We start from the raw sequence: 61,249 nt of genomic DNA, 5'->3' as shown, positions 1-61,249 counted from the left end.
ATTATAATTTAATTCTCTTAATCCTGTCAGTTGTTTTACAGATGAGGAAACTGAGGCACTGGCAAGGCACTGGGGCCAAGAGATTCTGAAGCCCATGCTCCTCACCACCGTGCTTAGCTTAGTTATTGAAGCTGAGCTTTTCCTTTTTCACCCCCATCATTTCTATGTCGCAAGACTCACCTCTGACCTCAGATGAGACACCAGCCGCTAAAATGGCCAACTCCCCTGGACACCAAAAAATTTTATTTCAACATAAAATTAAAGAGGAGACAGAATATCCTTTAAAGACACATTATTTTACAGCGATAAAAAAGGAATGTTTTTAGGTTATCAGCTAAAGATAAACCAACAGGAGCTATTTTTGTTTGAAAACTAAAGCAATTTAATAAAACAGATTTAGAGTTCTATTCCTTTGAGGCCTTGTAAAAATTATTAGAAAAGAGGAAAGAAGGATCAAAAGGAATACCCTTTAATGTGCAATTTGGTTACATAAGATTGTATTCATAATTAAGAAATGTTGCTTTATACTAAACCTGAAAACTTCCCATAGAAAGTAACAGAAAGTTCACCGGGCTTTTGGAATTGGATGGACCTAGTTGGAATCTTGAGTTTCTAGCTTCGTAGCTATATGTTCTGGATAAGTTGCTTTACTTCCTTGAGGCTCAATCAACTCCTTAATAAAATACAGTGGGACTTTAAAATCACATAACCTGGCCAGGAGCAGTGGCTCATGCCTGTAATCCCAACACTTTAGGAGGCCAAGGTGGGCGGATCATTTGAGGTTGGGAGTTCGAGACCAGCCTGGCCAACATGGCAAAAACCCATCTCTACTAAAAATACAAAAATTAGCCTGGCATGGTGGCACATGCCTGTAATCCCAGCTACTCAGGAGGCTGAGGCAGAAGAATCGCTTGAACCTGGGAGGCGGAGGTTGCAGTGAGCCGAGATCATGCCACTGCACTCCAGACTGGGTGACAGGGCAAGACTCCATCTCAAAAAAAAAAAAAAAATCACATAACCTGCGCCAAGCCACTGCATTGTGTCTGGCACCCACTGAGTGAGTGGTCCATGGTAAGGTCGAAGCAAACATGTCCACAATTAGACCTGCCATCACTGATCTCATTTCCTTTTCACTCTTTGAGAAAAATTTTTGTTCCTTTTTATCGCTGGCATCTAATGAGGGTGGACACATCTTAAGATACTTTGATCAGAGGAAACTTTGTTCTCTGGCATTTCCTTTAAGACCATCTGCAATATCTGCAATCGGTTAGGGAATTAATAATAAGAAGAGGTTTCTTCTGGTGGGGGTGGGACAGGATGGCTGGTGAGGACAGCCCACAGTCTCTTTGGGAGCAGCCATATTTAGAGCACTGTATTTAGTTAAGAGCGGGTGACCACACGCAGCAACGCAGGGCTGAGCCACATATCTCTAGACATGTCCACTAGAAGTGAGCTCCTGATGTTGGTGGCACTATTCTCCTTCTGAGTGGTTGGCTGATGGAACATCCCAGCCTCTCTGGCCTTCCCCATCACTAATACCCACAGCCCCTCTCCCTCCCACGGATCAAGGTGGCTTTCAAGGTGGGGGTGCATTAGGAAATGGTGCTGCCCCTACAAGGACCTAAGAGGTAAATTAGCAAATGGGGTTCGTTGGCCATTGGCTCAATCCAATTGGGTTGGATGGAGCCCCTGCCTGGCCAACTGGTGGCTGAGTTGCCCACCGAGGTAGTATACACTCCTTCCATTTGTGATTGTCCTGCCACATGCAAACCATCTTTACATGCTTGACCTCATTCAGTTCAGACAAACACTGTACAGTAGGGAGGGCAGTGATCATTGAGCTCATTTTACAAAGGCCAGGCTAGGGTGGTGACCGACTCACCTAGCCACGTACGTAACAGTAGTAACAGGAGGGTCAGGACCAGAATCCAAGTCTTCATATCAGGAAGCCCTTGCGCCCATCTCTAACTGGCTCCATGTGTCAGCTAAAACAGGTGAACTATGAATAGACCACAGAGATGCCAACAAAATAGAAGCTACCCCACCACCACCACCAAAAATAAGAAGTGTCAAGGTGTCAGTTCAGGGGTGAAATGATGGATCCATGGTCACTGAGAGCCCAAGATCCTATCTTTTTACTCCATTGTCCTAGATTTGGTTCAGGTCTCAAACTCACCTCTTAGTCCAAAGTGGCTGCGGAACAAGCGATTGCATTAGTATTCCAGGCAGCCAAAAAGGAGAAAGGGAGGAAGAGGGGCCCATCCTGTCCCTTTTAAAGATCCTTCCAGGAAGTCCCACACTACACTTCCACTTAAACCTGATTGGCCAGGCTTGGTTGCGAGAGAAGGTGGGAAATGTAGTCCTTTATTTTGAGTGACCATACGGCCAGGTAAAAGTCAGGGTTCTATTACTAGGGAGAAGGGGAGAAGGAACACTGAGGAAGGCAGCTAATGGTCTTGGCCATACTCCCTGCTCCCTTTCCTCTGGTGCTACCAGTCATTCACTCATCAAATACTGGAGCACCTTCTGTGTGCCTGGCTGGGTGCGTCAGGGCCAGGAGTACCAAGGAAAACAAGCCTGGACCCTCAAGGTCCAGGTCTGGTGTGGAGGTGGGGGCCACCTCCCACTCAGTGAGATGTTGGAGGTTTGCGTAGTGAGAGCTGAGTCCAGGGCCTGGCGCTGAAGAGCTGTGGGCAGGGTTGCAGGAAGAGGTGAAACTGAAGTGGAGGACAGAAAGAAGAATGGGGATTTCACCACAGAGAGAAAAGGAGGAAAAGAGGAAGGCCCACCCAGGCAGAAGCGCAAGTGGACCAAGCCTACCGCTGACCCAGCATTAAACAAAAATTATGGGAGGCTATTGTTTTGGACTGAGATCCTGCACTAGGCCCCAACAGACCAGATCAAACCAAACCAAAATGGAGTCAGTCATGCTAAGAGCCATATAATCAACCCAAAACTTTAATAAGGAAGCAGGTAGGTCCCCAAACAGATTAGTTTTTCCTGAAAACAGGAGCTTCTGGTCTACCTGAGTCAGCGTGATTAGGAGGTCCTGAAGTAACCTGATGTTAACCCATCAGCTTCTTTTCTATTGTTCTGTTTCCTTGTCCCCACCTTACAAAGCCCACTGTTCTGCAATTGTCCGGTGGGAGCTCTTGCTCTGTTTTATAGAAGGGAGGCTGCCCCATTCATGAATCAAGAATAAAAGACAATGAGGTCTATGACTAAACGTGTTGCAGTTTTGTCTTTTGACATTGGGCACAGGGTGCGTCTGTGAGTGATGTGTGTGTGTGCGGTGTGTGTGTGTGTGTGTGTGTCCGTGAAAGCCATCTGGGTGGGAAATGCAAGCAGAATGAACAGAAGAATGGAAGTGTAGATAGGAACAGGATGGAAAAAGATACAACAAGCAATGCTGGCCTCTGTCACCATCGTGTCACTGATGCTGACGTCTTGAAGATTTTATGTCCCAGACTTCGAAGTACAAAAACTCGCTTTACTTTACTTGGCTCAGACTCGACCGCACAGCTGTGAAAAGTCCAGTCTCACAGTGAGACCATGAGGGCTGGTTCCTGTCTCTGCCTCCCACCAGCTGGGGGACCTTAGGCAGGGCCTCTCTGCCTCAGTTTCCTTATCTGCGAAAAGGGGATAATGATACCGTTACCCTCTGTGGAGGCAGCTGTGAGCTCTTGGGGAGTAAGGGCTGAAGGATTTGCTGCCTCGCGTGCGCTGTCTCCTGCCCCTCCTCCCACCTTTCCCGATGGCTCCTTCCCAGGTTGGGCTCCTGCTGCCTCTCCCTCTGCCCATCTTCTACAGTGTAGGTCTCAAAAGGAGGGTCAAGAATTGCCTGGGGATGTTCGTATCACAAATTCCTGGTCCTTCTCCTGCAGGTTCTGATGCAGTGGACCTGGAATCCAGCCCAGGAGTCTGCATTTTATTTTTATTTTTATTTTTTAGGTTGGTTTTTTTTTTTTTTTTGACACAGAGTCTCACTCTTTTACCCAGGCTGGAGTGCAGTGGTGCGATGTCTGCTCACTGCAACCTCCACCTCCCGGGTTCAAGCAATTCTCCTGCCTCAGCCTCCGGAGGAGCTGGGATTACAGGCATGCACCACCACGCCCAGCTAATTTTTGGTTTTCTTTTAGTAGAGACAGGGTTTCACCATGTTGGCCAGGCTGGTCTCAAACTCCTGACCTCAGGTGATCCTCCTGTCTCGGCCTCCACTAGGATTACAGGCATGAGCCACTGCACCAGGCCAGAGTGTGCATTTTAAATGGCCTCTCCTGCTTGCTCATGTTTGAGAACTCATCCTCCTTTCTCTTCTCCTTCTAGACTCTCCACCGTCCATCCTCTGGCTTCACTCTGACACAGATGAGATCTGCATGGGGGAGCTCCCTCATGGTGTGATGGTGCGTGTGTTTCCGGCAGTGGGTCAGGAGCTCTCCAACGTCAGGCCTGGGTCCCTGCCATCTCTGCCTGTGGGGCCTGGCACAGAGCAGGGCACTAAGCAAAGCCCCAGGAACATTTGTGTAATCAACTCGGGGTGAGGTGGAGAACTCTAAAGATCCAGGCATCTGGAAGTCTTCGGGAATGAGACATTGACAGCTACGTTTCCCTATAGACAGAATTTGAAGAAAGCTTGGGCAGAGGCAACGCTTTTGAAAGAATCCCAGACTCTTTGTTTGAATTATTTGGTTTCTGAGATTCCTCACGTATGTCTGTGTTATGTATGTGCTTGTTAAACAGACTGTGTGAAACGGCTGAACCTCTTCTTCACGCCTGAGGTCATCACCATGAACATAACATCATCACGTGTGGCATCCCATGTGGGACGCTGTGGCTGCCGCAGTGTCTGGCGCATGAAGAGCACACGGTGAGTTCTCAAGTCTGCTTCTCAAAGACCGTCCCTCTTGCTCAAAGGTATTTCTGCTGCTGACAGCCTTTCTTCCTTTCTGTTTCTAATATGTTGTAAGCTTGAAAACCAAACAAATGTGTTGCGAATGTGTGAATGTGTGTAATAGATCAAGCAGGATGTGCATGAGGGACTCTGGGGCTCTCCGTGGGTGGAGAATGTGGATGTCGGCTTCTGGCCTTCACAACGCATTTCAGGTCCTTTGTGTTTGTTCTCGGTCATGGTCCAGCGGGTTGAGGGATTGCTTTGGTCCAGGTGGGGTCCTGCTAGTGGGCTTTACCAGTCTCTACAACCAGCGGTGCATGCATCCACCCAATAATTTAACATCAAACTACACATCTACCAACTTCATGTACCTAAGGAGTGGAATGATAGCAAGAACTCCGCCTTGAAAACCCCTAACCTCTGAGCCTTCAGAGAGACCGATTTGAATAAGAACGCCATCTCCTGCGCGGCCTGCCTTACTGCAATTAAACTCTTTCTTTATTGAAACAAACAAACAAACAAACAAAAAAACCCAAAACATAAAAAACGAACAAAATCCCTTCAATTAGTGATTAATCATCTCCCCCTAGTGGTAGAAGGGTGCATAGGAAAAGTAACCAAGCAAAAACAAAACTCCCAAATGCTCTTCAGAAAAAACCTACACCCAGCCTGGGCAGTACAGCGTGACCCTTGTCTCTAAACAAAAGATAAATAAATTAGCAGGGCCTAGTCCCAGCTACTCGGGAGGCTGAGGTGGGAAGATCGCTTGAGCCCAGGAGTTCAAGGCTGCAATAAGCTATGATTGTACCATTGCACTCCAACCTGAGGGACACAGCACGTCCTCATCTCTAAAAAAACAAAAGCAAAAACAAAAAACAGAAAAGCCACGGGCACTGTTGGGATGATCAGTGGTTTAGTCCAGTCCTTATGTCACCTTCTACCTAATTTTCCAAGATGGCCAGATCTTCCACAAATTCCAAAGTGTAGCTTTAAATCCCAAAGCCTAGAAAAGCGCTTGTGTTTAGCACATGAGTGTCTACTGGTCAGCAGATCCCCCGCCTTGGACTTATGAGGCACACAGGCGGGTGGGCATGAGGGAGGAAGTGGTGCCAAGGTAGCAGGTCTGATGCCAGGCAAGGCAGGAGCAGGTGATACCCTACACCTGCAGGGTGGGCAGCAGAGAGGCCAGGCCCCTGGGGCAGGAACATGGGCCAGGGTGGGTGGGGTAACCTGCCAGGGTGCAAGGAGGCCCTGACAAAGGGAGGATGGTAGGCCACGGCCCAGGGTCAGTTCTAGGCCCCATCTGAGCATGTCACGAAAGCGTGGGGATGGCAGAAATCCAAGGGCATCCCACCTCTGCTGTGGTCTTCCATTCACGTTCTAACAGGACCCCAGGCCGCAGCAGGATTAGGCAGAATAAAGTCACCAGGGCTCCTGGCAAAGGCTGGAGCGGCCTCCTTCAGAGAGAATGAGGTCTGGGCTTACGTGAAAGTCCACTTTGACTATGGTGAGCACTGCAGCTTGTAGGAGCAGGGTCTGTCTGTCCTCAGAACTTTGTAAATTCTTTCCTGCTTCCTAAATTGTCCTGAAGAGCATCCAGCAAGCACAGTGCAATTTAAGATGGAACTCCCCTGACTCCCCACATGGAAAACGCATGTTCGACACAAACTGGGCCAGGACGGGGAGACGTTTACTAACACACACTCCTGCAAGTTTCCCATGCAGCCATCAGCAACCAGACCAAACACTCCGCACTGCTTCCAGTGCCAGCTGCTGCCACCTCACTCCCCATCCACTCTGGGGTCTTGCGAAGAAGTGGGAGAGCATGAGCTCTTGTCACAGGGATCTGCGTGTGTTAGGTGCTGAGTAAAACATCTTCCCATCCTCCCTGCCCTTGGTTCCAGTGGCTCCTAGGGTGCCCTACCCTTCATTTCTCATCAGCAAATCCCAAGGAGCAAACAGGTGAGGAGAGGACAAAACACACCCTAGGGCTCCCAACGATTCCTCCCTGCGAGGACCCTCATGGTTAACACAGGAGTCACCTTTCCTGGACACACACAGCCTCCCTCCACCCTAACAATGAAAACACTCCAAAACACTCTCACAGGGGTGTAGCACCTGTAGGAGGAAAAGACGAGAAAGGAGGGTATGGGAGGGCAGCCTATGAGGGGGCCTGGGGTCGGGGGTAGCTGGCCGAAGCACCCAGTGCTGGGGACCCCACTCCCACAGCAGATGTTTCTGCACCACCTTGTCCTCTATGGAAGCCTCTCACCTGGGACCCCCCAGCTTGAGATGGTGGGGGAGGTGTAAGTTTACAAAACCCCCCGCTTTACAACACGGGGTAGAGGGTGCTGTGTAAGAGAAAGAGAAAGAGATACACAATTTGACTTATTCCAAAGGCCACGACTCCTTTTTTTACAAAGGCATTTTATTTTAGTAAACAAAATACTGGTTATTATTATTTTTTTTAATTTTAATTTTACCTTTTTTTTTTTGGAGACGCAGTCGCTCTGTCACCCAGGCTGGAGGGCAGTGGCACGACCTAGGCTCACTGCAACCTCCACCTCCCGGATTCAAGCAATTCTCCTGCCTCAGCCTCCCGAGTAGCTGGGATTACAGACGCGCGCCACTACACCTGGCTAATTTTTATATTTTTAGTAGAGACAGGATTTTACCATGTTGGCCAGGCTGGTCTCAAACTCCCGATCTCAGGCGATCCACTCGCCTCGGCCTCCCAAAGTGCTGGGATTTCAGGTAAAAGCCAGCATACCCGGCCAGTACTGGTTCTTTTAAAAACATATACAAATTCACACTATTTTAAGTGAAAGGTCTAGGTTGGGAGTTTATCCTCTGACAAATTATTCAATAATTAAGTCTTTCTTCTCTTTCTTCTCAGCTGGAGTCCACTCAAGCTGACATTTACATGGCAGAATCTAGAAGGGAATACCAAAGGGATGAGTAGGAAATGTTTGATAAGAGTATACCCGATGTTTACTGCTCAGCATAAAGACGTATGCTCAGCCATTTAAACTTAACAAGCGGACACCACTCAAGTCTATCACTCAAGTCTATTTATTAACCAATGTATTTTTAGCATCAGTTTCCCTTCCATCTGAAACACCCCACCCCCCTTTTATTTATTTATTTATTTTTTGAAACAGTCTCACTCTGTCACCCAGCCTGGAGTGCAGTGGCACAATCTCAGCTCACTGCAACCTCTGTTTCCCAGGTTCAAGTGATTCTCGTGCCTCGGCCTCCCAAGTAACTGGGATTACTGGCACGTGCCACCACGCCCAGCTAAGTTTTGTATTTTTAGTAGAGATGGGGTTTCGCCATGTTGGCCAGGCTGGCCTTGAACTCCTGACCTCAAGTGATCCACCCGCCTCGGCCTCCCAAAGTGCTGGGATTACAGGCGTGAGCCACCGCGCCCGGCCTGAAAACGCTTTTTGTTTGAAGCAAGTCTCTAGTCTTTAAGAAGCTGCCAGCCTAGAGAGGAAGACCAACTCCCTGAGTTGCTTCTAAGCCATCCAGGCCTGACTTAAATGCAGGTCTCTGCTGATGTTTGTGGGAGGAACAAAGCCTTTATGATCTTCCATCTCATCTTTTCTTCCTTTGATCAGTTTAGCACACAAAATGGGATTGTCAGGAATATAAATTCAATCAGCAACATTTTAATTTAAACTGCCTTCCCTCACCCTTTTTAATTTCTCTCCTCCCCATCGTAATGCCTACTCCTAAATTTCAGTCAATCAAACACCTTAAAAAAAAAAAAAAAAAGAAAGAAAGAAAGAAAGAAAGAAAGTAACTTCTTCTATCTAGCAAAAGCCTACAGTTCACTGGGGACCAGCGAGTGGGCAGCTGCCGGAAGTGGTGAGTAACAGAGTGAAGCATCCCTACGAGCTCACTTGCCTGTATTCAGGAAGGTAGCACAGCTTGGGCTTGGCCATGCTGATCGAATGCATTTGACCTGGGATCAATTTCTGACTCTGTTCTTCACCATGTAGAGAGAGCCATTCTTTCAATCTGAACATGCCTCACAGAGTCATCAGGGCTGAATAACACAGTTGTGCATGAATGCTTAGCAAAGTCCCCAGCACAGAATAACCACTTAGTAGGTGTTGCTACTATTCCTCATCAGTAGGTCTTTAGCCTCAACAAGCCTGACGGCACTGCAAGGGAATTCAGCATGGAATCTCAGAGTGGGCTGGGTTTGGGAGGCCACCTAGCCCAGTGGTTCCTACAATGACCTGTTGCTGAGAAGACAACCTAAGGATTATCTAATGGGTTTTCAAAAGAACAGAGGCTGGGCACAGTGGCTCACACCTGTAACCTCAGCACTTCAGGAGGCTGAGGCGAAAGTATCGCTTGAGCCCAGGAGTACAAGACCAGCCTGGGCAACACAGCAAGACCCCTTCTCTACTAAAAATTGTTTTAAAAACCTAGCCGGGTGTGGTGGCGTGCTCCTGTAGTCCTACCTACTCGGGAGGCTGAGTTGGGAGGACTGCTTGAGCCCAGGAGGCTGAGGCTGCAGTGAGCCGAGATTGTGCCACTGCACCGCTCTAGCCTAGATGACAGAGTAGGATCCCCTATCTTAAAAACAACAACAAAAACCAACACCCAAACCTAACCAGAGCCATTATGGAATCTCTCTGGGCTGAAGCTGGGAATCTTCATTTAAACAAACACCTGGGCAATTCTGATCATTAGCTAGGTTTGGGAACCACAGATCTAGAACCCCACCGCCACCATATTTGAATCCTTTTTTTTTTTTAGACAGGGTCTCGCTCTGTCACTCAGGCTGGAGTGCAGTGGTGTGATCATGCCTCACTGCAGCCTTGAACTTCTGGGCCTCAAGCAATCCTCCACCTCAGTCTCCTGAGTAGTTGGGACTACACACCCAGTAAGTGTGCAGCTAAGTTTTTTTTTGGTTTTTTTTTTTGGTTTTTTTTGTTTTTTTTTTTTAATTTTTGTAGAGACAGGGTTTCACTATGTTGCCCAGGCTGGTCTTGAACTCATTGGCTCAAGTGATCCTCCCACCTTTGCCTCCCAAAGCACTGGGATTACAGGCATGAGTCACCACACCTGGCTGAATCCCCTGATTTTTAAAGTACAGAACTCAACCTGCAAAGTGAAGAAACTGCATCAACACACTGGAATCAAGGTAACTGTGAATTGTCATGTGTTAAATCTGTAACAGGGGCTTAACAGGAACTTTCTGGTGCCTTGATGTATTGTAACTCCCCAAGTGTGTTCTAAGCCCACCAGTGTGCACTGTGATAGGCACTGGGTGACAACGATGAGTGTACCCTCAGGCCTGGTGAGGAGGTCCTTGGGAAGAACCTAATAAGCAAGGCCAAAGGCCATGGTGGCTGAGGAATGGCCTGCAGGGGGATGGGGAGTGGGCACATGTGGCAAATGAGGTCTGGGTTAAGACCAGACTGGGAAGGGATTTATTTGTCATACCATGGAGTCAGACTTTATCTTAAAGGTAACAGGGTTTCTTAATCTTGGAATTTCAAATGACCTGTGACTCCCCACATCTGCAAACTTCTCCCCACACACAAATGCAGATGGTTTCAGTATGTGTGCTTCTCTGGGAAGAAGGTCCACAGCTGTCACTGAGTCCTCAATTCTTAACCCAATACCTGTCAAGAACCATTGCCACCGCAGGTTTCAAGAAGGATGAACTAATGCTCCGTGCACCTTGGCTCAGCAGCACTCACATCCCAGGACCAGGATCTGCACACCTGGCCCTTTATGGAGCAGTTCTACCTTAGAGAACAGGTGAGGCCACATGCCCCCACGCAGCCCTTCAGACCCGACGGACAGGGAGGTCTCAGACCTCTCTTGTTCATTGATTGGTCACCCCAACCCACTGGCCAGCTCCCATTTGCAAGGTTGGGTACTGTGGACTCACCTTCAGTTATCTTTTTTCTCTGATTGCTTCTTCCTTTCAGCCTCCAGTTTTTGTTGTTTTGCCTCCAACCTTTTTCTTTGATACATTTTCACCCCAGCAAATGTCAGGCAGAGAATTAATGTTTTTGCTGCCAAGATATACAGCAGCAGGGGCACGTGCTCAAGAACCTTCAAGAAGAAAGAAGCCATGCTAACTAAATGTTCCATCACCGATATGGGAGGTTTCTTTTATGATCCTTCAGTCAACAAATATTTACTTAGCACCTATTCTGCAACAGGCACGAGGATAGGGGGCTGGAGCTACACTGGAGACCAAGCAGAAAAGGTCTCTATCCCCATGGGGCCAACAGTCAAGTTACAGCTCTGCTCTTTGCTGCTTGCTTGCGGCTGGCTTCATGGAGGGGACCACCGGTCATCCACAGGCGTGGGGACTCTGGTCTCTCACAGCTCAACCGTGCAACCTGCTGATCACCCAGGCCCTTGCTTCTGAGGCAGCAGCCAGATCCAGTGAAAGGAGCTGGAGCCCGGAGGCCTGGGTCAGAGCTCTACTTTACCACCGACTGACCGTGTGACCTGGGTCAGGCAATGAGCTCCTTTCTTTCTGAGCTCCTGCCCCTTCATCTACAAAGTAAGGGTGAATCAGACCTTGCTTCTGGAAACTGCAGCTTTAGTACTCTGGGATTTTCTCTTGTTTCTAGAGACTCACTAGCACTGGCACTTGCTGGTAAAATAAAACACGACAGAACTCAAAACATTAAAACATGGCTACTTACTAACTGCTCTTGCAACCCCATTCACTAAAATAAAGTCTAGGGAAACACTATGCATTTGAATTACTCACTCTTTGCACTAGTAGGTTTTTTGTGTGAAATTCTATATATTGCAAATAGTACTTCAAAGCAATATTAGTTCCATACACATGGTTAGCATGACCTGAATGATATGTATGTGCTTTTTGTGTGATTAAAAATTCCCTCCCAAATAGTGAAAAGGTATGCTCTGGTTGAGCAATCATTATTTTAGAGGACCAGGTAGGATTTTATCCCAATGAAATCCTTATTTCTGTCAATCACTTATTATATGAAATACCAATGAGATTCCACTGTGGGGGATACATGTGCACCTCCCTCTAATAGTCTAACCGAAGTTGATCTGAACCTAGTTAGTGTGTACAATATGCTCACAGAACCGGGGGGCTGGAAATAACTTTCAAGGGGACCTACTCAACCCCCTGGTTATATGAGCAAGGAAAGAAGAGCTCCTGGAGGTTGAGAGGTTGAAGGTCCCACAGCTCCCTCATGAGGAGCCAGTTGGAAGGACATTCTAACCCCGGGGCCAGTCTCCCTTCCACTGATGCCTGATTTTCAACAAACTGAAATTCATGAAATCACAGTGTATGTAGATGAATGTTCCTATGATTGTATCGAAACTCTTTATGACTCAGAACTAGATGTGGATTTCACGCTTAGAAGCTGTAGCATCAGCTGCTGTAGACTGGGAACTCACGGCATGCAAAGTGCCTTATGCGGCTTTCCCTTCTGCCCTTAGCCACCTCCATGAGCAGATGGCTCGCCCTGACTGCGGTGGAGCCGAGAAAATGCAGAGGCGGGGAGGCCAGCAGTCAGCGAGGCAGGGCTGACCCAGCTCCAAATGCTCCAAAGCCCAACTCTGTAGCATCACGCTGTCCTGTACTATATATGATTCATTCCTCACACCCATCCACTTCACATTTACAATATGCAAATACACTATGGCTTGGCTACTGAATTTTCCAGAGGCAACTAGACTCGCTACCTCTGAAATCATTTAACTGGTTATGTATGGATATTTGCAGAAGGATATAGCATGATATGATAGAAATACAATGAAAATCATGGGAGGAGGCAGGGACGCAAATACTTAAATCGTTTTAATTTTACTAAAACAGTAAGAACACAAGAACACTCAGTAATTAGCTAATAGTTTTCAACCATGATATCGTTTTAACAGTAAAGAATAAGCACAACACATACACTTCAGAAAGATCACTCTGGCATCAGTACAAAAGACTAAAAAGTTCCAAAAGTGAAACTTTTCAACTTTTTACTCTGGTAAATATAAGGAGCTTTAAACACTGACTTCATTTCCAGGTTCTTCTTCCCTCAGACCTAGGCTAATCCCCTCCCTCCAGTAAACCCTGAAATCCTGTTTTCTTGAAGGTTCACATTTTAGAGGTGAAGGTTTGACGCCATGCATACAAACCAGCTATGAAAAGAATGTTGTTGTATAAACTTCTTTTTGTTTGCTAGGATTTTCCAGGCTACCTGAGGCAATGACTCACACTGGGAAAAGCTAATCTCTTCCAGCTTTCTCAGTCTCTCTGAATAAACCTATGGGGCCCTATTATTATTATTATTTTTCTCGAGACAGAGTCTTGCTCTGTCACCCAGGCTGGAGTGCAATGGCACCATCTCAGCTCACTGCAACCTCCACCTCCTGGGTTCAAGCAATTCTCCTGCCTCAGCCTCCCAAGTAGCTGGGATTACAGGCATGCGGCATCATGCCCAGCTAATTTTTTGTATTTTTAGTAGAGACAGGGTTTCACCATGTTGGCCGGCTGGTCTCCAACTCCCGACCTCGTGATCCGCCCACCTCGGCCTCCCAAAGTGCTAGGATTACAGGTGTGAGCCACTGCACCTGGCCGGGGCCCTATTACTAATATAACAAAGCCCATGTTACTGCCCATAGCTGTCTACAATCCAGATAGGAAACTTAGCTTTAGCAATTGCAGGAATGTACTCTCTCATCCAGAAGTTAGAAAACCCATGGAAATGGAAACGCATCAGCCAATGGACCCTAGTGGGAGGCTTCAGTGTTCACTTTGTTTTACAGGCAGTGGAGACGCACGGCAAGAGGCAGAAGTGTGGACTGAGAAGGACGCAGCACAAGGGCAGCAGAGGTCAAGAACATTCACAGGGTAAAGCGAAGAGCTCCAGGGCCCCCTTCCTGCCCCTCTCTTAGGCACTAACCTTCAGTGGTATGAACCCCTTCCTCCAATTTCCTTTTAACAAACCCCTTACATCTCTTGAAACATACAGACCTTCAGGGAGGAAAATGAATGCTGCCAGGGTGGACTGGATCTATATGAATATTTTTTTGAGACTCCAACTAGGCTGGAGTACAGTGGCATGATCACGGCTTCCCACAGCCCTGACCTCCCAGGCTCAAGCAATCCTCCCACCTCAGCCTCCCGAGTAGACGGGACTACAGACACATGACACCACGCCCAGCTAATTTTTTCTGATTTTTTGTAGAGCTGGGGTCCCACTATGTTGCCCAGGCTGGTGCTGAACTCCTGGGTTCATGTGATCTGCCCACCTCAGCCTCCCAAAGTGCTAGGATTACAGGGGTGAGCCACCATGCCTGGCCTAGATCTACATCAATTTTTAAAAACAAAACCCCAATATCTGTGAAATGGGAATAACTAAGTTTTTAAATAATGAGGCCATACTTGTTGCTAACGCACAGGTAGCACTGTTGACTGTCGCTGCCGGCCATGGCCCACTGAGCCAGAGGGGGAAGGCCACCAGACGCACTGGGGGCTACTGAACCTTCCACCTTCTGCAGCTCTCTGCAATCAGGGCCATGACTGTCTTTCTTTTTTTTTTCTTTTGAGACAGGGTCTCACTCTGTCGCCCAGGCTGGAGTGCAGGGGCATGATCTCGGCTCACTGCAACCTCCACTTCCCAGGCTCAAGCAATTCTCCAGCCTCAGCTTCCCGAGTAGCTGGGACTACACGTACGCATCTCCATGCCCAGCTAATCTTTGTATTTTTTTGTAGAGACGGGGTTTCGCCACATTGTCCAGGCTGGTCTCAAACTCCTGAGCTCAAAGTGATCTGCCTGCCTCGGCCTCCCAAAGTGCTGGGATTACAGGCATGAGCCACCACGCCCGGCCTGCGGCCATTCCTTTCTAACACTACACGAGATGGGGCTGTGTTTAAACACGAAGCTGCTCCCTGGTAGCCACTTCCCTGGTGCAGAAGCTGGGAAGGTTTGGGCAGACTTTGTTCCTGATGGCAGAAAAAACTGTCACAAGCAAGACTGGCCCGAGTGGTCACATGGGTTGGTGTCACTCTACAATTAAAGAGGAAAACTTCCCACGCATTGCCTTCGACCAGTGTGCACCAGCACCGCCTGGAACTTATAAGAAGTGCAAATTCTCAGGCCCCAGCCAGATCTACCCAATCAGAAACTCTGGGAGTGGGGCTCGAAATCCTTGCCTTAACTAGTGCTCAGGAGTGAGAAACACCACCTTGAGGCATGAGGTTTAATGCTTTGAACCCTGGCCCTTAGTACCAGTTACTGCCTCTCTCCTCTACTGACTTAGCCACTGCAGTGGGCGAATGACCTCCCTAAACCTCACCCCACACTGCTTTCCGCTCCTTCCCCTCTCCATCCTCTCACTGCCTCTTCTTTCCTTCCCAACCTTTCCACTGTGAGCTCTGATCCTCAAGGCATGCTAAACAAACTGTTCTATATCTTCCCACCCTTCACAGCTCACTCACTCTGCCATCTTTAACTTACACAAGTTCCTGGGCCCTCAGCCCTCCTGCAGGGCCTGCCGAGCCCCTCACCCCACACAGCTGGGGAAGATGGGAAAGCTACCTTCCTGGCTCCCTGATCCTGCTTCCAGACCTTTCCAGTTTCTCCTTGCAATAGAAAACCACTGGATGTTTTGAAGAAAATGCTTATAATAATTGAAAAAACACGTAAAATAAGATCCTATGCATGAAAACACGCCACACATATATACAGAAAAAGATGAATATACCGAGATTGTTAATAGTAGCCATTTCTAGATGGTGAGACAATGTATGATTTTTGCTTGATATTAGACTTTGCAAAGTGACTATAATATATTTTAGTGGCTGCTCTCTTAAACAACCTCCACCTCACCTTATTGACTTCCGGGACTTAAGATGACATTCTCCTTTCCCTCGGTGGAACCTGATTGCTGACCTACTCTCTGGCTGCCCTTGAACTTCTGCTCCCACCAGCTGAATCTAATGTTTCACAGGGGTCAGGTGTGTTTACTCGCCAAGCAGTTTATTTAAGTTGTACTTGATACTATGTTCCATAACTTATTTAAACATTACGCTTGTGAAATATGACTGTGTAAAGCAAAAGTTTTTATGAAAACTAAGTTGAATACTTTGAAAGACTCAAGTTTGCGTTGGAAAAAAAATGCTGTTGGCAAGTCAACTGTAAAAGATTAGGAAAGAGTATGAAACACTGGAAAGATTTTGTGTATGCACTGCTCATAAGATCTTAATCCACTGTCTTAGTCAATTCAGCTCCTAGAACAAAGGACCACAGACTGGGTGACTTATTAAAGAGGTACTTGTCACAGTTCGAAAGGCTGAAAGCCTGAGGATCAGGGCGCAGTACAGGGGGGTTCTAGCGGAGTCCTCTTCCAGGCTGCTGACGGCTGGCTTCTTGTTGTACCCCCAACATGGCAGAAAGAGGGTAAGAGAGCTCCCTGGAGCCCTTTTAATAAGCTCACTATTCCAAACATTAGGGCTCCAGCCTCATCACCTAATTACCTCTTACAAGCTCCAACTCCAAATATCATCACACTGGGCACTACGGTTGCAACATATGAACTTGGGGAAACACAAACATTCAGTCCACTGCATCTACTTTAAAGGAACCAAAACGGCCTGAGCACAGTGGTTCATTCTTGTAATCCCGACACTTTGGGAGGCTCAGGCAGGAGGACTGCTTGAGCCCAGGAGTTCAAGACCAGCCTGGGCAACATAGTGGAGCCCTATCTCTACAAAAAAAATGTGTAAAAAAAGAAAGCACAATGCAAAATTGCAGGTAAAGCTTTAAAGGTATAGTTTTTGTAAGAAAAGTGAGGAAGATTTGAAGTTAGTGAATGCACACTCGAAGAAAAGGCCTGGCCTTCTTCCAGAAGTCCAGCGAATAAATGTACATTTATGTTTTAACTTAAAATGAAACATAAATATTATGCTTTCACCTACTTTTTCTTTTTAATCAAGCTACTGGTGTAGAACTGTTATTCTGAATTTTCACAATCAGGAGGAAGAAAAAACCCCAAGCCATAAATATTTAAAACGATACTCACCTTCCAATTCATGGTAGACTGTGAATTCACTCCTGATCAACACAAGCCCCCAACAGACAAGTACATGAGAGGCAGCTGGAAGGTCTGATCTGGGCAGGAAGAAAGAAGCAGGTCAATTTGGAGTTCCTAGGGCAGACCACCTTAGAAAGATGTCTCTTTGATGGAGAGAGGGAATGTGAACAGAAAGTGAGCTCCACAGAGAGGTGGGCTGTGTCCTGACAAGGCGATTGAGAGACTGGTGGGAAGTGGATGGGCTGGGCGAGGGCCCAGACGGGCCTGGCCCTTGCTAAGCAGAAAGCTCTCCTCACCAGCTGTCTGTAGCCGCCAGCAGCACAGCGCCGCTTCTGAGGGGACATGGGCTCCCATCCCATTCATCTGTGAACCTAAGGGCCCAAGTCTAAAATCTGTCCCTCCACCTGCCTCCAGACCTAAACGCAAGCTGGTTTGGGAGTGAGTGTCTTTGTCAAGTCCTCTGAGTGTTAATTAAACTCATCTTGGTTTTTCGAAGATTATCTGGGAGCAAGGGAATAAGTGACAGGGCAGAAAAATTGTCAGATGCAATAATTCAGAGGCAGAATTTTCTCTAAAGCTTGAGGGAGACCTAGTAGAAGGTAGGGAAGGAAGTGATATCAGAGAGGATGGTGAATTGTGAATTCCAGAGTTGCAGAATTGTTCTTTAGATTCTGATTTTTTAAATGACAGCACTTTGGTTCAGAGGATATTACCCCAGGTCATATGCCACACCATGGCATATGGAAATGAGAAGGCAGGGCTGGCAGCCCGAGCCTTGGGATTCGCTCCAAGGCCTTGTAGGTCCCTACTCTTAGAATATGACACATACCCCCAAGAAGACTTCAGCTCTGGATGAAGAACCTACACCCTCTGGTAAGTGACTTCCCTCTAGAGCTTCAGTCCCATCTGTAAGTGAAGAAAGGTGTCAAGCAGATGGTGTTTAGTGCCCCTACTTCTTCTGAAATCCAATGCTTTATAGCACAATAATCATAGCTTAACTTTTTTGTGTCAGATGGAAAAAAGTGGCTAAAGTGCTTAGATGAGTTAAGACATTTAGCCCTCACAACTACCCCATAAAACAGCTTACTGCCTCCACTTTAGAGAGGAGGAAATAAAATTTAAGTAACACATCGAGGGTCTCGCAGGTGGGCCTGGGATTCGAACCCATCCAGTCTGGCTCCAGGGCTTTAACCTCGGCACCATCCTGACACAGGCAGAGAGCTTTGCATTCAAAAGTCAGGGAAACACTTCTCTTGAAATGTACTTACCGTCATAATTAAGAAAAGTGGCTGAAAATTTCAAAGGCCTTTAGATAGAATGGGGATAAGATGAACTTCAGGCAAGATGTTTTTATACAAACTTTCAATTACAAAGCTATCTAAGTATAAAAAGTTCATCCTCCATCTATTCAAGATTATAATATCTTGAAAACAAGCTAGCAGTTGGCACAAGGTAGCCAAGTTTTCCCCATGACTTTTTCAAAGTCAGATAAGGTAGCGATAGGAATTTAAATCATAGATCTGTTTAACTATAATGATGGTGGCTGAATGTGCTTGTTACCTTCATGTGTAAATGGCCCACTTGTCTTTAAGAAGCAGCAGATTCTGACTGCCCTAAAGAAATATGCTCCTAACATGTTATAACCTGTTGCTACAATTTTCACTTTGAGTATCTCTAGTAATCTTAGTGATTAGCTAATGTTGTATATTAAAATGTTAAAGATCTTACAAATTTTATTTTTACAATTCCTGCTTTAATTGAGTTGTATACAAATACAGTAGATGAGTCTGGCTGTTCCCTCAAAATTTTCAGAGGCAAAACTGCATACCCAGTGAATTGATGTACGTAGAATATTGATTCCCAAAGTCAAGAACGAGAAATAGGTCCAACGATCCTACAGGAGGAAATGAATGAAAAAACATCCAGTGGTCTGGCCCTCTGGAAAACATGTGCTATGTTCACTAGCAGTGTGACCTTGGACAAGTTACTTGGCCTCTCTCAGCCTCAACTTGCCCATCTGTAAATTCTCTTGCAGATTAGACTGTAAACACTAAGCACCATGGCCAGCACACAGAAAGCACTGAATGTCAGCCATTGTTGTTATGTTAAATCTCTCTCCTTCCATGACTGGACATGCCAACCTGAAGGATACAGGCTAGCGACATCCAGGGCAAAATGCAGTCATTCCAAGATAGCAGGGCAGGGAATAAAGATCAGTAGCCTGAGGACCAGGACAACTGGAGATCTGAGCTCTACTCTTGGTGTTACCCATGGTGTGGCATATGACCTGGGGTAAGTCATTAACCCTCCAAACCAAAGTGCTGTCATTTAAAAAATCAGAATCTAAAGAACAATTCTGCAACTCTGGAATTCACAATTCACCATCCTCTCTGATATCACAGAACCTGACTGCCAAAATATACTGGCAGCTGCCTCAACTTCATACCTGGAGTGATAAAATTCAAGCTCTTTAGGAAAGAAACATATTTAGAGTCAATCTGCAATTGTAGCAGAAGGGCTGTGGTGAGGTGGGAGTCAAGAGGGTGAACCACACTGACATGCTTTGCTCATTCCCACCCACTGCCTCTGAATTACCACTTTTCCCCACCTCCCTTCAATTACATGCCCAAGCCAGCCATTTTCATAGAGTCTTTTGCAAATGAGAAGAAAAAAGCTAAAAGTATCAGTAAGCTATTTGCTCTGCTGCCATATGTACACCTAATGCAATATTAGAAACGAGGGAGCTGGTATCTGAAGGTTGAACTGCAAAAGCCAACAAGGTGGGGATGTTTTTGAGGGGCATAAAATCTAAGAAGTGCGGGAAATTTTTAACTTTCCCTGGACCTATCCATGATCTTAGCTTAAAACACAAAAGTAACAAGTGGCTTAGATACAACTCCAAATATTTCTATTTCCTTCACCGCAAAAATACCCTGTCTTCCTTTGTCAGGTTTCTCTTAGAAACAAAAAAGCTATTCGCTTATTTTGGTTAGACCAACTAAAGCAATATGGATAATGTGTCGTCCACAATCTATTAATACTTTTTCTTCTTGGCACACTAACAAATTCAAGGATCAGTCTATCGCTTGCTGTCTCCTTCCAGCCACGAATCATGCTGCGCCCTTTGTCTGAGCTTTCTGAAGCTGTTCTCATTCCCGGCCTCTACCCTTTTCACCCAACCCTTCACCCAATCATAAGGAGGGGTAGGTCCAGAGAGGGGGCTGCCAGGTGAACCTTGGGCATCACTTGGCCCTCTACACGGAAGCCTGGGCCTACAAGAAACCAGCCCTGCCCGATCTCAGCTGCCCAGACTCCACAACTCAACATTTCAGGGATCCACCGAGAAGCGATGACAGGTGTCCGGGTCTCTCCCTGCTGGAAGCCCAGGCCTCGGAGGGCGACGTCGGTGCCTGTGCTCGCTGTGCAACCCTGGGCGAGTCGCTGAACCTCTCTGGGCCTCAGCTCCTCCTGGGTAACCTGGGGGCTAGTTCAGGGTCCTCTCCCCATACCCTTCCCCCAACACTCAGGGAGCAACACCCGCCCTCCCCACCCCCCGACTTCCCCCAGAGCTGCGGATGAGGACCAGGGGCTGTCATCGCTTCCCCCACCATTCCAGGGGATTGCTTGTCTCCCTAGACTCTCCGGGGACCAACACCGTAGGCTTGAACCAATCCTGGGCCCCGCCCGGGCCACGTGCCAGCCGGAACACGCTGCTCAACGGGTTGACGGCGCCCGACGGCCAGGTCCAGCAGGGGCGCCCCGCAGGTGGGGCCTGGCGGCCTTCACCTTCCGGATCCCCGACCCGGCGCGACCGGGAGCCGGCAGACTTTTGTCTAGGAGGGAAAACCCGAGCGCGGGGCCGGCCGCGACATCGCAGCATCCCAAAGAGCTTTTGGAATTTGGGTCACTCCCTTCTACCCCGACGTCACACACTTACTGCTCCCGGCAGCGGAGGCTCCAGCGCCTGGCCGCGCACAAACCACGACTTCTACCGTCCTGCCGGGGAAAACTACAGGTCCCGAAATGCACCGCTACGTGCTCAGGCGCAGTGGGCCGGTGCCGCCGACGAGAGTGCACTACTCCGTGCGCAGGCGCAGTGGGCCCGGGCAGAAGACCTGGGGCGCGCTGCTCACTGCGCAGGCGCAGTGAGCCCAGGCGGGCAGCCCTGGCCAGCAGCTCTTGTCCCTGTGGCTGGAGGCTGAAGTCCACGTAGGCCCCGGCGGGGAGCCGCTGGGGTGTAGGCCGGGTGCCTTTGTCCAAGCCTGGCGGTGCGTTCTCACTCTGAACTCACCTGAGCTGGAGGGTGGGTTGTTGCGGGACCCTTCCGCCTTCCGCTGTCTCGAATTCCCTGGGTGTCTCCTCGCTGCTGTCTGCAGCTGAGGACACGTGGGTGCCCTTAAGAAGTTTCCAGACGCAGTGTTCGTCATCTCTGACAGCGTGCATGCATTTTCCTTTGGGGTAACGATATGGTGCCGCGGTACTAGGTTTCCAGATTTCTTCAGTCAATATGCTTAGTAAACGCGTACAGAGTTTGAGCCCACTCAGTGCTAGCGCCATGTGAGGGCACAAACTGGGCACCCAATACAAGGAAAGAGAGGAATGTGCAGGGAGTTACCACCATGTGCTCTGCTCCCCTTCTAAGGATGAGGAAACTGAGGCCAGGGGAGAGTAAGGTGGCTGGCAATAGAAAACGCGCGAATGGCAGTGGCGGAATTGAGATTCGAACCCAGGCAGTGTAACTCCAAATCCCATCAGGACTCTTTGTGGTTATGTTAGAATGTTAGAGGGTGTGGAGGGAAGAACAAACTGAGGGGTGGAGGGGTTGGTTCTGTTAAGGGAAGTGTTCCTGGAGAAAGTTACAAAAATAGCTTTGTTCTAAGCACTAGTGGCTATTGCCTAAGTCTCATAACAAGGCTGTAAGGGACGTGCTATAATGATAACCATTTCACAAATGAGGAAATGGAGACACAGAGATTAAAGTAATTTTTTCGTGGTTTTAAAGGCCGCAGGTACCAGAGCTGGGACTTGACCCTGGGTAATCTGGGTATAGATTCTATCAAATCAGCCACTATCCTGGGCTCCTTTTAAAATAGCATCTGAGCTATGCTTTAAGAAATAAGTGGTATTCAGGTTATATGGAGCCAATAAAACAGGCAGAAGGAACTCTAAAAGCAAGTGGGGTAGAAAAAAACAGCAAGTTGTTTGAACTGGCATTTTCAGTTGCTGGGTTGAAAGTGAAAAGCCCAGGTTTGGTGGGAGTGGATCCTAGGGTGACAATCTTGGCAAATGGCTTCAACCACTAGACACCCAACATGCTTGGAGAGAGTCAGCATTTCTCCCATTCCCCAAAAGTGAAGTTGGCTGATAACCCTCTATGTTACCACCTGTACTTTCAGTGATGATAATAAAATGTACTTAATTAGGAAAACCTCGATTTTTTTTTTTTTTTTTTTTGAGATGGAGTCTCACTCAGTCGCCAAGGCTAGAGTGCAGTGATGCAATCTCGGTTCACTGCAACCTCTGCCTCCCAGGTTCAAGCAATTCTCCTGCCTCAGCCTCCCAAGTAGCTGGGATTACAGGCACCCACCACCACACCCAGCTAATTTTTGTATTTTTAGTAGAGATGGGGTTTCATCATGTTGGCCAGGCTGGTCTCAAACTCCTGAGCTCAAGTGATCCTCCCACCTTGGCCTCCCAAAGTGCTGGGATTACAGGCATGAGCTACTGCACCCGGCCAGAAAAACCTCGATTTTGCTCTCCATGTGTTTACCTGTGTCAAAGGTAAAGAAAGCCAGTTAAAGCAGTAAGGATTGACTGAAATCATTAGCTATTGCCAGAGGGAAGAGGCCCAGCTCAACTTCCCTTTGTGCAAAGGTAACTGAGTGGGGATGGGGCTTGAGCAGAGTCCAGGAAGTGGAAATGCATAGAAAGTGGGAAGGGGTTGGTCAGTGTGATCTGGGTTTGTTAATTGGCTCCTATCTAGAGTAGAAACAAACTTCTGTCTGTGATGGGGAGCAGTAAGTTAGAGCAAGGCACCCATCCAGCAAGGAGAGTTTGAATGTTTGCATTTCAGAGAGACAATACAGTTCTGAATGGTAGAAGATATACATCTCAAGGGAGAGAGAAAGGATTTATAATTGCAAACTTTCTAAAGTAACTGCCTTAAGAGAGGGATCAGGGGACTATCTGCCTGTCACCAGGTTTTGGTTGGAACAATTAGTAAATTCTTCAGGCCGCATTCACTTTTCTCGGGCAGGCGCTTTAGCTTTCAGCTCTTAGAACCTATGCTAGCGTTTATGTCTCTTAGTGTGCAAAGGTGGGCGAAATCATGTGTGCTGAGAGTCTGCAGTTTTTATAGGGCCATGGTTGGGCTCTAGTCAAGAAGAGGGCTCAGAGGAGCTTGACAGTTTGGTTAAGGAGAGGGTCTTTGTCACCTGATGGAAACCTCGGATTTCTGTCTGGATGCAGAGCAGAGGGCTGGGATTTAAAGCCTGATGGCTGCTCTGGCCTCTCTGAGATGGATGTTTCTGGGTGGGACAACATTTCTGGGTTTCTGATCTGAGGAGGGAAGCCACTCTTCCTACATCTGCTCTTGGAATATGGATGGTTTTCTCTAACTGTACTGAATGCTTCAGTTGGCATAATTGCAAATCTGTTATTAGGAAGTAGATACCTTGTACATATCTCACTCTGTAATTTTAAAGAGACAAACCTTGTGATTGGAATAACGAGTTCTACAAGCATTCTCTGAAGAAGAGCCTCTTTTTCTAAATTTTGTCCTAGCACCCTGAGGCTTGAGGCCTTGCCCATCGTTGCTGTGCCTTGGCTGGGGCATGGGGAGGAGAACAGGGTAAACTAGGAGGCATGAAGCCATGGGATGCTGAGGCCCCACATCTCTCTGCTGCCATTGACCTGCTACTCTCAGCTGCTCTGAGAGAGAAGACCTTGACCTGCATTAGGCATGCCCTCCTGTCCTTGTGCTGGCTGGCTGTGTCCCCTTTGCATTGATCTCTGTTAGGACCTTGTCACATTGTACTATGATGTTTAGCATCTGTCACTCAGGCTGGAGTGCAATGATGCAATCTCGGCTCACTGCAATCTCCCCCTCCCGGGTTCAAGTGATTCTCATGCCTCAGTCTCCCCAGTAGCTGGGATTACAGGCTCCTGCCACCACACGCGGTTAATTTTTATATTTTTAGTAGAGATGGAGTTTCACCATGTTGGCCAGGCTGGTCTTGAACTCCTGACCTCAGGTGATCTGCCCACCTCAGCCTCTCAAAGTGCTAGGATTACAGGTGTGAGCCACTGTGCCCGGCCTTGCTCATCTTTATACTCTTGGGGTCTAGGCCAGTGGACCAAGTAGGTCAATGTTGCCTGACCGAATTAGTGAATGAAATTGTCTCCTCTCAGTGGACTGCCCTTCTCTCATCTGTAAGTGAAGTGGTCTCTGCCAACAGTAGAATGATCAGCCCTGACATTCTATGATATCCTGCACCACATGGTGCAAGATATTAAGTAGTTCCTGTCTAGGTCTTCAGAGGGCATCAGCAATTTAGACCCTTTCTGTATCCTTTAGTTTCTTAAACATAAATGCTAACAACTAATTATAAATAGAGGAAAACTAAATCAAGTTAAAAGAATACATTTTTAAAGCGACATTATAACTTTTTATTTTTTTTTCTTAAATAATGAGAACTTTTTAAGATTAGTTTTCTGCAAAACTTTAAATGTTAGTTTTAAAATATGTTTTGTTATACTGGGTACTTCTTAAATACTCTACTTCTCTGGTATGGATTATTTGTCCTTTGAAATGTTTGTTCAGGTTCGAGACCAGCCTGGGCAACATAGTGAGACCCTGTTTTTACAAAAAAATACAAAAGTTAGCTGGGTGTGGTGGCACACGTGCCTGTAGTCCCAGCTACTAGGGAGGCTGAGGTGGGAGGATCACTTGAGCCCGGGAGGTTGAGGCTGCAGTGAGCTGAGATTGCACCACTGCACTCCAGGCTGGGTGACAGAGAGAGACCATGTCTCAAAAGAAAAAGAAAAAGAAAAAGAAAAATGTTTGTTCTGTCTTAAGACTTCTAAATAGGTTAAAGGCCAGGAAAACAATAAATGTAAAGTAATCTTATGGTTTGTTTATTCATCTCTTCAGACTCCACACTCATGAATTAATATTACAGATAAATGCTCCTATGTCCGTCTGGTAAGCAAGTGATAGCTTTTGAGCCTCAGCTTCTACATAATACATCTGGGTTATTTATAAATTGAATTTGTCACACACAAATGATGTTTCATGAGAAAGAAGATTCAATGATTTGTAAATCTCTCCTTTCTATCCCCACAGCCACTGCCCAGACACTTTACTTCAAATTTGGCTTTATTTTCATCATTGATATTGATTAAAATGACATTCACTTGCCCGGAAAGTAAAAGAGGTCTTCAGCACAAAATATTGCTCCAACAAGCAAGCATAAATCACTGAGATTGAAATGTCATCTATCTTTATTGGCCAACCACATAATCTCCATGAAAATTCTCAACAGAGAGCAAGGAACTCACTTTCTTCTAAGCAAAGACAATTTGGATTTGCCTCGTGGCACTGGCATCTCTTCATGTCTGGACGTCAGATGTTAGCTTGGTGCCTTTCTCCCTTATCAGGGGGACATTTTGAACCCAGCCGCACCAATGTTCTCATGGATGGTGGCCTTCGATTCTTCTAGATTCAAGATTTGGCTCTTGTACTTTTCCTGCCAGTCCTCTACAATGTACTGGTGGTAGGGGTCATTGGAGTGTTCCCGTCTCTTGGATTTCACAGTGCTCACCAGGATGGCCACGATGATGAAAGAGAACATTCCAATCATCACCATGAGGTACAGGATGACATAGTAGAAGTTCTCAGCATCAACTTTGGCTTGGAGGGCCTCTTGCTCAGCTGTTGTGTTCTGGCGCCAATTGTCCATATAAGTAATAAAAATCCTTCGGAAGACGTCTTCCAGCGTCTGTGTGAAATTGGATAAAGTAGACATGCTTCCCTCCTGCTGCAATTTAAATAATAAAATAGGCGAACAAGGTTAGGAAAACGGATCTTTTCTGGATTTGGCTATGTAAAGGTGGGAGGGAGATGCCAGGGTATAAGTAATAGTATTTCTTCTTAACCTGGCTGGTGATTTAATGCATATTTTGTTAGTCTTTAAACTGACTGCGTACATTTTATTCACTTTTTTTACAATCCATGATTGTTACACAGTAAAAATTTAAATGGCAGAGAAAATTATATATATACACTTTGATATTTATATATGCATGTAAATAAATGTATGTGTACATATGAAAATGGAGAAAATATTAGAAGTACATAGATCAGAATGTTAACAGTGGGTGGTGTGCTTAAAGATATGTATTTTCTTCTTTATGCTTTTCTCATATTCCAAATTTTCATCAGCAGTCTTGCATTACTTTTGTTTTTTAAAAAATTGGTAACCTTACAAGAGCTAGAATAATGCCACATTCATAACAAGCACTCAACAAACGTCAGTGGAATGGACCAATGACTCATTTATGTTCTCTGTTTTTAGAGAATTGTGGGGCATTATGAGATAACATCAAGAGAAAAGATTGCAGGGGGCATTGACAGACTCTCCAATTTGTTCCATCCCCTATGTCTAAGTGGCACATTGTCCCAAGTATCCTAAAGGGAGGGGTGTGTACATCTATATTTGAAAGAAGCATTTTAGGTAAGTGATGCCAAGAAACAATCTGAGAGATTATTCCTATGTTTCAAATCCATCTCTCCTTTTCATCACCACTGGCACCGCCCAGCCTCCAGCATCTCTCACCTGGATAATACAATGCCAACAATGTAATACAACACAACCCTCCCCAGAGCCATCTCTTTGGGGTTATATGTGCCCCTCTCTGCCTTGAATAGCCATCAATGTGCCCTTTTTTTTTTCTTAAGACGGAATCTTGCTCTGTCGTCCAGGCTGGAGTGGGGTGGCACGATCTCTGCTCACTGAAACCTCCGCCTCCCCAGTTCAAGCAATTCTCATGCCTCAGCCTCCCAAGTAGCTGGGATTACAGGCACATGTCACCACGCCTGGCTAACTTTTGTATTTTTGGTAGAGACGGGGTTTCAACACATTGGCCAGGCTGGTCTCGAACTCCTGACTTCAGGTGATCCACCCGCCTCAGCCTCCCAAAGTGCTGGGATTACATGTGTCAGCCACCGTGCACAGCCAATGTGCCTTTTTGAAGAGGGAAATTATAGTGCAATTTGTTTGCTTTTAAAATGATGCGATGGTTGTTCTTAAAATCAAGTCCTAATTCCTTAACAGTATTTACCCCATTGGCTGAGCAGGCTCCTGACCACCTCCTCAGTTACCCTTTGCTCACTACAGTTCGGTCACACCTGACATCTTCCCTCCCTGTCAGTAAGCTCTCTTTCCTCGGGACATTATCACATCCTATTCTCTCAACCTAGAATGCCTTTGCCTTTCTCTTCCACCTGCTACCTCCTCGTTCTTTAGGTTCCAGCTAGTTGTCACTTCTGAGACTTCCCTGGTTCTACTCTAAATCACTTCCCACCACCACCACCATTTTCCTCCAACAGCATCTCCTTTTTCTTCAAAAGCACACATCACATATGCAGTCACTAAATGTGTGTGTATATATTCATATTACTTTTGTTTAAAAAAAATTGGTAACCTCACACCAGCTAGAATAATGCCATATTTATAACAAGCACTCAACAAATGTCAGTTAAATGGAGCAATGACTCATTTATATTCTGTTTTCAGAGAATTATATACGTGTGCTTTTTTATACATCTCTGTTTTTAGAGAATTGTGGGGCTTTAGACATAACATCAAGGCAAACGATTGCAAGGCAAAAATTTTTTGTTTTTTTGAGACGGAGTCTCGCTCTGTCACCCAGGCTGGAGTGCAGTGGCGCGATCTTGGCTCACTGCAACCTCTGCCTCCCAGGTTCAAGTGATTCTCCTGTCTCAGCCTCCCAAGTAGCTGGGACTACAGGCAACCGCCACTACGCCTGGCTAATGTTTTGTATTTTTAGTAGAGACGGGGTTTCGCCATGTTAGCCAGGATGGTCTCGATCTCGTGACCTCGTGATCCACCTGCCTCGGCCTCCCAAAGTGCTGAGATTACAGGTGTGAGCCACCGCTCCCGGCCAAGATTTTTTAATACATACATACATACATATATATAACATACATATATATAACATACATATATATATATATATATATATATATATATATTGTGTGTGTGTGTGTGTGTGTGTGTGTGTGTGATTATTGGTTTAGGGGCTCATCTTTTCCACTCGGCTGTCATGTCTGCCAACTTTGTCTAGCTCGGTATAGCAGATGTCTAACACATAGAAGGCACTCAATGGACATTTGATGCATGAATTAAAGTGCCAGGTACTATGCTAGGCGATGAAACTGCAGAGGTGACAGGAACTCTGTGAGAGGCTCAGTTGAATGGGAGAGACCAAATCAATGACAATGCAACGTGCAAAGAGTTGCAACAGGTATGGACAAAAAGATAAGGGGGCTCAGAAAATGGAGCTGAACACGGTTCATAGATGGGGCAAGTGGGTTTCAACACAGCTAGAAGGAGCACAGGCAGGAGGTAAACCTGTGACTAGCCACTAGTAAAAGCCCCAGGATCCCAGCAGTGGGTTTGCCTGCTGCCGTTCTAAAGACATGCCCGTCTCTTTAGCATGTGACTTTTCTTTCCTTCATGAAAAGAGAATCAGATCTCCCCATCTGGGAAAGGAATTTCAATCAGCTGAATAATCAAACCTACTAAACAAATAAACTTGCAGGCATTCTCCCACAGAACATCCCTCCCCAGGATTTTCCTCATTGAGAATTACCATCACCAAGATAATATACTCTTCTCTGTCTGATGTTTTAAGTTCTATTATTTAGAGAGCTCTAAGATCTTTGTCTCCCTCTCCTGGCCACACAGGCTAGTGGGTTGGAAGGAAACTTAACAAATAGATAAGATTGCCCCAGGGTATATACCAAGCATATTTCCTAAGCAATGTAACAGAGATGTGCTTTTTCCCCTTTAAAATGATATAGTCTGCTGTGAAAGTTAGCTGAGCTGGCTTTAATCCACTCAAGACTTTGCCACTGGCTCTTTTACCCTTTTATTTTCATTTTATTTTTTATTAACTCTTTTTTAAAATAAAAAAGTAGTGATGAGGTCTCACTATGTTGTTAAACTCCTAGGCTCAAGTGATCCCCCTGCTTCAGCCTCCCAAGGTGCTGGGATTACAGGTTTGAGCCACCATGCCAGACTTTTTTTTTTTTTTTTTTTTGAGATGGGGTCTGGCTCTGTGAGTATAGTCTTTTTCTCTTGTAGGAAGCCCAGCCGGTTGTTACCAATCCATAGTACTTTCCCTGACCTCCCCAGGTCTAGGCAGAGACCCTTTTTCTGCCCCTTCTGCAAATGACCATGTTAGTTTTGTTTTTTTCCTTTTTTTTTTTTTTTTTTTTTTTTTTTGAGATGGAGTCTCTTTTGCCCAGGCTGGAGTGCAGTGGCGCGATCTCGGCTTACTGCAAGCTCTGCCTCCCGGGTTTACGCCATTCTCCTGCCTCAGCCTCCTGAGTAGCTGGGTCTACAGGCACCCGCCACGAAGCCCGGCTAATTTTTTGTATTTTTAGTACAGACGGGGTTTCACCATGTTAGCCAGGATGGTCTCGATCTCCTGACCTCGTGATCCGCCCACCTTGGCCTCCCAAAGTGCTGGGATTACAGGCGTGAGCCACCGTGCCCGGCCTTGTTTTCGTTTTTGAATTACCCATGTATTGTGTGCTTATTCATGTGATCCTCAAAACCACTCTATAAACTCCTACCTTCAGGATGTTTAGTGAGATTCAGTAACTGAGTCCCGATGACAGGAGAGCTTGAGCCCCCGGAAGGCAGGGATTGCTTTACTCATCTCTGAATCCCGGGACCCTACACAGCGATGGGTACGTAGCAAATCTTTACTAAAAATCTGTTGAATGAAGGTGTGAATGAATGACAGTTCCTCTGTGGAATTCAACTGGAAACTACCAGAACAGTGATTCTTAATTTATTCTTAAGGGGTGTGGGAATTGGGGGTGGGGGAGGGGCGGTGTTAAAGATCCCTCGAAAAGTAAAATAAAATGATGTGACTTAATTTTTCCCCAAGAAAGTATACCTATGCACGTAGGAAGCTCTACATTCAATTTCAGGGGACTCCTGGGACCCCTAAGGCCCATCCAAGAGTCTCTGCCACAAAAGGTCTTTGAGATGAGGGACTTCAGTGCTGAATTCCACTGGAGTCATTTGGGTTTGTTTCCAGGTGCAGGCATGGCAGCGTTCACCAGCCTTTTAGAGCTAAGCAGCCCCAACTGCCCATTATTTGTTCAACCCTTCTAATGTGAACAAAGGCCCCACTGCTAAGCCGGTCAGGAGGTGCTTTTTGATAAGACTTAATCACAGGGATGAAAGGGCCTATAGGGATTAAATGTCTAAGTGCTCACCCGTGGCCAGGCCAAATAAACAGGATCCAAAAGGGATTTGGCTTTTGAATACGGATGCATGAGATGTGGCCGAGTGGCCCATGCCTGCTCCATGACCACAGGAAAAAAACAAATCACAGTGTGTGAAAGCAGCTTCGTTGAAGGACATTATGCTAAGACATTCCAATTATAAGTGGGTTGATTTCAATTTTTTATTCCCAGAATTACTGTTTAACTGACTGATAGACATCAACCATATTTGGAGGCCAGGCACAGTGGTTCACACCTGTAATCCCAGCACTTCGGGAGGCCGAGGTGGGAGGATCGCTTGAACCCAGGAGTTCGAGATCAGCCTGGACAACATAGCGAGACACCACCTCTACAAAACATAAAAAAATAGCTGGATGTGATGGCACACTCCTATAGTCCCAGCTACTCAGGAGGCTGAGGTGGGAGGATAGCTTGAACCTGGGAGGTCAAGGCTGCAGTAAGCCATGATCACACCACTGCACTCAGCAGTGACAGTGAGACCCTGTCTCAAAAATCAAATCGAAACAAACCATATTTGGTATACATACTTATCCTACCCCTAAGTAGAATATCATAATAGGCATTTACTTTAGTAATGCTAAGACAACTACCATTTATGTTCTCTGGAATTATATGAAATAGCCATTTATATAGGTTAGAAATGGTCAAATATGGGCAATTCATGTGTATCAACCTAGGAGGACCTACATTTCCAGTGAATGCTTCTTGCTGAGTCCTAGCACAGGCTGGGCCCCTGGAGATCATTTAGGCTGGTTTGCTCTCTGATAGGTGGAATAACTATAGCCTAGAGGGCTTAAGTCACCTGTCCAAGATCACAAGCCTCTCAAGTTGGCCACAGTGCCTGGACTAGAACTCACATCACCCAAGCCAGTGTCCAGCACTGACTGTCCTAGCAGAGGTCACACATTCCAATAACTCACTGTTTTCATTGCTGTGACCAGTTGGCTCAACTGGGTACAAGACATAAGATCAAGACCATGATTTGAGCTTACACATGTCATTAGTTGTGCCCTGTCTCCAGGCTACAGAATGATCCCCTAATTCCAGCCATTCCTGTCATGAATGTGTGTTATTCATGACAACAGCAATCAGGACACTATTAGGAAAGTAACACTCATTTGACCCCAAAGTCCAGAGTTTTCTTTTCTTTCTTTTTTTTTTTTTTGAGATGGAGTCTCACTCTGTCGCCCAGGCTGGAGTGCAGTGGCGTGATCTCGGCTCACTGCAAGCTCCACCTCCCGGGTTCATGCCGTTCTCCTGCCTCAGCTTCCTGAGTAGCTGGGACTACAGGCGCCAGCCACCACGCCAGGCTAATTTTTTTTGTATTTTTAGTAGAGATGGGGTTTCACTATGTTGGCCAGGCTGGTCTCGATCTCCTGACCTCAGGTGATCCGCCTGCCTCAGCCTCTCAAAGTGCTGGGATTACAGGCGTGAGCCACCGCGCCCAGCCCCAAAGTTTTCTTTTCTTGAAACATGGTAGATCGCTCACATCACCTGGGCCTATAAAAGGCAGCAAAGTCTTTCATTTTTATATCAAGAAGAGAAAACAATATGATTACCTACGTTTACCATGAATCCTCCATTTTAAAAACTCTCAAAATTTTCATTCTAAGGCAATTAACAAAGAAATGAGTAAGGAAAACACAAGAAGGAAAGAAGGAAGAGTGGATGAGGAGCCAGGCCATGTACCAGGAAAATCATTCCTTTTATCATTTTCTGGAAAAGGCACATAGATAACTTTGTTACTTAATTCCTCAAAAAATAAAGAATGTGTGCTAAGACTTACCTATGCAGTGTGTGGGCAGGATGAAATTCCTTTCCAAAGCCAGGCTGTTCTGAACCTTCTTGCTGGCGTTAGCGAGCTCTCTTCTGGGTTGCACACAAGCCTCAGCCTGCTGGGCACCTTCACCTTACAACCATCTAAGCCCTTGCAACTGCAGTCTGCAATCCTATGCTTTTATGAACCCACATGTTTAATCTAATCGTATGTGGAAAGTTAAATACTAACTGGCAGTTGGAATTCACCTTGGTGCCTGATGGGGTGTGTGCCTCAGGGACTCTGGCTTTGGGCAGAGTGGCACAAGTTCCTGCTCTGGGACCCTTCCTGCCAGCTCCAGCCAGGGCAGGGCCTGGGTACAGTGAACATCTTTCCCCAGAAGAAGTCTTCCTCTTAGGGTAGGCTTGGGGGACAACAGCATTCCCTGCCAGAATACGTGGGAAGGGCTGGGTGGGGTGGCTCACGCCTGTAATCCCAGCACTTTGGGAGGCTGAGGCGGGCAGATCACCTGAGATCAGGAGTTCAAGACCAGCCTTGCCAACATGGTGAAACCCCGTCTCTACTTAAAAATGTAAAAATTAGCCAGGTGTGGTGGCACACACCTGTAGTCCCTGCTACTCTGGAGGCTGAGGCAGGAGAATCACTTGAATCCACAAGGCAGAAGTTACAGTGAGCTGAAATCATACCACGGCACTCCAGGCTGGGTGACAGAGTGAGACTCTGTCTCAATGAAAGAAGAAAGAAGAAGAGGAAGAGGAAGAGGAAGAAGGAAGAAGAAGGAAGAAGAAGGAAGAAGAAGGAAGAAGAAGGAAGAAGAAAGAAGAAGAAAGAAGAAGAAGACGATGTGGGAAGGACAGGGCCCCAGGGAGAGGAGCCAAGAACAGCCATCTCTGGGTGGTTGGTATGGGTTGAGGGGGTCAGTATAATTCCAGGCAAGTGCCGTGTTCTGAAGACGCTAAATAAGCTAGATTCTGGTAAATACTCCTCCACGGGACCACATCCAAATGAGTTTATAACAACATTGTTGTCTTGTAAAAGAGAAACGGGCTGCAAGGGTACTAAGGTACTACATGGAGGAGCTGGAAGTTAAGTCCAACAAAGAGGTTTTGAGGTTTTTGTTTGTTGTTGTTGTTTTGAAACAGAGTCTTACTCTGTCACCCAGGCTGGAGTGCAGTGGCGCAATCATAGCTCACTACAGCTTTGAACTCTTGGGCTTGAGGGATCCTCCTGCCTCAGCCTCCCAAGTAATGGGACTACAAGTGTGTACAAAGCCTGGTTAATTTTTATTTTTATTTTTGTAGAAATAGGGTCTTGCTGTGTTGCCCAGGCTGGTCTCAAACTCTTGGCCGCAAAGGATCCTCCAGCCTCAGTCTCCTAAGGCGGTGGGATTACAGGTGTGAGCCATGGTGCCTGGCCCCCAGCAAAGTATTTAAAGACCTAGCAAGAGCTAAACATACTCTATTTACCAAAAGATCCTTTTCTATCATGGTGGGGACCCTTGGAATTGGGAGAACTGAGTCTTTATATTGGCTATCATTTAGGAGTGCTTACCATGTGCTTTTATCGTATTAACCTCAGGTAATCATTGCCACAACCTGATGTGGAAGGTACTGTGAACTTAGCCAAGGGAATCAGGGCACAAGAGGTCTGATGACATGGAGGTGGAGCCATTTGGATTTGAATCCAATTTAAATGGCAGCCACGGAAGTTACACTCACTCACTCAAAATCACTTCAAGGTCATGTGGGTGGTCATTACTCTGTAACTTGTCTCATGGTTTTGTAAAAGGAAGGTTCACTTTGTTTTAAAATTGGAGTTTCACATTAAATGGTGCTCTGAACCATGTGGCTTGAAGCACACTGGGTGGCAAGAGGAAGATAGCTAAGATTTAACATGATCTACAAATTATTGCAGAGTTAACGTTATTAGGTGTATTTTAAAGAAATACGAGGATCTCTGTAACTCCGCAAAAGCTTCTCATTAACACCATTTGTCCTCATGGGTTGTCTTCACTGAACAAGATAGGCAAACTCAGCCAGGAGGAACACTTTGGTGGTGTAACTGTGTTCACCATGCCTCTGCAGAAATGGAAGCAAAACGTTCAAGTAAGAATTCCGCTAGGAGACGGTGCCACCTGCTGGTGGGAACAGGGAACTGAGGCCAATCTTCTAACTCAGCCCTTGCGGTTTAACTTCACTCTTGAATTCTGGCGCCGAGGAGAGGGGAATCAAAGCAGCGTGTTGTGCTTTGGTAATTAAAGGCAGAACTGGACGGCGATGTGTCATGGAGGCTGGCAAACCAGGTGAGCAAATTACTTACTGTCCCTGGTCTTTGGATTCTTCGTCTGTAAGATAGAGATAAGAGTTCCTGCTCATTTGGCTTGTTATAAAAGTTAAATGTGATCACAGATATATACAGCACTTAGCACAGAACCTGGCACGAGGTAGGATAGTAAAATCTATAAATTGAAATGCAGCAAAATTCATTTCTTGTTTTAATAAAAGCAAATGTAGAATGTTTTACCCATTCAATGAAAAACTAGGTGGGAAAAAACACTTTAAGAAAAAACTTTTAAACAGAAATCACCAGCCGGACATGGTGGCTCACGCCTGTAATCCCAGAACTTTGGGAGGCCGAGGCGGGTGGATCACCTGAACTCAGCAGTTCGGGACCAGCCTGGCCAAAATGGTGAAACCCAGTCTCTACTAAAAATACAAAAATTAGCCAGGCGTGGTGGCACACGTCCGTAATCCCAGCTACTTGGGAGGCTGAGGCAGGAGAATCGCTTGAACCGGGGAGGCGAAGGTTGCATTGAGCCGAGATGGTGCCACTGCACTCCAGCCTGGCCGACAGAGCGAGACTCTGTCTTAAACAAACAAACAAAACCCAGAAATCACCAAATAAGGTGGTAGAAAGATATCTGCTGTGGCATAAATGTTTGTGTCCCCCCAAAATTCATATAGTGAAATTCTAACTCCCCATGTGATATTACTAAAAGGTAGGGCTTTTGGGAGGTGGTTAGGCCAAGAGGATGGAGACCCCGTGAATGCGATTAATGCCCTTTTAAAAGAGGCTACAGGGAGGTTGCCTTCCCCTTTCCACCATGTGAGGTCGCAGCTAGAAGGCACGGTCTATGAATCAAAGAGGGAGACCTCACCAGACACCGCATCTGCCAGTGCCTTGGTCTTGGACCTGCCAGCCTCCAAACTATGAGCAATAACTTTTTGTTATTTATAAGTCATCCAGTTTATAATTTTTACTATAACTGCCCCAATGACTAAGATAATATCTGAATATATCTATAATCACAATATCCTTTAAAATAAGTACCTATTAAAAGAAGTATTATTAAACTGAATAACAAAATAAAATCTAGCTATATGCTTCTTAAAAGATAAACATCTAGGCTGGGGCTGGTGGCTCACACCTGTAATCCCAGCACTTCGGGAGGGCGAGACGGGCGGATCACTTGAACCCAAGAGTTCGAGACCACCCTGGCCAACATGGCGAAACCTCATCTCTACTAAAAATATAAAAATCAGCCAGGCATGGTGGCATATGCCTGTAATCCCAGCTACTTGGGAGGCTGAGGCATAAGAATCACTTGAACCTGGGAGGCAGAGGTTGCAGTGAGCCAAGATCACGCTGCTACACTCCAGCCTGGGTGAAACAGCAAGACTCTGTCTCAAAAAATAAAATACAAAATAAAGATGCACATCTAAAATAAAAACAAATAAAAAGTTGAAAATAAGGTGATGAAAAAACATATCAAGCTAAGGCTAAAATGCAGACATCTAAGAAAAACTGAAATTTCAGGTGATCCATAGGATATTAAATGTCACTACAATTTGATAAAAGAAACAACCTGCGAAGAAGATAGTAAAATCATGGGCTTGTATATGGACTCAAAATATTCAAAGTGAAACAGGCAGATTTACAAGAAATTGAGGCATGCACAATGGTAGGAATTAGGTTTCAGAAACTGATAGATTTTTTTAAAAAGTAAACATATAGAATTGAGTAATAGAATTAATTACCTTTATAAAATAGATGGAGAGAACCCACACCTAACCAACAAATGATGTGCATTCTTTATAAGTGTCCATAAAACGGTTTTAAAAACTCACCATGTGCTGGGTCACAAAAGAAGTCCAACCAAATTTTTAAATATCAGCTTTATGTAGACTGGGTTCCATTACTACAATGCAGTTGAATTATAAATCAGCAAAAATATAGTCTGTACACCTTGATATATCTGAAAACCAAAAAATAAGTATATCATCACGTAACATATGGATAAAGAGGAAAACACATAAATAATAAGATATTAAATTACAAAGGAACTGCCATATATTTGAAAACTTCTGGGATGCAGACAATGTGAACCTTAGAGGCAAATTTATACAGTAAATGAATTCACTAAAAGGAAAAGAGGCTGGGCATGGTGGCTTATACCTGTAATCCCACTGCTTTGGGAGGCTGAGGCAGGAGGATCACTTGAGGCCAGGAGTTTGAGAACAGCTTGGGTGACATAGTGAGACACTGAGACTCTATCTCTATAAAAAAGAAATTGTTTAAAATTATCTGGGAATGGTGGTGCATAGCTGTAGCCCTAGCTACTCAGGAGGCTGAGGTGGGAAGAGGCTTGAGCCCAGGAGTTCTAGGTTAGACTGAGCTATTATGGTGCCACTGCACTCCAGTCTGGGTGATAGAGTGAAACCCTGTCTCTAAAAAATAAAAATAAATAAAAGGAAAATAATAGGAACTCATTAAACTCAAAAAGCAAAAGAACCAAAAAATAAACTAAAAATGTAGAATAAATGAAACTTTAGAACAAAAACAGAAAGGAACAAAAGAGAAAACAAATAAAAATAGAATCAACTAAATAAAAAGTCACTCTGGAAATACAATTTGAAGTTTTGGATGAAATATATAATTTGCCAGAAAAATATAAATTTCCAGAGTCAGCCCAAGAATAAATAGAATCTCCGCAGAAATCTATTTTTTAAATGTATCAATTTAGTGGATGGATTTACCAGCAGCATAGGCAAAGCTGAAGAGAGGATTAGTGAATTAGAAATCTAGTCAGCAGAAAATATCTACAGTGAAGCACAGAACAAAATAATAGGATACACCCAAGAAAGTATGAGAGATACAGGAAAAAGGACTAACAGAAGTACAGTTGGAGTCCCAGAAAGAGAGGAGAAAGTGGCTGAAGCTGAAGCAATATTTGAAGAAATAGTGAATGAGATTTTTTCCAAAACTGCTTTTTAAAAAAATCAAGCCATGAGTTCAAGAACTAAAAAGCTCAAAGAGAATTATTTCAAAGAAAGTCACACCTTTGCATAAAATGCTTAAAATCAAAAGCAATGAGAAAATCTTAAAAGCAGATGGAGGAAACAAAGACTGAAACACATGGATCATAAAAGGAAAATATTGATATATTGGGCCTCATCATTATTAAAGTCTTTTACTCCTTGAAGAACATAATTAAGAAAATAAAAAGGCAAGTAATATACTGAAAAAAATAACCACCATGAATTTGTATCTAGAATATACAACAGATTTGCATCTAGAATACATAAAGAACTCATCATTTGAAAAAAAATTGACTCAATAATAATGGACAGTAGGTTTATGCAGACACTACCAAAAAATATATACAATAAGCACATAAATGCTCAACGTCATTGGAAATATAACTTGTAATTACAATGAGATACCACTACGCACTCACCAGAATGACTACTTTTTTTTTTTTTTTGAGATGGAATCTCTCACTGTCCCCCAGACTGAAGTGCAGTGGTGAGATCTCGGCTCACTGCAACCTCCCTGTCCAGGGTTCAAGTGATTCTCCTGCCTCAACAAGAGTAGCTGGAATTACAGTGCACACCACCATACCCAGCTAATTTTTGTATTTTTAGTAGAGACGGGGTTTTGCCATGTTGGCCAGGCTCATCTCAAACTCCTGACCTCAGGGTGATCTGCCCACCTCAGCCTTCCAAAGTGCTGGGATTACAGGCATGAGCCGCCATACCTGGCCAGAATGGCTACATTTAAAAAGACTGACAACACCAAGTGTTGGTGAGGATGTGGGCTAAGTGGATTTTCATACATTGCCTTAGGAATGTAAAATGATACAGCCACTTGTAAACAGTTTGGTAACTAGATCAAAAGTTCCCAACAATGCCCCTTCTAGGTATTTACCTAGAGAAATTTTCAAAATATGCCACACAAAAACTCATGAATGTTTATAGCAGCTTTATTCAAAATAGCTAAAAACTGGAAATAAGCCAAATATCCCTCAACAGATAAGTGGGTAAACAAATTGTGTTTTATTCACACAATGAAATATTGCTCAACAATAAAAAAGAACAAATAAATGATACATGCACCAACAGGGATGAATCCCACAAAGATTATATGAGCAAAAGAAGTCAGACACAAAGAAGTTGTACTGTTTGATTCCATTTCTAGAAATTCCAGAAAGACAAAAGCCATCCCTCGTGACAGAAAGCAGATTAGTAGTTTTCTATGACCAGATGAGGGGAAGATTGACTGCAAAGGATTAAGAGACAATTTTGGAGGGTGATAGAATTGTTCTATATCTTGGTTGTTGTAGGTGGTTACCTGAGTAAAACTCATTGAACCATGCACTTAAAATGGGTGTGTATAATTTTATGTAAACTATACCACAATAAAGTTGATTTCTTTAAAATCCATGTATTTGTAGGGGACTTGCAAATGTGTATCTCCAGTCCAGTCCTCTTCTCTGAATTTCAGAATCAAATGTCAAGATGCTCACTTGACATTTTCACTCAGATGTCTAATAGGCATCTCAACCTCAGATGTCCAAACATAACTCAATTCTCCTACCAAACCTACTCCTATCCTATCACAGTAAAGTGACTCCACTTTCTTTCTAGTTGTGTAAGCCAAAAAACCAAAGAATTAACTTAGATTTCTTTTTTTTTTTTTTTTTTTTGGTCACCCTGCCACACCCCCAATTCACTAGCAAATACTGTTGACTCTGCATCCTGTTAAAGAAAAGACTCTGCACAGGTTGAACGTGGGTGTATGAGTTTGTGCTGGGTGACATCGAACCCACCAGACCCTTAATACCCCATCTCAACTTCTTTGAAAACTGTGCCTGGGTTTTTGTGCCATAAACTAGTACAATGGCCAATTGCAAAGAAGAGTCACAATCCGTCTCACCAGCCAAACAGACAGCTGTTATCAGAAGCTTGCCTTTTTCATTGTCATTTCTCACTGTTGCCTTAAACCTAGTTCTTTCCATTTTTGCACGAAAAGCCTCTTAGAACTTGTCTCTCTTCCCCTAGCCCCGAAGGTAATAAATTGAAATATGTTTCTTACTGCTCTGTTGGTTTTTTTGTTTTGATTTGACGCTCCAGGCTGGGCACAGTGGCTCCCACCTGTAGTCCCAGCACTTTGGGAGGCTGAGGAGGGTGGATCACCTGAGGTCAGGAGCTCGAGACCAGCCTGGCCAACATGGTGAAACCCCGTTTCTACCAAAAATACAAAAATTAGCCAGGTGTGGTGGCAGGTGCCTGTAATCCCAGCTACTTGGGTGGCTGAGGCAGGAGAATCGCTTGAACCCGGGAGGCAGAGATTGCCGTGAACCGGGATCATGCCGCTGCATTCCAGCCTGGGCCACAGAGCAAGACACCATCTCTAAATAATAATAATTATTATTATAGTAATAATTTGACTCTCCAAACACGTCCCCGCACAGCTACTTCTCAGCTCACACCTGGACTGCTGGCCGCTCACGCCTCTGGCTTTGCACTCTGTCCCTATTCACATATTTCTAAGAGGGACCAGTGGGATCTTTTGGAAACACAAACCACAGCCCGCAATTCCCCTGCTTGAAACTCTCCATTGGGTTCCTTTCACCCTGAAAATAAAACCCGGAATGCTTAGTGCAGCTGGCCAGGCCATGGAAAAACTGGCCGCTGGTCCTTTCTGCGAGCTCATCTTCTCACATAGTCTGATCCTGCTTCTCTGCTTTTTGTTTTGTTTTTGTCTTTGAATCTGTATTAGCTTCCCATTGCTGTTATAACAAATGACCACAAACTTAGTGACTTAAACAACACAAATTTATAATATTATCTTAAAGTTCTGGGGGTCAGAAGTCCAAAGTGGATTTCACTGGGTTAACATCAAGATGGCAGCAGAGCCAGTTTCTTTTGGATGCTCTGGGGGTTGAGGAGGGAGTGTGAATCCATTTCTTTACCTTTTGCAGCTTCCAGAGGCCACCCACATTCTTTGGCTCTTGGCCCTCTCCCTGGCATCCTGGCATCCCTCCAGCCTCTGCTTTTCTTTCTTTTTCTTTCTTTCTCTTTCTTTTTTCTTTCTTTTTCTCTTTCTTTCTTTCTTTCCTTCTTTCTTTCCTTCCTTCCTTCTTTCTTTCTTTCTTTCCTTCTTTCTCTTTCTTCTTTTTTTTTTTCAGAGTCTCATTCTGTCACCCAGGCTGGAGCGCAGCGGCACGATCTTGACTCACGGCAACCTCCGCCTCCTGGGTCCAAGTGATCCTCCTGCCTCAGCCTCCCTAGTAGCTGGAACTACAGATGCCTGCCACCATGCCAGGCTAATTTTTGTATATTTTTAGTAGAGATGGGGTTTCACTATGTTGGCCAGGCTGGTCTCAAATTCGTGACCTCAAATGATCTGTCCGCCTCAACCTCCCAAAGTGCTGGGATTACAGGCATGAGCCACCGCACCCGGCCCAGCCTCTGCTTTTGTGATCACATCTTCTCCCACTCCCTGAGCCCCCTGCCTGCTTCTTATAAGGAGCCTTGTGATTGCATTTGTCCCATCTGGATAATCCAAGATCATCTTCCCATCTCAAGATCCTTAACTTAATAATCACACCTGCAAAGTCCATTTTACCAGGTAAGGTAACATATTCACAGCTTCCAGAGATTAGGACAGGGACCTCTTCATGGTGCAATTATACGGACTGCCTCAGCATCTTTGCATACGCTGCTCTCTCTGCCTCTAATGCTTTTCCCCCAATCTTGGCACAGCTTCTTCCTTCTTCACATTTCCCTGATAGCACTTTGTATTATCTGAATTGTGTGGGGATGCCATGTACTGTTGCCCAGGCAAGGCAGGGCTTAACCCGGGGGCAGCTGTCACTTAGTCTACAGTGTGAATGGTGCCTGTGCATAGTCTCACAGCTGTGCGTGGCTTCTTTGAATTATGAAGTTTTCCTGTTTTATTGATTGTTTTTTTCTTTCCTGTCTCTAACAGAACTTGAGCTCCATGACAACAGGGACCTTACCTGTATTGCCCATTCTGTGTCTGGCTGGAAAAAAGCTCTCACTGTATCCCAAAAGAATGGTGATAATTCTAGATTCTGGCTGTGATGAAATCAACCACCTCATCTATTTACAAGGTACTAAGATTATCATTCCGATGAAAAAGACTCTGGAAAAGAAAGTTTTCACCTTTTCAAAACCATTAACAATACATGACGTTTCTAATTGAGCTCACAGAGTAGGAAGCTTTCCTTGATGCTATTAATGTGAGCACAATGGTTTTGTGAAAAGCTGGAAATGGGGGCATTGAGAATCTCTGGTAATTTCATTTAGCTATGCACTGAGCTTCTACTTTCTCTGTGCCTGGTTCAGAATATTAGAAGAGATGGCAATGATTCTGGAGTGGATTACACCATTTGACTGAGGAACTACTGGAATTTTCTTCTTCTCTAAGATACACACAAGCATGACGACTTCCAATGAACAGGCCTCACCAAGAACTCTCCAAACATGTAGGGTTTCTTTAGTTTATCAATGAAACAAGCAACTTGGTAGGATGCTTCTGAAATGCCGCTGCTGTGATAGAGCAAACCAAGTTTTGATAAAGTTGATTCTCTTCTGATGGAGCCTTCCCCCAAGGTGCTTTCCCAGCCTTGCTGGCTTCATGCTTCTGGGATTGAGAAGCTTGTCACCATCATCAACAGGCCTAGTTTGCAACGGAAAGCCAGAGAACGTCTCAGCTTCCTTGTGTTCTGTTTGCCCTGACATTACTGAACTTTAGCAAGACCCAAAGTTAACAAAGACCCCTGTCACAGGCCGAATGGCAGGGTATGTTCTTTGATTTCTGTTAGTGGAAAATGAATGTAACACAGAGATCACATGGGCTGTGAGGCCCCCCTGTAGCCTCCAGCACCCTTTCTTCCTGGAGCATGAATCTGGACGGAAATGGTGCCGTATTAGGTTTGTTTTACAAAGATGATTTTCAAAGAGGAAGAGGATCAAAAGAAACAGAAAAGAACCCCCAGCGTGCAGGCCACAGGTGTGTGGGGGTTAAAACTGGATGGGAAGGAGAGGGGGAAGTCCTGGAACTCAAGGAGGCACAACCGTGGGGGCTTCATTTTCCCCAGGAACTATAAAAGGCCAATGGGCTCTTGTAGGAAAAAAGCAGATCAGCACAGATGGGAGCAGAGAAAGGGCTCTCACAGCAAATTTTGCCGGCTTTCCAGTTTTTCCATAGATCAGACCACTTTTTGGCCTTTGCTTAGAACCATCAAGCTTCCTCCTTAGGCATCCAGCACAGCTCTTTCCATATATGTGGCGGTTTTTTGTTTTGTTTTAATAAAGAAAAATGTTTATAAGCATTGTACACATTGCATACTGGAAATCTGCCAAGAGAGTAGGTTTTAGGTGCTCTTACCACACATACCCCCCCCCAAAACACACACGAACATGGACATGTTAATGGTTGGTGTAATATGTTAACGGTATGTTAATTTGCTTGTCTGTGGTAATCACTCCACATATGTACGTCAGAACATCTTGTTGCATATCTTAAATACAGACAATAAAAAAAGAAAATCTTGGCTGGGCGTGGTGGCTTTTGCCTGTAATCCCAGCATTTTGGGAGGCCAAGGAGGGAGGATCACATGCCAGGAGTTCGAGACCAGACTGGGTTAACATAGTGAGATCCCATCTCTACAAAAAAAAATTTTAAAAAGAAAATCTTTGAAAAGTTAAAAGAGAAATATTGAAGAACAGTGAAAACAGGTGTTATAGAAATCATTTTAGTTCTATATAAAAACTTTTATTTGTTTGTAAATAAAAATATTTGATATTTACATTCCATCGTTATTAAATGTTGTATCTTTTTCTGACAGATATGTATGTATTAGTTCATTTTTACACTGCTATAAAGACATACCTGAGACTGGGTAGTTTATAAAGAAAACAGGCTAAACCTCTTAAACTTTGGCTCATGGTTCTGCAGGCTATACAGGAAGCATGATGCTGGCATCTGCTCAGCTTCTGGGGAGGCCTCAGGAAACTTACAATCATGACAGAGGGCAAAGGGGGAGCCAGCACTTCTCATGACCAGAGCAAAAGGAAGAGAGCTGGGGGCGATGCCACACTTTTAAAGAACCAGATCTCACGAGAGCTCACTTACTATCACGAGAACAGCTCCAAGGGGATGGTGGTGCTAAACCATTCATGAGAAATCTACCCCCATGATCCTCTCACCTCCCACCAGGCCCCACCTCCAACACTGGGGAATTACAATTCGACATGACATTTGCTGGGGACACAGATCCAAACCATAAAGACATATTTTTTGACAACATCTCCTTATTCTCACAGCCTTTCGTTTGGGCAGATTTTGAAGTGGGTTTTCCCTGGAACTTTTGTTTCTGATTCAGAGACAGAAGCCCAGGATGGAGAGTGCTCAGGGCAGGAAAAGCGCCCCCAGCTTCTCCCTGGGAACACCCCCCACCACCATGGAGTCCCACCTCCGCTTTCCCGATGCTCTCAGGTTTGGACTCAATGGGGACGGAAGCCAAAGCCAAGCACCTGCTCCCTTAAGAAATCTTTTCAAAGGATTCCATGTCCTTGAAAATTTAGAACAAACCCATGGTTCCTTGCCTTGTCTTAAAGGAAACTCATCTCCAGGCCTCTCTGGGATTCCAAAGTGGGGTGGCTTTCAGAATTTGCTTCCAATTAGCAACCTCACGGAGATAGCACAGCTTGACTGAGTATTCAGAAAGGGCATGGCCCAGGAGAGCCTGCTGTCTACATCTGGAGAACCCCTGCCAACCACAGTCTCGTTTATTGTCTTTCAAACCTCATTAGGCAGGGTGTTTACCATAGGGTCCTTTTTGCTAGGGCCAGAGAAAGAAAAGTCTAAATCTCAGGCTGTGGTATTCAAAATGGCCACAATGTGTCCCCACTGTGCTGCCGAGTGTGCCTGGTTCATACGCAGCAGTCAAAGTCCAGAAGTGTCACCTCTGCAGTGACAATGAAAACCAGCCTCATGTGCTCTGGGCAGGTGGCGCTCCCTCCGCTGCCTGCAGTGGCTGCCAACAGCCCAGAGAAAGGCTTTGAAATTTGCTTTTCTTTTTTCCTTTTTTTCCCCCAAATTTTAGAGAATGTAGGATACAACCATTTTGTACATTTCTCTCTTTTTAAGTTATTTTTTCAAAGAATTATAGATTCACAGGAAATTGCAAAAATTTTGTGTGTACCCTTCACCCAGTTTCTTCCAATAGTAACATGGGACATAGCTATAGTATAACATCAAAAGTATGAAATTGATGTTGATATAATCCTTGTAGTTACATAGACCACAGACCATATTCACATTTCACCATTTTTACATGCACTCATTTGTGTGTGTGTGTGTGTGTAATTTGATGCAGTTTTTTTTTGAGATGGAGTCTCTCTCTGTTGCCCAGGCTGGAGTGCAGTGGCATAATATCAGATCATGCAACCTCTGCCTCACAGGTTCAAGCAATTCTCTTGCCTCAGCCTCCCAAGTAGCTGAGGTTACAGGTGCCCGCCACCACTCCCAGCTAATTTTTGTATTTTTAGTAGAGATGGAATTTTACCATGTTGGTCAGGCTGGTCTTGAACTCCTGACCTCAGGTGCTCCACCTGCCTCAGCCTCCCAAAGTGCTGGGATTACAGGTGTGAGCCACCATGCCCAGCAATGCAATTTTTTGTGTGTAGCGGGGACAAAGTCTTGCTCTGTCACCCATGCTGGAGTGCAGTGGCATGATCACGGCTCACTGTAACCTCAAACTCCTGGGCTCAAGCAATACTCCTGCCTCAGTCTCCCAAGTAGGTGGGACTACACACATACACCACCACACCCAGCTAATCTTTTGTGATTGTTATTTTTTGTAGAGATGGGATCTTGCTAGGTTGCCCAGGCTGGTCCTCAACTCCTGGTCTCAAGCGATCCTCTCGCCTCGGCTTCCCAAAGTGCTGGGATTATAGGTATGAGCCACCACACCCAGCCTTGATATAATTTAATCTGATGTATAGATTTGGGAAACCACCACCAAAACCAAGGAACAAAATTGCTATATCACCCTTAAGAAACTCCCTAGTGCCACCCCTTAATAGTTGAACCCTTTCTGCAATCCCTAGGCCATGGTAACCACTAAGCAGGTATCCCCTCTATAAATCTGTTATTTTGAGAACGTTAAAGAAATAAGAACAGACAGTAGGCAACCTTTTGAGATCAGCTTTTCCTCACTCTATATAATGCTCTTGACATCCATCCGAGTTGTGTATATCAAGAGCTAGTTTCGTTTTATTGCTGAGTAGTACCCCATCATATGAATATTTAACCATTAAATATCTGTTACTCTGAGTTATTTCCAGCTTTTGCTATCACAAATAGAGATGCTATGAAAGTTCATGTACAGGTTTTGGTGTGAACATACATTTTCATTTCTTTGGGCAATCTCTGGGTTACATAGCAGGTACATGATTAATTTTATAAGAAACTGCCAGATGAGTTTTCAGAGTTGCTAGACCATTTTACATCCCTACCAGTAATGAATGAAGATCCAGCTGCTCCAAATCCTCACCAACAGGGCTGTGCTTTTTGTATTCCTTGGTCATGAACTCTTAGGATTCAAGAATGTTAGAATTAGCCAAGGGTGGTGGTTCACGCCTGTAATCCCAGGATTTCAAGAGGCAGAATTGGGAGGATCACTTGAGCCCAGGTTTGAGACCAGCCTGGGCAATGTAGTGAGACTCCTGACTCTACAAAGAAAAATAAAAATTAGCCAGGTGTGGTGGTGCATGCCTGTGGTCCCAGCAACTCGAGAGGCTGATGGGGGAGAATCACTTGAGCCTAGGAGGTCAAGGCTGCAGCGAGCTGGGCTTGTACCACTGCACTCCAGCCTGGGCAACAGAGCAAGACCCTGTCTCAAAAAAACACAAAACAACTATATGGGGCCTTAAAGATGATCTAGTCCAGCCTATTGATTCTACAGAAAAAGGAACCAAAATTCTATAAGCATCAATTCCTTCTTTAAAAATTCTTAGTATTTAGGCTGGGTGTGGTGGCTGACACCTGTAATCCCAGCACTTTGGGAGGCTGAAGTGGACAGATTGCCTGAGCTCAGAGTTCAAGACCAGCCTGGCCAATATGGTGAAACCCTGTCTCTACTAAAAATACAAAAATTAGCCAGGTATGGTGGTGCACACCTGTAGTCCCAGCTACTGGGGAGGCTGGGGCAGGAGAATCACTTGAACCCAAAAGGCAGAGGTTGCAATGAGCCGAGATGGTGCCACTGCACTCCAACCTGGGCAACAAAGCGAGACTGCGTCTCAAAAACAAAACAAAACAAATTATTAGCATTTTTCACTACCTTCCCTGTTTGCCCAGTCTCAGAAAGAACTGTCTCCTCTTCATAACATCTCTGGAAACTTGTCAAAGGTTGGGCAAGAACTTAGGTCCTTGTTCGAGCCTCTGGGAAAGGTCTTGCCCAGGAAACTTGACCTTGTGCTCTGCTTCCGTTAGAGAGCCCAGGCTCCAGCAGCACTTTCAGATTCTCATGTGTCTCGACTGTTCAAGCAACCCTGCATTATCCACTCTCAGGAAATTACTGGTGGCAGCAAAGTTCAAGTGCAATCTGAACCTACAGCCCACAGCCAGCACTTTCAGGTTCACCCTGCCCATCAGTAACGTCAGCAGCCATTGCTACCAGCTCAGCTACTCCCATTTATTGAGCAACTCCTGAGTGCCAGGCAATGTGCAAGAAACCTTATTTATTTATTTATTTATTTATTTATTTATTTAAAGTAATAGCTTCTTGTAAAAAAAACTTATATTTTAGGTTTGGGGGTACACGTGCAGGGGTTGTTATATAGATAAACTTGTGTCATGGGGGTTTGTTGTAAAGATTATTTTGTCACCCAGGTACTAAGCCTAGTATCCAATAGTTGTCTTTCCTGCTCCCCTCCCTCCTCCCACCATCCACCCTCAAGTAGGCTCCCGTGTCTGTTGTTCCCCTCCTTGTGTCCATCGGTTCTCACCATTTAGCTTCCACTTATAAGTGAGAACACACGGTATCAGGTTTTTGGTCCCTGTGTTAGTTTGCTAAGGATAATGGCCTCCAGCTCCATCCATGTTCCTGCAAAGGACTTGATCTTGTTCTTTTCTGTGGCTGCGTAGTATTTCATGGTGTAAGAAACTTTATATACCATGGCTCTGGTTTTATGCCAACCCTGCAAGGTAGTTACAAAGAACCTCATCTGACAGCTGAGAAAAAAAGGCTACAAAAACTCATACTCTGAATGAAAAGTTTTGGACAAGAGGACCCAGGTTCTTTTGCACAACTCACAATTCAAAAATGCATAAAATATTGCTTTTGGTGATAGAAATGGCCTTTGCTGCCTTTTTTTTTTTTTTTTTTTTTTTTTTTTTTTTTTTTTGAGACAGGGTCTCACTCTATCACCCAGGCTGGAGTGTAGTGTTGCAGTCAGGGCTCACTGCAGCCTTGACCTCCTGGGCTCAACAGATCCTCCCACCTCAGCCTGGCACGCGCCACCACGCCTAATTTTTGTATTTTTTGTAGAGATGGGATGTCGCCATGTTGTCCAGGCTGGTCTCCAACTCCTGGGCTCAAGCGATCCTCCTGCCTCGGCCTCCCAAAGTGCTAGGATTACAGGCGTGAGCCACCGCGCCTGGCCTTCTGCCACTGGCTAAGCTTAAAATGCGCGATGTGTTTCTCTCTTCCTGGGTTCTGTACCTGAAATTTGGGTAGCTGCCGCCAGGTGGCGCCAAATCTGAGCTTTATTAATCCAAGGGACCAGCTACACTTTGCCAGAGCCCTCAACTGATCTGACATCACGGTGCATGCTTCCAGACTAACTATGACATTTCTAGCACAGTAAGCTCTTTATTAAAATAGCAGACATCCTTGCTTCCTTGAAAATCATTAACTATTAACATCTGCACGTCTTTCTAAAAAGGATACACTTTACAGCAACCGGTAAAGAAATACAACATCTAGGTATAACATTAAACTTTTCTTACTAAACATTATTTTAAACCGCTGCTTATTCTAACTTCACCTGTTCTGAACACAGATGCTCTTGGGAAATGGATGTGTTCAGACCCTTACAGCATTTGGAGTGATTAAAAGCCATGCATTTCTTTGCAGTTATCTGTGCAGATGAAGTTAAAATGTATCAGTAGCTTTGTTTAATGCCAGGTTTGTTCGAGAATGTTTTAAGAATGTAAGCCCTTTTGTTTTGATTGTCAATGCCCATTTTCTCATAACTCATTAATTTCCCTCTATTTCTTTCTACATGGGTAGATTATTTTCTTTTTCTTCATTCTCCCATAAAAGGAGAAAAATAACTGCTCATATATGCTTCATGTCCCAGTGACCTCTCATGGTTATTTTTCCTAGTTTGGATAGTTCCTACACAGGAGTTTTCTTCCTCGTTCTCTTTTCTTTGAATTTTAAGTAGGGTGGCCAATTTGCACTAGTTTGCCTGAGAACTTTTCCATCCTGTGTCCTGAGTATCCCATTAGTCCCAGGCAAAGCAGGATGGCTTGTGACCCTAGCTTTCGGTTAGAGCAAAAGTTAGCCTACACTGAATTTAAGATGCAGATTCAACTTCAACCACTGTAACAGGCTTCATTGTCAGTCACAGACCTATTTTTCATTCATTCCTTCAGCAAATCCACTCTGCCATCCCAAATCCATCTCAGTGACTCTTAACAAGTCCATCTTTCATTGCAGGTTTTTTGTTTGTTTGTTTGTCTGATTTTTAAGGTGTAGTCTCGCTCTGTCTCCCAGGCTAGAGTGCAGTGGCGCGATCTCGGCTCACTGCAACCTCCACCTCCTGGATTCAAGTGATTCTCTGTCTCAGCCTCCCGAGTAGCTGGAATTACAGGTGTGAACCACGACGCCCGGCTAATTTTCATATTTTTAATAAAGATGGGGTTTCAGCATGTTAGCCAGGCTGATGGCGAACTCCTGGCCTCAAGTGATCTGCCGGCCTTGGCCTCTCAAAGTTCTGGGATTACACGTGTGAGCCACCATGCCCGGCCTCGCTGCAGTTTTTTGACACCAATGATTTGTGTTAAACATCTTCTCAGGCCCACAGTGCTGAACACAGAATCTAATCTCAATAGATGCTTCATTAATGGTTATTAAATGAAAGGAAAAAGTGGGCACCCCTCTTTTCCTTGGGGCTACTGCTGCCCTCACTCCAGAGCCTTAAAAGCCTCTGCTGCAAGCTCAAGACAGCTCCTGGGGGAAGTAGGAGACCAGTGGAATGTCATGATGTTATGTGGGATCTCAGCTCAGATAGGGACAGCAGTGTCCAAGAGTTTTTAAAATCTACCTCAAACTTCAAAATTCCTTGTTACCCTTCTGGGAATAAAATCTCCCCAAATTTGTTTTCCATGAGGTTTATATTTATATCTATAGAAGCTAGCATTTAGGAGGGATTCATAATTCAGAAGGGTCTTAATTTTGAATCAGACCTCAAAATTGAAGCCGAGGAGGTAGCGGTGACTAGGGTGGGGGGAGAGGAATTTGCCTGAGAGATTGTCCTCTATTCCCAAATAAGTTCTGTCTCTCTTTCCCAGCCAGACTCTCTATAAAAGGGAAAACTGGACAACAGGCAGTGGGAAAGAGAGCACAGCCTGGCAACTTTCTGTGAAACACGTACACCACGCTGTTTACAAATTCCTGTAGCCAGCCCCGGAATCCAAATGTAGACAACTCTGTTTATGTAACGAAAATAGACACTCCTGCCATGTGATTAAGGTGGCTACTGGGAGTTGGGCCCCTGTTAGGAGACATTTGCTGCAGCTGGGGCCGGAGGGGAGGACGGGACATGGGATCCCCCGGGACCTGGGGCAGGTACGAAGCTTTTTAAAGATGAGTTTTCTGGTCCGGAAATCTCCCAGGATAGGCACATCTAAGATGCAGCGGGGGAGCTGACAGAAGTCACAGGCTGGCCCTTTCTTTGCCGCCCATCCCAGAGGATGGCATTCTTCATCAAAGGGGAGATAGTCCAGCAAGCCGCAGCGTCACCCCTCCCAGCAGGGGACAATAAGTGGTCCGAGCCGGCCAGCTCCTTTCTCAGCATGGGGTTTGGAATGAGGCCCCTTCCTGCCCCACCGGAAGACTTCCAGCATATGGTTCCCATCAGCCACCCACTGTCTGGGTCAGTAAGGAGGCTTGAATGTTCCAGGGTCAGGAGATGCACAGCCCAATAAAACATTCCCTCCGAACGCTGATCCTGAACCCACCATTCCCTTCACACCTCTGCACCCCCAGTCTTGTGACTCAGATGGCCTTCATCCAAGAGCCTCATCTTGGAGATGCAGCTCAAATGGCGTTTCCTGTCCAAATGTTCTCCAACCCCTTCCCATCCAGAAGAAGCCATTATTCCCTCCCCTGGGCATTGTGGTCACCCGTCTCTAGGTCAGTCCACTCCACTCATAGTCACCTCCAACCCTGGAGTCAGGGCTTAGGTTTCATGATCTTTCCACCAGCCTTCGCCCTGGTATAGTATTCACCACAGGCAACCCCACTGTTACATGGCTTATCTTTCTGAGTCATTGGAAGGTGATGTCCAGGGGCCAAGTATTCGGTCCAGAAGACAAGAGCAGGAGCTGTGGTGCAGTGGTCAAAACTGGGGACGCTCAAGTTATCCCATCGATTCCCTGCATCCCGAAGAAGGAGGCCAACATTCTTATCCTGGCTTCTGAGGCCAGGCATGGCTGCCTGGCACCCGCCCTAGCTCATGCTACGCTGGGCTTCTCCTAGCTGTCTGCACTCCAGGCCTCTTGGATTTCTCAGTTATTAGAATGATCCCTGTGCCTTGGGGACTTCTACCCTGTCTCCTCTCCTAAGCCTGCCTTCCTGCCCCTTCATTTCTACTTCCTGCTGCATCTACTCACTGTTCAGGTGTCCACTTAAACCCCCCTCCTTAGGGACAACTTCCTGGATAGCATCTCCCCCTCAGTTAGATGAAGCCCCTCCTTTTACGTTTGCACCACATGCCAGGGACTGCTCTGTGTGACTTGTATGCAGAGGACAGGGACAGGGTCTAATCCGGGGAACCCAGCCTCGGCTCTCTGTGCCCCACTATCAGCACTCAACCATTTGCTACTTTCCTGCTTGACTCCTAGAGGACAAGAACTCCATCTTTTCCTCCAGTCTTCCCAGGGCCTAGGAGTGAAAGAACTAATAAATAAACCAATGACTCGACCGAAGAGGCCCTAGAAGAACCCAGCAGGGAGAGCCTTGAGCAACCAGCATTGATGTCACCTTGAGGCAAGACCAAGCTGGAACTCAAAGGTGGCCCACTACAAAAGGGGCTTCCAGGGAACAAAGGGTGACTGTTCTCTCCCCAAACCAGCGGGATCTTGCAAGGCAATTGGGTCAGAGGAGAAAAGGCCACAGAAAAACCCCACAGTTTTAAGCTGAGTGCTGTTTTCTCTTATTCCTTGGAAAAAGTAGAAGTGTTTGTCACTGAGTTCCTCAGGGGCATGCGGGGGGCTGCACATGTAGCAGAGGGAAGGAAACTTCCTGACAGAATCTTCGATCTTAGGCAGACTCAAGGAGAAAGAGGCCCCACTGAAGTCACACTTGGATGCCAAGCTCACGGTGCAAGGGAGGGCACTGTGGCTGCCAGGCCTAGCCCAGCACACACAGAGGGCATTCACAGCGCTGTGGCCACAGCCGGCTCCCACCCGCCCGCCCTGCGCACCCCCGGTAGCAAACAGAACGCTCTGTCTCGGTTCCTGAGTCAAGCCTGCACAGAATTAACTGCAATAATTGGCAGGTGGGCCTCTGGCTTCTGGGTTTTAATTCACCAGGGGCCCATGAAAAAGAAAAACTGGATGTTTTGCAGCAACGGTATTTAGCTTGGGATCCGAGAAGTTTCAGCTTTCCATGTCAAGAAACGAGCTGTGTGGCTGCAGCTGCCCTCAGCCAGCAAGAGCTCCAGAACAGCCTTGGAGAAAGAGGCCCCCTCCTGCCAGTCATTGGTTCCTTCCCAGGGAAAGAGGAGGAAATTGCCCTTTTCTTTGACCTGCTGCCCCTCTTGGGAGCACAAGATAACGGAGAAGAAAGGAAGGAGTCTTTCTGGAAGGATTTATTTTTCTGGATGGAAGGGGGTGATCATCACCTCCAGAGACTATCCAGGCATGATTCCCTTGTAATCATTCCCATGAACACATGTGATAACGGGGATGCTTATCCCAACCCTTAGCTGAGCCACCGTTTTAACACGAGCTGCTGCCGAGGCTGCAGGAGTTAGCCACGGCCACTGCTGCTCCTGCTGTGTGCCCACTGCAGGCATTACTAATCAACAATGGTTATCTTTTCCCCTAAGCCTTAGAATCCTTCTCAACCCTGTGGTCCAGGAAGGCATAGCAAATCGATAGAAGCTGGCATGAGAGCTGAACAGGATTGGCCACTTCAATTTAGTAACTCACAAGAGGCCCAAGTTATAATATATCATCAGAAAGCTTCTGGCTGGGCGCAGGGACTTATGCCTGTAATCCCAGAACTTTGGGAGGCCAAGGCGGGAGGATCACTTGAGGCCAGGAGTTTGAGGCTTCAGTAAGCCATGTGCATCACTGTGCTCCAGCCTGGGTGAGAAAGTAACACCCCGTCTCTTAAAAAAAAAGTTCCTCAAAGATAAGAGTGAAGTGATGCTGCCCTACTTCAGGACTGTGGCTTTGATGCCAGTTACTGCCCAAAGCCGAATCTTCAGGATAGAGTTCAAATGGCGTTTCTACCCCCTCCCCATCTGGAAGCAGCCATTGCTCCCTCCTCTGGTCATTGTGGTCACCCATCTGGGTTCGTCCACTCCACTCACAGTCACCTCTGGCCCCGGAGTCAGGGCTTAGGTTTCTGATGATGACCACTGGACGGGATTTCACTGGAGACCCAGGCACGGTGGCCCAGGGCTGGGACAGCCACTGCCAGGGACTCATCCTTTCTGCTCACCCTAACCCGCCCTTGAAACTTGTCCTTCAATTGGACTTTTTGCCCCCAGTTGGCTACAGCAGGGACAGAGCCAGCCACCACCCCAAAGTCAGTTCTGAGAGGCAGCTGCCCCCTCTGCAGTGGCTTCCTGCCAATGCCTCCTCATCTCTCTGGCTCAGCAGGCTGAGTCTGGGATCTTTATTGTTGGAAGCTAATGGGAAGTGATGGCATGAGAGGACTGCAGCCTCCAGGGGTGGGAAATGGTGAAGAAGTGGCTTCCCTGGGGTCAGGCCCACATTCTCCACAGAGGAGAAGGGCCTACATTCAGGCGCCAGGTAACACCAGCTATTCCTTCATGGACGATGGTCCTTGCAACCTTAGGCGTCCTTCCAACGGGCTTCAGCAGGATGTCTCCTTCTAGACTCCCTTACCCACGCTGTTTTTCCATATGTTAGAGACAAAAGCCGGAAGCAATTATAATAGTGCCGCCCTCTTTTCAGCCCGAGGCCAGGAAGGAGCACCCTGTGCCATCCAAGTTGGGTGCTGTGCCCTGAACTCTAACCTATGGTCCTAAGAAGGAAGGAAACCTTGGCAGCTCCCTCCTTCCCTCCCACCTCGCTGCGTGCTGGGAGAGCTAAGTGCTTGCGTTCCTGAGTCAGACTCTCTGGGATTTGGGCTGTCCCTTGAGCTAAGTCTGTTTCCTCACCTGCAAAATGGGAATAATGATATTATCTCCTGGGATCCCTGTAAGAACCAAAACAAATAGTCCACACAAAATGCCCAGCACACGCTGAACACTTACTGAATGCAGGCTACTCTTAATATGAGGTCAATATTTCAGCGACAGCATCCTCTGTATGGATTTTTTAAAATTGTGGTAGAGTACACACAACTTAACATTTAATTTTTTTTTTTTTTTTTTTAAGATATGGAGTCTCTCTCTGTCGTCCAGGCTGGAGTGCAGTAGCACAATCATAGCTCACTGCAGCCTTCTACTCCTGGGCTCAAGCTATCCTCCCAGCTCAGCCTTCTGAGTAGTTGGAACTACAGGTGTGCACCAACACACACCAAATTTACTATCTTGAAGTGTGCAATTCAGTAGCTTTGAGTATCTTCACAGTGCTATGCAACCATCTGCTATCTAGTCCCAGAAGTTTTTCACCACCCTTTAAGTCATTCCCTATTTCTCCCCTGGCCCTTTCTCCTGGCTACCACTAACCTGCTTTCTGTGTCTGTGGATTTGCCTGTTCGGGACATTTCATATAAATAGAATCATATGTTTTGTGGGCCTTTGCATCTGGTTTCTTTCACTTAGCATAGTGTTTTCAAGATTCCTCCATCTGTAACATACATTGATACTTCACTCCCTTTTATGGTTAAATAATATGTTATTGTATGGATAGGATATACCACGTTTTGTTTATCTATTCATCTGTTGATGGACATTTGGGTTCCTTCCAACTTTTGGCTATTGTGAATGGAGATACTATAAACATTTATGCACATGTTTTTATCTGAACACCTGTTTTGATTGTAGGGGTATACAACCTGGAATTGTTGGCTCACATGGGAATTCTGTGTTTAAATTAGTGGGACACCACCAAACTCTTTTCCATAGTGACCATTTTACTTTCCCACCAGCAATGTTATAAGGGTTCTAATTTTTCCATATCCTCGCCAACACTTATTTTCTCTTCTCTTTTTTTTTTTTTTTTTGAGACAGAGTCTCACTCTGTCGCCCAGTCTGGAGTGTGATGGCATGATCTCAGCTCACTGCAACTTCTGCCTCCTGGGTTTAAGCGATTCTTCTGCCTCGGCCTCCTGAGTAGCTTGGATTACAGGCACCCGCCACCACTCCCAGCTAATTTTTGTATTTTTTAGTAGAGATGGGGTTTCACCATGTTGGCCAGGCTGGTCTTAAACTCCTGACTGCAAGTGATCCACCCACCTTGGCCTCCCGAAGTGCTGGGATTACAGGCGTGAGCCACCGCACCCGGCCATTTTCTCTTTTCTAAAAAAAAAGTTGTGGCCGTCATCGTGGGTGTGAAGTGTTATCATACTGTTGTGGTTTGGATGTGTGTTTCCCTAATGACTAATGACATGGTGCATCTTTTTCATGTGCTTGTTGGCCATTTGTTTATCTTCCTTGGAGAAATGTCTATTCAAGTCTCTTTTTGCTGTTTTTCCGATGCATTTTAGGTCATTTACTAGCCAATGGGGTCTGGAAAAAGTAAAAAAAAAAAAAAAAGGCATGAAAGTGTGGGGTAGGGGAGGGTTGCAAATTCTAACTCACAGTGCAACCTGGATGTGCAGGAAATAAAGCCAAGTCCCTTGATTTTGTCTAAAACTTATCTGTCTTCTTTCTGGGTCTTTACTGCTGGTTAGTAGGAAAAAGAATTTTTAGTCCTATCTGCTTTATAACTTAGATCCTAAATTTAAACAGCTCTTGCAGTTATGTTCAGACTTTCTAGGAAAAACAAAACAAACACAAGTTATAAGTCACTGAAGTTTTTCTTCCCTGGCCCGAAGGTGGTCACAGCCTCTGAAAGTGTTGGGTGGTGGTAGGTTTGGAACCTCAAGGCAGAGAGGATGCCTGGGCCTCTGTGGTGCAGGAACTTCTGCCGCCTCCTCCTCCTCCTCCTCCTGGGCCACGTCCTGACTTCTGATTGCATCTTGCCACACTGCAGATGGTGTTCCAGAGGCTGTGGCTGTGTGCTCAGTCTTTACTTGGCTCTGTCAGAGGCCTCCTATTTCCCAGGACTCTGCCTCCCCTTAGAGGGGAGTGACTTCCCTTGGATTCTCCTTGCCAAGATCCCACCCCAACCCCAGCCAGATCCTCAATTCCCCTGGGTCCTATGTTCACCACAGGTAAACAAAGGGCAGCTCAGAAAAGCTAAAGCCTGGGGGTCTTCCTGCAAGCCACGCTGCATCACCTCCATGTTTGCGTGGAGGAGCTAACCCCAGGGCTGCTGTAGCATCCTCCCAGAGCCCCAAAGAGGGAGCCAACAGAGGGACAGACGAAGCCTCTGATGGCTCAGACAAAGAATAATTCAGGAGATGGTAACTAAACCACCTTGAAGGATGCGGGAAGCACATCGGGGTGAGATCTCTGCCTCTGATTCTCCTTAGCGCCCCACAGCAGTCTATTGCTTGGGTTGCCGGGGATAGGTGAAAGCCATGGGAGGTTGAAGGCAATACCTCAGGGGCAATTTCTCTCTGAATTAGAGGAAACATTCAAATGGCTGCCTTGAGCCCATCTCTATCATTGACCATGAAATCCCCCAACTTACTGCCGAAATGTACAGGGTCTACATTTGCAACCCCACCTGCCAGTACTGCAGGCTCACGAGAAGGTATATTCCCCTCCCTAGCTCTTTGAAGCTAATTCTCCCACCTTTGCTCATAATTCCCTATCCCTCCATATTCAAGAACTGGACTTTAATCCCAGGAAGAGCACAAAGCAGAGAAGATGCCCCGCTCTGATCTGCAGAGAAGTGGCTGCTCACTTGGTTTGTTGCTGCTGGCTCTGAAAAGCAGAAACATCTGTGCCGTCCACTGCTCGATGAACATTCATGCCCTCAACTGCCTGTCTGTGGCCTGCAAAATCGCAGGCATGCAGAGATCTGTGTGATGAGGGGGAGAGGGACCAAATCTGCATCCCAGGGAGCCCCCCCATGGAGGGAAAAGAGGCTTGAAAAACAAGTAAAAAAGAATGCTCAAGAAGATACCATTTAAGTCTGAGAAAAAGACTTGGAGCTAAAAGAAAACCTTCTTCTTTTTTTTTTTAAATTTTAAAAAACTCAGAAAATGGACTGAAAAGAGGAGGATCACTGTTGGGCAGTGAATTTGAGGTTTAGAGGATCAAGTAGAGGAAGGAGTTCACGACATAAAAACACAAAGAGGTGGAACCCAGGAGGGAATGGTAAGAGACTTAAAGGACAAAACGAGAGGCATGACATACAAATAGCAAACGTTCCAGAAGGAAAGAGAGAAAGAAAGAGAGAACAGATGGAAGAGAAGTGCTATTTAAAAAATAACAGACGAAAATTTCCCTGACCTGCCAGAAGACTTTAGATTGCATATTGAAAGGCCCAAGTCCCAGACAGGGTTATTTTTTAAATGACACACACCTAGACATAACTTGGTGAAATCTCAGAATTCTAAGGAGAAAGAAAATTGTTTACCTGGGTGAGGGAGAGCGAAGGGTCGGGAGGGAAGTACAGCTTGTTCTGATTGCATCTTTGTGTTGTTCTGATGAGTACTGTGAAAATGAGTGCTCATTATTTTAAAATTTTTTAAGAAGAAATGTCATCAAAATGCCTTTCCATGATTTTCTTCTGCCAATAGCCCTCTTAGCCCAGCATCTACAGAAACTCACCACCGCGGGCCCAGTGCCTTCCCATCCTGGTCCTCTGGCTCTGCTTCCTACACCTGGGCCCGACACCTTCAGACTGAGCACCTTCAGGACAGCCAGCGCTTCCTGGGCCTCGACTTGGAGCCTGGAGCTGCGCTTGGTGTTGAAATGCAAACATGAACAAGGCTTGATTCCTGCCTTCAAGGAGCGTAGGGTCCTCAACCAGGTCACGTCTCTGGGCTTTGCTCTTTTTGCTCTTTGCTGATTCTCAGAGGCATTGATGGAACCAGAAAAATTCATGCACTTTTCCCCCATCAGCCTATCTGCCCCCTCCTCAGCTGTGAGGAAGGTGGCCTGACATTTTAAACTGTGGCTTCCATGGTGACTCCCGCATGCCACTTCCTGTGACCCAGCTGAGGTTCTTCTGCAACATGGTGGGGTCACTTGGCCTCCCCCGACCCAACCCACGTCCCTTCCCCTCTCCGTGTGCCCACCCTCCTCACATCTGTGCCCCACACCCTCGCCAGCCACACTGTAAGTGGGGATTTCTTTATTCCGAGGAACGTGTTCTATATTTGTATGCTGACTCACCTCTGGGGCTTGCTTTCCAAAGACAAGGGAAAACAGGCCCCTAAGGCAAGCTACCTTGAAGCAGGGTTGCCCAGGTGGGACAAGGGAGTGCTTGAGGTTAAGAACCAAAGAAAGAGGAGTGAAAAGAGGGAACTCCCTGGATGGGAGGGTTTCCTCCCTTCTTCTCTGGTGTCTTTCTAGAAAGGGAAGAGAGTTGGAGGTAGAGAAAGCTGTAAGAGAAGCCAGCAGGAGACGTGGCAGGCAGGAGAAGGGAGGCAACCCCATGGAAAGAGCTGCTGCCCCAGACACTGACCTGCAGTGCCAGGACCTGCCAGGGAACAGCCCGGGAGGGTTGCAAGTGATGCTCAGTAGACACTGAAATGCCACCACATGGGACAAGGTAGAGTTTCCCATCACCATATGTGGCTGAGAGCCAATGAATCTATGTGTCTGCAGGTGCTTGGCTGGACATGATGGTATCCTTCCTGGGTGCTCAGTGACTGAGTGACATCGGATACACCTATCGGATACACCTTTAGCACAGGGTAACAAACACACTCCCTGCTTGCTTGCCATCTGCCCCCAGGCCCCCTCACCACTTCAAAGCCCACCTCCGCGATTGCCCCTCCACCTCTCTGGTCAGAAACTGGCCGGGGCCTGTGGCTTGGGACTCTTCCTAACTCCAAAGCTTCTTCCCAATTCCAGAGGCTGAAAAACAAGACCATAGGCCACCTCTCCTTCCTGACCCCTGAGATACACAGCTAAGCTGGAGCAAAGGCCCCAGAGTCCCAAATGAGGAAATGTCAAGGAACCCCAGGGCAGCTCGAGGCCACGTTGCCAGCACTGGCCAAGGTCTCAGGCAGAGGATGTAAAGACGCAGGCTTTCCACGGAGAGTATCTTCAAGGATTTGCACTCCTGCCCAACTAACAAAAGCCCCAAAGTGCCAGCCCAGGGAGGGGAGGGGCAGCTTTCTGTTTAGTCTGGCAGTGACCAAACGGGCCTGCAAGAATCAGGAAGCTGCCTGGTATGGATTTCAAGGCCCCTGAGTCCTCATGTTTATCTTTAGGCTCATTTCCAGGAGCTCAGCAATGTGTCCATTTCAAAATAATAATTACAATCGCCTGTCTTCTGTATGACGCAGACTTCGGAATCCATGTCAAAGTACAGTAGAACAAAACACCCTAGCGAAAGCAATTTCACCTGATGACTCTAGCGCACAAAGGGTGGAATTTATCATCATTATCAGAAAGCATGTAAGTCCCAAACACCTCAGTTAGAACAGGATGTGAACACGTTACAGTTGAAGGAGATAATTATGGAAATGCCAGAGCAGAATATTTTACAAAATTGGATGTTTCAGCTGGATCTGGTCATCAGACAATGGAAGGACCAGCATTCAGATATTTGATTACCTCCTGATGCTGAGGACTAGTTGAATATATTTGGTTCCGGAAATGTCCCAATGAAGCAAGAGAAAAATGGGAGAAAAGGCTGTGGCTGAGGCCAAGCCGTTCTCACAGCTGCAGAAATGAAAGACAAGTCCCAGAGCACCCTCCACCCCACCCCCCAGGCCCCACGTGGCTTTGAGAGACTGCATGAAGCAGAATTTAACAACAGCCTGTGCCAGGCTTGGTGGCTCACGCCTGTAATCTCAGGACTTTGGGAGGCCGAGGTGGGTGGATCACTTGAGGTCAGGAGTTCAAGACCAGCCTGGCCAACATGGTGAAACCCTATCTGTACTAAAAATACAAAAATTAGCTGGGCATGGTGGTATGTTCCTGTAGTCCTAGCTACTTGGGAGGCTGAGGCAGGAGAATCGCTTGAACCCAGAAGGCGGAGGTTGCAGTGAACCAAGATGGCACCATTGCACTCTAGCCTGGGCAACAAAGCGAGACTCTGTCTCAAAAAAAAAATGAAAACAAACAAACAAACAAAAACACAACAGCCTGGCCAGTGAGCATAAGGCATTTGCAAAACCCCCAGGAAGACCCCTTTTGTTGGCCCATCCTACCCCTAAGGCACACCATCTCTGTCTCACTAACAATGAAAAACACCAAAGCAACCTTTCTGACCACTGGCACTGGGCACCCAGGCCCCGGGGCACCCGGTCACTTAGCTATCTGCTTTCCTGTGTCCTTATGAACAAACACCAACCTCCCAGCTTCACACTGACATTTCTGGCAGAATCAGCCTTATTATTCCACCTGAACCAACAAGAAACAAAGCCAGTCAAGACATTTGCCTATTGGCATTGCAAAGTTTTGAATGCCATCAGTCATGTGGAAAATGTTGAGCCGAGCCTGGCAGAGTCACCCAAGGCCTTCATGCAAACAACAAAAGGCTGCTGGGCACTTTGGAGCCCACGTGGAGGAGGAACCACTCATCACAAAGCCAGGCACCGGCCTCCCCTGATGGCCCTAATGAGGACCAGGTGACCATGATGAATGCGACCATGCTGTGTTTGTCAAGTCTGAGATTACTGCAAAGCCTGGAATGAATGAGTCTACAAACAAGCACATCTATCTGCCCAGAAGCTGGAAAGAATAGGATGTGGAGAAGGCGGGGGCTGGGGTGGGAGGTGTCATCAATTACTTGTGGTTCTCGGAGAGCCAAGGAATATGCTTGGAAGGACAACTTCTGAGTGCCTGGAGAAGTCTTTGGTCAGCACCCCCGGTCTTCTGGATAATATCAGAGTCTTTCAGATCATCCAAGCCAGGCCAGATGGAGGCAATATTGTGCAGTGGGCAAACTTGTCTCTGCCTTTCTCTGTCCT

The 61,249-nt window shown here is 46.0% G+C and overlaps 2 protein-coding genes and 1 long non-coding RNA gene across 5 annotated transcripts, besides 8 other annotated features; 1 reads left to right on the top strand and 2 right to left on the bottom strand.

Moving 5' to 3' along the window:
* Nucleotides 1-7,301: 7,301 nt before the first annotated feature.
* On the bottom strand, nt 7,302-20,946 carry SMIM11 (small integral membrane protein 11). 2 transcript variants are annotated; one of them, NM_001376899.1, is made up of 4 exons: nt 20,274-20,946; nt 16,937-17,025; nt 10,809-10,975; nt 7,302-7,824 (listed from the first exon to the last, which is right to left on the bottom strand). In NM_001376899.1, exons 2-3 carry the CDS (start codon nt 16,946-16,948, stop codon nt 10,811-10,813), a joined length of 177 nt encoding a protein of 58 aa, NP_001363828.1. In that variant the 5' UTR covers nt 16,949-17,025; nt 20,274-20,946; the 3' UTR covers nt 7,302-7,824; nt 10,809-10,810. The 2 variants fall into 2 exon arrangements, with proteins under 2 accessions (NP_001363828.1, NP_478062.1); NM_058182.5 differs by having other exon boundaries at nt 20,886-20,946.
* Nucleotides 10,736-11,256: an enhancer, noted in NCBI's record as "H3K27ac-H3K4me1 hESC enhancer chr21:35757495-35758015 (GRCh37/hg19 assembly coordinates)". NCBI's record gives its function as "activates a minimal SCP1, AML or CMV promoter by ChIP-STARR-seq in naive H9 embryonic stem cells {active_cell/tissue: H9 hESC(naive)}" and the evidence as "EXISTENCE:reporter gene assay evidence [ECO:0000049][PMID:30033119]".
* Nucleotides 11,257-11,779: an enhancer, noted in NCBI's record as "H3K27ac-H3K4me1 hESC enhancer chr21:35756972-35757494 (GRCh37/hg19 assembly coordinates)". NCBI's record gives its function as "activates a minimal SCP1, AML or CMV promoter by ChIP-STARR-seq in naive H9 embryonic stem cells {active_cell/tissue: H9 hESC(naive)}" and the evidence as "EXISTENCE:reporter gene assay evidence [ECO:0000049][PMID:30033119]".
* Nucleotides 11,865-12,370: an enhancer, noted in NCBI's record as "H3K27ac-H3K4me1 hESC enhancer chr21:35756381-35756886 (GRCh37/hg19 assembly coordinates)". NCBI's record gives its function as "activates a minimal SCP1, AML or CMV promoter by ChIP-STARR-seq in primed H9 embryonic stem cells {active_cell/tissue: H9 hESC(primed)}" and the evidence as "EXISTENCE:reporter gene assay evidence [ECO:0000049][PMID:30033119]".
* Nucleotides 11,968-12,262: an enhancer, noted in NCBI's record as "tiled region #8334; HepG2 Activating non-DNase unmatched - State 8:EnhW, and K562 Activating non-DNase unmatched - State 25:Art". NCBI's record gives its function as "activates a minimal TATA promoter and a strong SV40 promoter by Sharpr-MPRA in HepG2 and K562 cells {active_cell/tissue: HepG2 | K562}" and the evidence as "EXISTENCE:reporter gene assay evidence [ECO:0000049][PMID:27701403]".
* Nucleotides 12,371-12,878: an enhancer, noted in NCBI's record as "H3K27ac-H3K4me1 hESC enhancer chr21:35755873-35756380 (GRCh37/hg19 assembly coordinates)". NCBI's record gives its function as "activates a minimal SCP1, AML or CMV promoter by ChIP-STARR-seq in primed H9 embryonic stem cells {active_cell/tissue: H9 hESC(primed)}" and the evidence as "EXISTENCE:reporter gene assay evidence [ECO:0000049][PMID:30033119]".
* Nucleotides 12,391-12,440: a silencer, noted in NCBI's record as "silent region_13212". NCBI's record gives its function as "represses an Ori minimal core promoter by ATAC-STARR-seq in GM12878 lymphoblastoid cells {active_cell/tissue: GM12878}" and the evidence as "EXISTENCE:reporter gene assay evidence [ECO:0000049][PMID:35858748]".
* Nucleotides 20,889-21,183: an enhancer, noted in NCBI's record as "tiled region #13847; HepG2 Activating DNase unmatched - State 1:Tss, and K562 Activating DNase unmatched - State 1:Tss". NCBI's record gives its function as "activates a minimal TATA promoter and a strong SV40 promoter by Sharpr-MPRA in HepG2 and K562 cells {active_cell/tissue: HepG2 | K562}" and the evidence as "EXISTENCE:reporter gene assay evidence [ECO:0000049][PMID:27701403]".
* On the top strand, nt 21,091-43,447 carry LOC105372791 (uncharacterized). Of its 2 annotated transcripts, NR_188571.1 has the most exons (3): nt 21,091-21,216; nt 25,293-26,018; nt 41,566-43,447. It is a non-coding gene; the product is annotated as an uncharacterized LOC105372791 (long non-coding RNA). The 2 variants fall into 2 exon arrangements; NR_188572.1 differs by lacking the exon at nt 41,566-43,447 and having other exon boundaries at nt 25,293-26,282.
* Nucleotides 25,072-32,447, bottom strand: KCNE2 (potassium voltage-gated channel subfamily E regulatory subunit 2). Its single transcript, NM_172201.2, has 2 exons — nt 32,302-32,447; nt 25,072-25,986 (listed from the first exon to the last, which is right to left on the bottom strand). Exon 2 carries the CDS (start codon nt 25,972-25,974, stop codon nt 25,603-25,605), a length of 372 nt encoding a protein of 123 aa, NP_751951.1. The 5' UTR covers nt 25,975-25,986; nt 32,302-32,447; the 3' UTR covers nt 25,072-25,602.
* Nucleotides 57,965-61,249: part of an enhancer, noted in NCBI's record as "VISTA enhancer hs2174", that runs on past the window's edge. NCBI's record gives its function as "enhancer in: hindbrain (rhombencephalon)[6/13] | eye[11/13]" and the evidence as "EXISTENCE:transgenic organism evidence [ECO:0001131][PMID:17130149]".

Source organism: Homo sapiens, chromosome 21, assembly GCF_000001405.40.
Source record: "Homo sapiens chromosome 21, GRCh38.p14 Primary Assembly".
NCBI lineage: Eukaryota > Metazoa > Chordata > Mammalia > Primates > Hominidae > Homo > Homo sapiens.
This window is presented reverse-complemented; position numbering and strand designations above follow the sequence as displayed.

Bases quoted from the DNA above. Each gene is read 5' to 3' on its own strand.
- KCNE2 (NM_172201.2), bottom strand. From the start codon at position 25,974: ATGTCTACTTTATCCAATTTCACACAGACGCTGGAAGACGTCTTCCGA.